This window comes from Malus domestica, chromosome 16 (genome assembly GCF_042453785.1).
Source record: "Malus domestica chromosome 16, GDT2T_hap1".
Classification (NCBI taxonomy): domain Eukaryota; kingdom Viridiplantae; phylum Streptophyta; class Magnoliopsida; order Rosales; family Rosaceae; genus Malus; species Malus domestica.
The window spans coordinates 39,043,431-39,115,519 of NC_091676.1; the positions used below are offsets into that span (position 1 = coordinate 39,043,431).

The window sequence follows — 72,089 nt, forward strand, 5'->3', positions numbered from 1 at the left end:
TGATTATGAACCGAAGGCCTCGATAAAGGAGCTATGTGATTGGCCGCTTTACATTATGAATGTTTGGGTTTAGTAGTTTAGATTTCAATGTAATTCGATTAGTTCAAATTTGTTGTAAATGGACATAAGTCCATCAAATGTGTTGTAAAAGGGCATAAGCCCTTCTCTTTATTTCAAGTATTCCTTTTTGTTTATATGTATGCAAATTGGAATAGTTGGGTCCAACGCCCAATAGGAAATAACGGTTTAATTGGATTAAACGCGTAACTAAAATCAACAACTATTAACCTTAAACCCAAGGTCCAACACAAGGCTCGTGTTGGATCAAATCAAACGGTTCATAATCATCCTAAGACCAAATATGACTATATAGTCCATATGAGGATGCAAAGCATTCGTTAGTAGTTCCATATAGTCTCGCTTGTTTCATCGAAATAGTGGGAGTATTATATACTACTAATTCATATTAACTTGGACCAATGGTTGTGATAGGCCCAAGTTCTTTTAATGAGATTAAAATAAAATTGATGTAGCCCAACACTACTCCCTCAACAAAACGAATATTAAGTTGATAAGCGAGAGATGTTTTGAACATCTCTTCGTAGGCCTTCCACCGTGGTGGGCTCCAATCGTTTGTGACTCATACACCGACTTCACCCTATAATGGGGAAGTTCAAAGTATGTGCTTACATCCAGGAGGAGTCCATAAACATATATGATGAAGTGAGTGTAGACAACGAGTATGACCAACATGATATAATTCTGAGGCTGTGCTTGAACCCCTACATCAACTAGCATGGTGGGAATGACTTAACTAAGTGCAATGGTGCCAAAATGATATAATTCTAAGGCAATCATTCTCTAGAGGCCAAAACAGATGGGTAATTACAAAAGTTGTAAATGGCTAAGAGTTATCCTCTCATCATTATTGTTGCTAGCCAAAATGATATAATTCTGAGGTGGGCTTGGTAATGGTGAGCCTCCCATACCCCGCTAAGAGTTCATCATAACTCTCGAATTCCATTGAGGGATGTGGAATTTGCCAAAAATAGTGGGTGGTACTATTTGATTTAAGACCCAATCAAGTAGTTTTAAAATCAACAATCTAATACGATTTCTGTTATGTTATGTAGTTAACGACATGCCTAAAATTACACCCACCGTTATACTTGACAAAAGGGGCCTTAGGGGCCAACGTTTCCTTGCTTGGTATCGCCACATTGAGAATGTCTCAAAGGTGAAAGACATATTGTATGTGCTTAAGCAATCCCCTCCTCATGCACCTCCTACGAAACTAGCTTCAAATGAGGAGTGTCAAAATTATGCTAGACACTAGGAGGATGACTTACAAGCCAAATGCTTAATCCTCACTTCACTTAGTGAGGAGCTTATGAAGCTACATAAGCACATGGACACTTCTTGTGCCATGGTTGAAAGTTTGCATAAGATGCATGACATTGAGACTAGTAATGTACGATTCTCAAATGTTTGTAGTCTATTGAATGCCAAAATGGCAAAGGGGGCATTGGTCCAAAAACATGGACAAAAGATGGAAAGGATCTTTCAAGATCTTGAAAGTTCAAGAACTTCCATCGATGGGAAAATGGCCCAAGACTTTTTCCTTGCATCTCTCTCGGATGATTTCACTAAGTTTATTGTAAACTATAAAGTGAATAAATTTGATCATACTTTTTCCAAGATGATTGACATGTGCTGTAAGTTTGAACAAAGTTTCTAAAAGGACAGTGGGAGTGAGAATGCAATTATAAGGAAAAGGTTGCATAAGAAGAAGGCAAGAAAATCCAAAGGAACATGTTTTCATTGTGGAAAGGATGAACGTTGGAAGAAGAAATACAGGGTGCGCATTGCGAGCCTTATGACACAAACTTTTGAAGGAACTATTTCTGTCATAGAGAGTGCTTTTACAATGAGCTCCAATTCCTGGATATTTGATTCAGGCGCTAGTCAACATATTTGCAATTCGTTGCAGGGACTAACAGGGAGCAGGACATTGCGCAATGGGGAGATGATTGTGCGAGTTGGGAATGGCACTAAGATCTCTGCAAAAGCAATAGGCACCTACATGCTTAAACTACCCTCTGGGAAGTCTTGGAACTTAAAAATTGTTTATATTTTCCTTCATGTATAAAGAATTTGATTTCTATCTCTAAGCTTTTACGAGATGGGCACTCAGTATTGTTTGACAAAATGAGTTGCACTTTATACCTGAACGGTCGTATTATCTCTCATGGTAATATGATAGAGGGACTTTTTCACCTAGAGACAAGTAGTGGGATGCACTGTATTGAAAGCGGGAATACCTCAAAACCCAAAAGGGCTAGAGAAGAAGTTAACCAAGTTAGACTTTGGCATCTTAAACTTGGACATGTAAACCAAGATAAGATTCGCAAGATGTCGAAAGACGGATATCTTAGTCCATTAGGTAATGACCTCATGGGCACTTGTGAACCTTGTCTACTTGGGAAGATGACCAAATCTCCATTCACTAGGAAAGGAGAGCGTGCCGCTGAAATTCTTGGGTTAATCCACACTGACGTATGTGGACCTATGTCTACTACGTCGAGAGGAGGCTTCTCCTACTATATCACATTCACCGACGATCACTCTCGGTTTGGCTATGTGTATCTTATGAAGTACAAGTCAGAATCCTTTGAAAGGTTCAAAGAATTCAAGAATGAAGTTGAGAAGCAAACTGGGAAACAGATAAAGATCCTAAGATCAGATCGAGGGGGAGAGTATCTAAGTAACGAGTTCCTAGATTATCTCAGAGTGTGGAATAGTATCACAGTGGACTCCACCAGGAACTCCTCAACATAACGAAGTTTCTGAGAGGAGAAACCGAACCTTGATGAACATGGTTCGTTCTATGATGAGTTCCGATGATCTACCAATATCATTCTGGGGATATGCACTACACACAGCAGCTTATTTGCTGAATGCAATGCCTTCTAAATCTGTTCCACAAACACCATATGAGATATGGTATGGGAAGAAGCCAAGTCTTAAACACGTTAAGATTTGGGGTTGTCCAGCATACGTTAAGAAACAAGATGCTGGAAAGCTTGAAGCAAGATCTGTTAAATGCTATTTTGTGGGGTATCCTAAACAAACCTATGGATACGAATTCTATCACCCTGACGACCAGAAAGTCTTTGTCGCCAGAACTGCTATATTCATGGAGGATGAATTCGTTCTTAATGGAACTAGCAAAAGAAAGATAGAATTGAAGGAAATTAATGAGATTAATAATGAACCACAAACAAGCACTCGACAAGTTGACAACCCTGTTCCTGAACCCCTAGCTCTACGTAAATCTGAACGGGTTAGCAAGCCACCTAAGAGGTATGGCTTAGATAATGACTTTGGGGAATTGCACCTTCTAGGTGACAATGACACAAAGGAAGACCCTAGAGACTACACTGAAGCAATGTCTGACATTGATTTAAAGAGATGGCAAGAGGCCATGAAATCCGAGATGGATTCCATGTATCAAAATCAGGTCTGGACTCTTGTAGACCCTCCAGAAGGTATAGTACCTATTGGAAACAAACGGGTCTTCAAGAGGAAGATAGGCGTTGATGGGAACGTGGAGACTTATAAGGCTAGACTAGTAGCCAAGGGTTACAGGCAACGAGAAGGGATTGACTATGAAGAAACCTTCTCTCCTGTAGCCATGATTAAGTCCATTCGGATTTTGCTTGCTATAGCTGCGTACCATGATTATGAGATATGGCAAATGGACGTGAAGACGGCCTTTCTGAACGGCTACCTAGAGGAAGAGCTCTATATGACTCAACCCGAAGGTTTCGTGTCCAAGTCTGAAAAGACTAAGGTATGCAAGCTTCAAAGGTCCATTTATGGACTTAAGCAAGCCTCCAGGAGCTGGAACATTCGTTTCGATACTGAAATCAAAACGTTTGGTTTTACTCAAAACGAAGACGACAATTGTGTTTATCAAAAAGTCATTGGGGATGCAGTTGTATTCCTAGTGTTATATGTAGATGACATATTACTATTCGGGAATGACAATGCAATACTTTCTTCTGTAAAAATGTGGTTGTCCAAAACCCTCCACATGAAAGATTTGGGAGATGCATCTTATGTACTTGGAATAAAGCTCTATCGTGATAGATCCAGAAAATTAATTGGATTATCCCAATCTATGTACATAGATAAGGTGCTAAGTAGGTTCCAGATGGAACAATCTAATAAAGGTCTTCTTCCTGTAAGACATGGAATTCACCTTTCTAAGTCCATGGGACCTAAAACTCCTGAAGAGATACGGCAGATGAGTGTTATTCCTTATGCTTCCGCCATAGGAAGTCTCATGTATGCCATGATATGCACAAGGCCTGATATCGCATATGTTGTGAGCATTACTAGTCGATATCAATCTGTCCCAGGATCAGAACACTGGGCAGCTGTCAAGACAGTCCTTAAGTACTTAAGAAGAACTAAGGACATGTTCCTCGTTTATGGAGGAGCGACAGAGTTGCGAGTGGAAGCCTATACAGACGCAGATTTCCAATCTGACGTCGATGATAGAAGTTCCAACTCCGTATATGTATTCACTTTGAATGGTGGGGCTGTTAGCTGGAAAAGCAAGAAGCAAGATGTAATTGTTGATTCCACAACGGAGGCAGAATATGTCGCTGCAGCTGAAGCCGGCAAAGAAGCGTTCTGGATGAAGAAGTTCATTACTGAACTTGGAGTGGTTCCAACCATTACATCACCAGTAACTTTGTACTGTGATAATAGTGGGGCGATAGCTCAAGCCAAGGAACCCAGGGCTCATCAAAAGAACAAGCATTTTGACAGGCGCTTTAATATCATTAGAAGATATGTTGCCGAGGGGAAAGTCAACATTCTCAAAGTTGCCTCAGCAGATAACATAGCAGATCCACTGACAAAGCCAATGTCTCAAATCCAACTTGACCGTCATATGGAAAAGATGGGTATTAGATACATAGGAAGGTGGCTTTGAGTGCAAGTGGGAGATTGTTGGAAGTATGCCCATAAAGCCACTCATTTGATGTAATAGCTTTTGGAATACTTATTGTATTAAACTATTATATGTTTAATGAAGGGCAAAGCTTATTGTTAATCACTATTTATTGTATCATGTGTTTAAGCAATAAGGGAATCCAAGGAATGTATTTGATCTAAGAGATAAGTGATTTAAGTAAGTTAGATTAACGAGACCTTTCTCTTATGTTCATTCCTAAAACGTTCCTAGCCATAGGATTGCCAATTGGGCATTGACAATCTGCTAAGGTTAGTATGTGTTATGTCAACTCAAGCGTGAGTATGACTAGTCTCAAGTCATTTAGTGTTGGACACTAAGACAAACACATAGGTGCTCGAAAGAGTAATCGAGTACACTGAACAACGATCAAAAGAGAGTTCGAACATACATGTCATGTAAGAACTCGATAGTTGCAATATGCAAAGTAGTCCTTTCACCTGAGGAATCATAGATGTCTAATGGTTAGGTCCTTGATCTTTGATCATGTCAAAGGCATTCCATTGAGAGTGTCCACGGCATTGTTGGGGTCAAGCTATCTAGTCATGTAGGCATATGAATGCACAACAAGGGATCTCTAACCTTCCATGGTGGAAGGAGAATACTCTAAGATATGATTCGGGAGTATTTGGCCAAAGCATACGAATATGACTTAGGAAGTATGTTCCAAATCATATTCAATTGAATCATATAAAGAAGTATCACATTGGATAGTAGATATGAAACAAACTATCACTCAAACAATGTGATTAAGAGTATTGTATTAGAGAATGACCGTATTGCATTGTAATTGTAACTGGATAGGTTCTCCAACCACTTCTACTTAGCTTGGGTAACCATGACATGCTGCTAGGTGTCACTCATGGTTTGTGGAAGCCCTGAAGATTAGCAAACACTAATCTTAATCAAAGGGAGAATTGAAATGTAGTTTCAATTCATAATCGATCGTTAAGAGTAACAATCGCCCACTGCCTCGCTAATTGGAACCTAATGGATCGTATACCGAGTAAGGATGAAAGTGAAGAAATATAAATGAAATGGATATGCAATTAAATGGTTTAATTGAAAATGGTCAAGATTAATTAATTAGTTAATTAATTTTACGAAAGGTTCGTATTGGGCTTTTAAGTTGGTTTTGGGTTTCGGGGCCCAAAAGTGTTTTGGTCCACAAAGCCCATTATGTTTAAGTTGTATGAAAACTAAAACAAAATGGGCAATTAGCCCAATAACAAAGACAAGGCCGGCCATAAGGGAGAGTGGATGCAAACTTGAATTAATTACAAGTTTGCCACTCAAATGTGATGTAGTATAAAGTTAACTTTATAGCTATTTTCTCATTAGGGTTTTCTTGAGGCAAAGAGGTGAAACACTTTCTCTCTTTTTCTCAACAAGGAGGCCGGCCACTTAGAGAGGATTTAGCTAGCAATCTTTTCTTCTCTAAGTCATCCATTTCATCTTCACACCTCATCCTTGGTGTGGAGACTTAGAGACACTAAACCTTTGGTGTTTTGGAGATCCTTTCCTCACATCTTCAAGGAGCAAAGGAGCACAAAAAGGGAAGGAAATCACAAGGAAGATCCAAGGAGCTAGGAGGTGACTTGAAAGCCCTCCACTTGGGTGAATCCCTTGTGTAAACAAGGATGAGCTTCAAGGGTAATGAATCTCTAAATCCTTCATTCCCTTTAATGTAGTTAAAGAGTCTCTTGGTTCACCATTCACTAGGCTTTGAAAGTCATGGGTGTTAAAATTGTTTTTGAATGCATGCCTACTTTAATGTGTTAATAGTTTGCATATGTGTTCAAATATTCTCACATGTTCTTAGCTAGGACAAAATTTTTCCTTCAACCAAAACCGAGGCACCCGGATTACAAGCCCACGAAGAACACGGGCACGTTTTGCTGCTACCACGAGCATAACGACCATGACGGTGAGAAGTGTATCACCCTTCGTGATCATATTGAAGCTTTGGCACGTGAAGGAAAAATTGATCAATTCCTCCTTCACCCTCAAATGGGTAACCGTAACCAACGCCAGGTAAATGTGATATATTCCATAAGTGGTGGCACACCCATATCTAAATCTTCCAACAGGGCCATGAAAAATAGTGAACGAGCTTTAAGGTCTGGCCACCAAGTGTTTCACGTGGAAGACATCAGGGGAGTTAAGTATCAAAAGCCTAACTGGGATCCAATTTGTTTCTACCCTGAGGAAGAAAGAGGTATCATCTACCCTCACAACGACCCACTGATTGTGGAAGCTCACATAGCCAACTTTGAAGTACGACGAATCCTGGAAGACGCGGAGGCTTCGGTTAATATCATGTTTGCTAAAGCTTTCAGGGCACTTAATGTAGCTGAACACTTGCTCGACCGCTCGATTTCCCCTCTGATAAGCTTCTCCGGTGATATCGTGCAACCTTTGGGAAGCATACACTTACCTTTCACCATTGGTACAGGCCCTTACACAGCTACCATTACCACTAACTTCCTGGTGGTTGATTGCCCAACGGCATACAATGTCATCTTCGGACGCACAGGCATCAATGATCTCAAGGCCATGGTATCCACACAAATGTTGTTGATGAAATTTCCAACCCCCTATGGCAATGGTTACATAAGAGGAGATCAACTTAGTGCACGATCATGTTACAACACTTCGGTCAAGCAATAGCACCTGCATGTGCCCAAGGAAACCCTTTTTATACATGATCAAGTCATAAAGACCAGCCCAGACGAAGCCAACTTGGATCTTTACGGTGGCAACAGTCAACCTAACGATCCTCGAGATGACTCTTTCACCCAGCAAGCATAACCCGCTGAAGAGTTGGAGAAGGTCTCTATCTCAAAAGATTATCCGGATCGCATAGTGAAGATTGGTACCACCTTGTCACCACCCATTCGGTTGGCATTGATCTCTTTTTTGCAAGAGAACACTAAGGTCTTCGCCTGGTCATACGAGGACATGTCAGGCATCTCTCTCGATATAATCTGTCATCGCTTAAGTATTGACCCCAAGACTAAGCCAGTGAGACAGAAGCGAAGATCTTATGACGCTGAACGGTACGAGGCAATGAAGGCAGAAGTTGAAAAACTCAAAGGCATAGGCTTCGTCCGCGAAGTCAATTATCCAACGTGGGTAGCAAATGTTGTCCTTGTTAAGAAGAATCCGACCAAGGAAAGTTTCCTGCTCCAAAAGGTCTTGTGGAGAATATGTGTCGATTACACTAACCTAAACAAAAGATGCCCAAAGGATAGCTTTCCTCTTCCTCTTATAGACAGACTTATAGACTCTACGACAGGGTGTGAACTCCTGAGCTTTATGGATGCTTACTCAGGATACAACTAAATCCTCATGAACCCTCCAGACCAAGAACACACAGCCTTCACTACTGACAAGGGACTATATTGCTATAAAGTCATGCCTTTCGACCTAAAGAATGCAGGAGTGACTTATCAGAGACTGGTCAATTCAATGTTCGCCGAACAGATTGGGAAGGGCATGGAAGTTTACGTTGATGATATGCTAGTCAAGAGCAAACATGCTGACGAACACATCACTAACCTATCTGAAACTTTCACCATTCTGAAGAGGTATCGAATGAGGTTGAACCCCAACAAATGTGCCTTCGGCGTAGGCTCTGGCAAATTCTTAGGCTTCATGATAAGCCAACGAGGCATAAGGCTAATCCCGAGAAGATCAAAGCAATCCTCGACATGAAGGAACTGGTAACTTCAAAAGACATCCAGAGCCTTACTGGCAAGGTGGCAGCCTTAACTAGGTTCATCTCTAAGGCCACCGACATATGTGAGCCTTTCTTCAAAGCACTTAAGGGAAGTAAGAACTACATTACATGGACTGATGAATGTGCTGAAGCATTCAAGAACCTCAAAGACTACATGAGCAAATCCCTTTTGCTCTCCAAACCTGAGGTTGGTGACATTCTCATTATCTATCTATCGGTATCGGCTTCAGAAGTAAGTTTCGTTCTCATTCGAAAGAATGGTAATGTCGAATGGTCTGTCTACTACGCTAGCAAGGCCTTACAAGATGCGGAGACACAATACTCCAACATTGAGAAATTGGCTCTAGCATTGGTCATGTCTACTCGAAAACATCGCCCTTACTTCCAAGCATACTCCATCATCGTGCTTACCAATCATCATCTTCGACAGATACTCCAAAGTCCTGACACTTTCGGGCGAATCATCAAATGGGTGATAGCATTGGGTGAGTTTGACATCTCCTACCAACCAAAGCCAGCTGAGAAGGGCCAAGCAGTGGCAGACTTCATCGCCGACTTCACATTTCCTGTTGACATTGTTTCTACACCTAAGAAGTGGTTTCATTATCCTCCGAAGCTTAGAAAATAGAACCAACAGCCCTAGCATGGAGTCTATATGTTGATGGCTCGTCCAACCAACAGGGTTGTGGAGCAGGACTAATCCTTACGACCCTTGACAAAGTGGCGATGGAGTATGCTTTTCGTTTCAAATTCAAGGCGTCGAATAATGAGGCCGAATATGAAGCCCTCCTAGCAGGCTTACGTTTGGCCAAACACCTTAGGGTTAAACGAATTGATATCTTCAATGACTCCCAATTGGTGGTTAACTAGGTCACCAACAACTTTGACGCTAAGGATAGCTCCATGGTAGCATATTTGGCACAAACACAATTGTTGCTCAGGCCCTTCCACTACCAGATCACCCAAATTCCTCGAGCGACAAACAGTCATGCAGATGCTTTGGCTCGCCTCACCTTAGCGGTGGAAGACAGGATTGGGAGAAAAATTCAGATCGAATTGTTGGCAGCACTAAGCACCATGGCTGCGGAAGTGTGCAACTTACAACAAGGAGATAGTTGGATTACCCCGATTTATAGATTCCTTGCTCATGGCACCCTTCCAAATGACAAAGTCCAAGCTAAGCAGATTCGATACAAGGCTACCCGTTACTTGATCATTAATGACCAACTCTACAAGCGGGGTTTTAACCTACCATACCTAAGATGCCTTACGCCCGCAGAGGCGGAAACTGTCCTTCGGGAAATACATGAAGGAGTATGCGGAGATCATGCTGGATCTCGATCCCTAGCACACAAGGCTTTTCGCCAAAGATATTACTGGCCAACACTCCACCAAGATGCCATCAGAATATCCCCTCATGTGATAAGTGTCAACGCTACGCAACTATTCCTCACTCCCCTCCCGAGCCGCTTACTCCTATGATCAACCCTTGGCCCTTCGCCCAATGGGGACTTGATTTGATCGGCCCAATGCTTGTAGGGAAGGGCAAGATTCGCTATGCAATCGTTGCAGTTGACTACTTCACAAAGTGGGCTGAAGTAGAACCCTTGGCAACCATTACTGAGGCAAAAATAGAAAACTTCGTATGGAAGAACATCCTTTGCAGATTCGGCATTCCCAATGCAATAGTCACTGACAACGGGCGACAGTTCGACAACAAGAAGTTCAGGATGTTCTGCTCTAAGTTCAACATCAACTTATGTTTTGCCTCACCAGCTCATTCCCAGTCTAATGGACAAGTTGAAGCCATCAACAAAATAATCAAGCGAACTTTGAAAACCAGCTTGGACAAGGCTAAAGGTTATTGGCCAGAATTTGTACCCCAAGTTCTTTGGTCATACCGCACTTCGTATCGGACATCAACATGAGAAACCCCATTCTCATTTGCCTTTGGTACAGAGGCAGTTGTCCCAGTTGAGCTTGAGCAAGCAACGTTTCGAGTCCAGAACTACGTGCAAAGCGAAAATGACAAACAACTTACCCTTAACTTAGATCTAGTCGAGGAACACAGAAACTAGGCTCACTTGAGGAATGTCGCCTACAAGCAGCGCATCTCCAACTATTATGACTCAAGGGTCAAACCTCGTTCTTTCAAAGTGGGGGATTGGGTATTGAAGAAAAGATTACTCTGCGACAGAGTCCCTAGTGAAGGAACACTTAGTCCAAACTGGGATGGACCATTTGAAGTTGTTGGCATCAGTCGCCCTGGCTCTTACGAGCTTAGAAGCTCCGATGGCAAGACCCTTGGCCATCCATGGAACGCTGATCACTTGAAGTACTATTACAAGTAAACTTACATTGTACAAGTGTTAAGCTTCAGTCGTTCGGCATCCTATGTAACGAAGACTATTTGGCATGAATTCAATAAAGAGGTGATTTAGACAACTTAATCCTAATCCTCTTACATTCCTAGCAATGAAACACTCGGGTTCAAAGCTTCAACATGAATGCTTCCAACATGAAACAAAGCCTAAGTATATGTCAACAAGACTATACAAATAAACGAATAGCTTCACAGTATATTCGTTCAATCATACATTCCAACACATTCATACATAAGCCAACTGTGCTTTGAAAGGGTTCAACATACTTTGTGTCATTCGACACTTGCTACAATGTGCCTAGACACCTTGCCTTTATTCTCACCAACCAGGTGATGAAATGTAAAGAAGGAACTCATCTTCATGCCACCAACCAGGTGATGAAATGTACAACCCGTACTCTCCTTCATGCCACCAACCATGTGATGAAATGTACAACCCGTACTCTAATATCATTTGGCAACTTACCATTCATGCCACCAACCAGGTGATGAAATGTACAACCCGTACTCTCATTCATGCCACCAACCAGGTGAAGAAAGAACTCATCTTCATGACACCAACCAGGTGATGAAATGTACAACCCATACTCTCCTTCATGCCACCAACTAGGTGATGAAATGTACAACCTGTACTCTAATATCATTTGGCAACTTGCCATTCATGCCACCAACTAGGTGAACAAGGAACTCATCCTCGTGCCACCAACCAGATGATGAAATGTGATGAAAGGTGATGAAGGAACTCACCTTCGTACCACCGACCAAGTGATAAAAGCAACTCACCATTCATTACACCTGCCAGAAGACAAGTGGTACAACTTGTACATATGAACTCCTAGCATTCACAAATAATCAAAAACCCTCAAGCTTGACAACTCAACTAGGGGAGAACTTATGCCCAACAAGAGTTATAATCACCAACAAAGTCTTATTGCAAGCCAACAACAACTTCAGTGCATGGCATACGAAGATCAAGCTATTCAGCCCTCTTGCATCTGCTTCAAACATTTCCCCTCTGTAACAATGCCAACACTACAACACATAGAAAGCTTCACACACTCTTAATCAAGACAGTGTGAAGCAAAAGCAATTTATGCTGCCAACAAGAGCTTCATCAAAGAAGTTCAACCACAATTCTCAAAAGCTTCACACACTCTTGATCAAGACAGTGTGAAGCAAAACCAATTTATGGTGCCAACAAGAGCTTCATCAATGGAGGGCAGCCATAAGTCTCAAAAGCTTCACACTCTTGATCAAGACAGTGTGAAGCAAAACCAATTTATGGTGCCAACAAGAGCTTCATCAAAGGAGTTCAACCACAATTCTCAAAAGGTTCACACACTCTTGATCAAGACAGTGTGAAGCAAAACCAATTTATGGTGCCAACAAGAGCTTCATCAATGGAGGGCAACCACAATTCTCAAAAGCTTCACACACTCTTGATCAAGACAGTGTAAAGCAAAACCAATTTATGGTGCCAACAAAAGCTTCATCAAAGGAGTTCAACCACAATTCTCAAAAGCTTCACAGACTCTTGATCAAGACAGTGTAAAGCAAAACCAATTTATGGTGCCAACAAAAGCTTCATCAATTGAGGGCAACTACAATCTCAAACCTTTGAAGCAAATTCAAGACTGTTCGAAGCAAATTCAATTTATATGGTTCGTCCAAACCTTTGACTACTACAAGGTATGGCTTGCATCACAATCTCTTGCTCAACAGTGTGGAAGCAAAATTTGTATATGTTGTCTCTCCCACATTTTCAAATTTCTAGTTTCCCAAAAAAAAAAAACAAAAGCTTCATCAATGGAGGACAACTACAAATTCTCAAAAGCTTCACACTATCTTGATCAAGATAGTGTGAAGCAAAATCAATTCATGGTACCCAAAAAAAGCTTCAACTCCAAAGATTCACCTACACAGCTTTAACACAAAAACTTCACCAACAAAAGCTTCACACTATCTTGATCAAGATAGTGTGAAGCAAAATCAATTCATGGTACCCAAAAAAAGCTTCAACTCTAAAGCTTCACATACAAAGCTTCAACACAAAAGCTTCACCAACAAAAGCTTCATCAATGGAGGACAACTACAAATTCTCAAAAGCTTTACACTATCTTGATCAAGATAGTGTGACGCAAAATCAATTCATGGTACCCAACAAAAGCTTCAACTCCAAAGATTCACCTACAAAGCTTCAACTCCAAAGCTTCACCTACAAAAGCTTTAACACAAAAGTTTCACCCATAAAAGCTTCAACACAAAAGCTTCACCAATAAAAGCTTCATCAACGGAGGACAACTACAAATTCTCAAAAGCTTCACACTATCTTGATCAAGATAATGTGAAGCAAAATCAATTCATGGTGCCCAACAAAGCTTGGCCTATAAAAGCTTGACCCACAAAAGCTTCACCCACAAAAGTTTGACCCATAAAAGCTTGACCCATAAAAGCTTCACCTACAAAAGCTTCACCTACAAAAGCTTGACCCACAAAAGCTTGACCTACAAAAGCTTGACCTACAAAAGCTTGACCCATAAAAGCTTGACCCACAAAAGCTTCAACTACAAAAGCTTGACCCACAAAAGCTTGACCCACAAAAGCTTCACCCACAAAAGCTTCACCTACAAAACTTCAACACAAAAGCTTCACACTATCTTGATCAAGATAGTGTGAAGCAAAATCAATTCATGGTGCCCAACAAAGCTTCAACCTCAAAGCTTCACCTACAAAGCTTCAACACCAAAGCTTCACCTACAAAGCTTTAAAATATATATATATATATATATATATTTATTTATTTATTTATTTATTTAATTTTTTTTTTTCGAAAATTCAAAAATTCAAAAATTCGAAAATTCAAAAATTTGAAAATTCAAAAATTTGAAAAAAAAAATTTCGAAAAAAATAAAAATTGCCTAGGCCTCCTCTTCTTTGGGCCTAACAACTTTCATAACAAATATATATGAAGAAGGAGTTTTGGGATACCACTTAGAAAGGAAATGCCTCATTCGTCAACTCCCTCGACCGAAGACTTGGGGGACTCCAACCATATGCTACTGCACCTTAATCAAGACAGTGTGAAAGAACATATACCGTCAAAGTGGGGGACAACATATAACGTTGACCGGTGCTCATTCGTTTTTTTTTTTTTTTTTTTGGAAACTAGAAATTTGAAAATGTGGGAGAGACAACATATACAAATTTTGCTTCCACACTGTTGATCAAGACAGTGTGAAGCAAAACCAATTTATGGTGCCAACAAGAGCTTCATCAAAGGAGTTCAACCATAATTCTCAAAAGCTTCACACAATTTTGATCAAGACAGTGTGAAGCAAAACCAATTTATGGTGCCAACAAGAGCTTCATCAATAGAGGGCAACCATAATTCTCAAAAGCTTCACACACTCTTGATCAAGACAGTGTGAAGCAAAACCAATTTGTGCCAACAACAAGAGCTTCATCAATGGAAGGCAACCACAATTCTCAAAAGCTTCACACACTCTTGATTAAGACAGTGTGAAGCAAAACCAATTTGTGCCAACAACAAGAACTTCATCAATGGAAGGCAACCACAATTCTCAAAAGCTTCACACACTCTTGATCAAGACAGTGTGAAGCAAAACCAATTTATGGTGCCAACAAGAGCTTCATCAAAGGAGTTCAACCACAATTCTCAAAAGCTTCACATACTCTTGATCAAGACAGTGTGAAGCAAAACCAATTTATGGTGCCAACAAGAGCTTCATCAATGGAGGACAACCACAATTCTCAGAAGCTTCACACTCTTGATCAAGACAGTGTGAAGCAAAACCAATTTATGGTGCCAACAAAAGCTTCATCAAATGAGTTCAACCACAATTCTCAAAAGCTTCACACACTCTTGATCAAGACAGTGTGAAGCAAAACCAATTTATGGTGTCAACAAAAGCTTCATCAATGGAGGGCAACTACAATTCTCAAACCTTCGAATCAAATTCAAGACTGTTCGAAGCAAATTCAATTTATATGGTTCATCCAAACCTTCGACTACTACAAGGTGTGGCTTGCATCATAATCTCTTGCTCAACAGTGTGGAAGCAAAATTTGTATATGTTGTCTCTCCCCATTTTAAAATTTCTAGTTTCCAAAAAAAAAAAAAAAAAAAAAGCTTCAACTTCAAAGCTTCACCTACAAAGCTTCATCAATGGCAGACAACTACAAATTCTCAAAAGCTTCACACTATCTTGATCAAGATAGTGTGAAGCAAAATCAATTCATGGTACCCAACAAAAGCTTTAACTCCAACGCTTCACCTACAAAGCTTCAACTCCAAAGCTTCACCCACAAAAGCTTGACCCACAAAAGCTTGACCCACAAAAGCTTGGCCCACAAAAGCTTCACCCACAAAAGCTTCACCTACAAAAGCTTGACCCACAAAAGCTTGACCTACAAAAGCTTGACCCACAAAAGTTGACCTACAAAACTTCCACACAAAAGCTTCACCTGCAAAAGCTTCACAATATCTTGATCAAGATAGTGTGAAGCAAAATCAATTCATGGTGCCCAACAAAGCTTGACCTACAAAAGCTTCACCCACAAAAGCTTCACCCCTAAAATCTTGACCCATAAAAGCTTCACCTACAAAAGCTTGACCCCATAAAAGCTTGACCTACAAAAGCTTGCCCCACAAAAGCTTCACCCACAAAAGCTTTACCTACAAAAGCTTCACACTATCTTGATCAAGATAGTGTGAAGCAAAATCAATTCATGGTACCCAACAAAGCTTCAACCTCAAAGTTTCACCTACAAAGCTTTAAAAAATATATATATACATATATTTAATTTTTTTTTTTCGGAAATTCGAAAATTCAAAAATTCGGAAATTCAAAAATTCGGAAATTCAGAAATTCAAAAATTCGAAAAAAAAAATTGCCTAGGCCTCCTCTTCTTTGGGCCTAAGAACTTTCATAACAAATATATATGAAGGAGGAGTTTTGGGCTACCACTTAGAAAGGAAATGCCTCATTCGTCAACTCCCTCGACCGGAGACTTGGGGGACTCCTACCATATGCTACTGCACCTTGATACTCAGAAGTCTCACAACCACTCAGTGACTTGGATTTGTCAGGTCTCCAATCGAGAAGTTTTCCTCACTCGGGAAATTAAGGGAGCACTACCTCAACATACCTGCTTCACTCTCAAAGCTTCAACATACAAGCTTCAACAAAATAAAAAATTCAAAGAACTTAGTGAAGAAGGCCTTGGTGTATTTAACACAATACGTTGAAATGAAGCAAAGTTTGTTTATTGATATCTCCAATAAGTTACAAATATGTACATATACATGAATCAAAATAAACAAACAAGAGGGAGCCTTCACAAAGGTTGCTCATGAGAAGTCTCAGCAGTTGGCAGAGCCCCAGAAAGAGTAGGCACCGGAAGGTGATCATTCGGAGCCTCAATACTGGGCAGAACCCCAGAAGGAGGAGGCACCGAAGGTTGATCATTTGGAGCTTCATTACGTGATACAGCCCTAGAAGACAAAGGCAATAAATGCCTTTGGAACAAACCCACAAACCTCTGATGATCAAGCAAAATCTGACCATCAGATTCTTGCAACTGGTCAAGCTTCCTCTTCATGTTTGTGGCATAGTCATGTGCGAGCATGTGCAACTGTTTATTCTCATGCTTGAGCCCTCCGATCTCCTGTTTGAGACTTATCACTTCAACCACCAATGATTCAACTTGGCGGGTTCGAGCAAATAGGCGTTGGGCCATATTAGACACAGAACCTGCACACTGAACACTGAGAGCCAGAGAATCCTTAACAGCCAACTCATCAGACAGTTTGGAAAGTAGTCTGTTATCTTTGGGAGTGAGAAGGTTCCTAGCCACCACCGCAGCTGTCATATCATTCTTCATCATAAAGTCCCCAACGGTAAGAGGACCATTAGGGGATAAGAAGGATGGGCACCATATGTTGTCTTGAGAAGGCATAGATGCCTCTTTACCAAAGTTCAAGTCAAAACGACGGTCGGATGGGCCAGACATTCTCATAAATGATGAAGGAGAAATGAGGTGCAATAAATCTCTGAAGTAAAGGGAAAATTCCTACAAGCAATAAACTCTCTGAATGTACTTCTTGCACACAATTGGTGCCCTTATAAAAGAAAGGGCAACAGGGTCGTTGGTTCAAGAATTGAAGAGGCACCACTATCCGGATTCCGAAGAGGCACCACTTTCCACACGCAACCTCAGCTCATCGGGTACCACAGATAACTTTGCCAAAGATCTCTGACAAAGTTTAAACACATAAATTTTGAAGATCCAGCTACCCTACTATTACCCACAAGGGTAAAGGAACATCACCACTGCTTGATAACTAGAAAGTCCCAATGTGTGTCAACCTCCGCACTCCGTGGCAAGGCAGACTGGCAAAAATGCCTAACCTTTACTCACATTCGAGAAAACACTCCCAACAAGATTGCTTGCTCAAAAATCGAAGAGGCACCACTCTCCGAATCTCGAAAGCTAGACTCCCAACAGGATTACTTTCTCAAAAATCGAAGAGACACTGCTATCCGAATCTCAAGAGTCAGATTCCCAACAGGATTGCTTTCTCAAAAATTGAAGAGGCTGTTCTCTGAATCTCGAAAGCCAGATCCTCGACAGGATTGCTTATTCGAAAATCCAAAAGGCACTGTTCTCCAAACTTCAAGAGCCAGATTTCCTTGGATAAAGCTTGTATGCAATCTTCACATGAAACATCAGCTTTCCAGATACCACAGACCACTTTTTCAAAACGCTCTGACAAAGTTAAAACATGTGAAGCTTGCGGCTCCCACTACATTGCTATGACCAAGAAGGGTAAAGGAATAGCGTTATTACTTGCTCAAAAATCAAAGAGGCACCGCCCTCCAAATCTCGAGAGTCAGACTCCCAACATGATTACTTTCTCAAAAATCGAAGAGGCACTACTCTCCGAATCTCAAGAGCCAGACTTCCAATAGGATTGCTTTCTCAAAAATCGAAGAGGCACCGCTCTCCGAATCTCGAGAGCCAGATCCCCGACAGGATTGCTTGTTCGAAAATCGAAGAGGCATCGGTCTCTGAACTTCGAGAGCCAGATTTCCTTGGATAAAGCTTGTCTGCAATCTTCGCACGCAACATCAGCTTTCCAGATACCACATACCATTTTTTCAAAGTTCTCTGACAAAATTAAAACACGTGAAGCTTGCAGCTCCCACTACATTGCTACGACCAAGAAGGGTAAAGGAATAGCATTACTACTTGTTGTTAGGGAGACTCCTATATATGTCGATATCCATCCTCCACGGACAGGCAGACCTGCAAAAATGCTCAACCCTTCCTCATATTTGAGAGGGCACTCCCAACGAAGCCTCTTGAAATACTCAGCTTTCTTCCCCCCAATAATACCTATGCAAACCATCCACACCAGAGCAAGAGTATCTCATATCATCAAGGTTAAAAGCAAGAGTATCTCATATCATGCTTTTTCCCTGTCTTTTCCTTTGCCCTTGTTCTTACCTGCAAGACAAGGAGAAAGAGAGCAATCAGTAGCACTTGGAATCAAACTTCCAGTCAGGAACTGACTGCCTGGAACCCCTTGCATGATTACTTACCTGGCATTGCTCTCGAGTACTCATCTTCAACATCTTATGCTTCCAGAAAATATACCACATCTGTCTGAGGAACAGATAGGGCAAGTGAGAAGGATACAAGGAAGCATGTGGAGACAAGCGCAACGGAACACGTGCCGATTCATCTATTACTTCGTCAACAGCAAAAGTATCCCATATCATCAAGGTCGAACGCACTCTTGATTTGATGGACTTGTTTTGACCCTCAAACTCTTGAGTCGGCCTTATACTATAGAGGAAACCAGAAAACCCTCCAACCCAGTTCAAGAATAAGCCTGTCGAAAGTTACTTCTTCAAAAGCAAAAGTATCTCATATCATCTATTCTCCATTTGCTTCTCCTTATCCTTGTTGCTGTTTACGACATAATGAGAAGGAGAACAATCAACCGGAAGCCAAAGTCGAACCTCCGATCCAGGTTGCTTGCTTTGAAGTCTGATTGCTTACCTTGTCTGTTACCTCTTTCGGCAAATCTCCTAACTCGGCGACTTGGGGGACTCCTACTATAGGGTTTTGTATCGCACTTGACCAAGCCCGAAACTACAAGTAAACTTCAAGTGAAATTGATACATTACCTTGTGCATCTTCATCGGTTAAAGATACCACCCCTGGATTGAGGAAAAATACTTCCAGAGAAGATGCCACAGCTACGTATGAGACAGATAAGGCAAGTGAAAATGATACCACACTTCAGTACTTAGAAGTTTCGTGATTACTCAATGGCTTGGATCTTGCAAGTCCCCAACCAAGGAGCTTCCCTCACTCGGGAACTTAGGGGAGCACTGTTTGTACCATACTTGACCAATCCCGAAACTACTGAGCACCGGTCAACGTTATACCGTCAAGGACCTAGAAGAGTTTCCCTCCAACCAGGAGGCCAATCACAGCGTGACACGTGTCGATATAAAAAACCAATCATAGCACGACACGTGTCAACATCAGAAGCCAATCATAACACGACATGTGTCAATGTCATAATGAAACTAGAAACTCTCTTCTATAAATAGAGATCATTCTCTCACAATATTTCCTAATGTCATTTGTACTAAATCATTCACTTGTACTCACTAAAGGAGAGCTTGAACCTATGTACTTGTGTAAACCCTTCACAATTAATGAGAACTCCTCTACTCCGTGGACGTAGCCAATCTGGGTGAACCACGTATATCTTATGTTTGCTTCCCTATCTTTATCCATTTACATACTGATCCATACTAGTGACCGGAGCAATCTAGCGAAGGTCACGAACTTAACACTTTCTGTTGTACCAAAGTTCTCACTGATTTTGTGCATCAACAAATTTCATATAAATATAACATGTTAGCCAGAACCCCTATGGTAGTCTATACGGCTGAATTCATAGCACAAAAATCAATCTAGCCGGAATCACTACAATGACCTATACAACACTATGTTGCACAAGAGTTGGAACCAAATGAAAAGGTCTGTACGACAATAATAGGTGTAATATAATCATGCTCAATACTACTCTCACATAACAGATGGACGATAAATCACTAGTCACCTACGAGTCGGAACCACCTAAGATGGTCTGTACGACAGGACTGTGCACCTAAATTGGATCCAATATGAGCATATGGTGCGGGAGGTGACATAATAAATAGGCATGTGCCATAACTCTGGCTAAATCACAATCACCCTAGGTGCAGTTTTATTAGCTCAACGTTATTCAATCACATATATATCATCAATGATTCACATAACTTACTTGAGCTTACCTGAGCGTCTACATCACCACAATTATATATCATGCATCATATACCAATTCATATACAACATATAAATTCACATGCATGGCATTCAAGGCATACTTTCATTTAAACACATATTTTTTGGAAAATATCAAGTATATAAATATATATTGAAAACCAAAAGCCCACTCACTGGTATGTCGAAGGGTCGTAGCCCCTGAGTCGCCCTTGAACACGCTCGTCCTTAGGATAAGTCTCACCTATATGCGAATTAACTATAAAAATGTTATTTAAAGCACATAGGCAAAACTAACTAATAACTTCTCATACATAGCTCAAATTGGGTATATGAATATACCACAATGACCTATACAATCTCAAGATTGTCCCCAAATTTTTAAAATAATTTTTCATCCACCCATGTGTCACCACGCGCCGGCGAGTGCACAGCAAGATGCGCGGCCACGCACAGGGAACCCTAACGGAAACAGTAACGGCAGTTAGGGAATATTCCGCTTAATCCTAACAGATTCTGTTAAACTTAACTGACGGCATTAGAATATTCCGTCAGAATTGACAGAATATTTCGTTGTCTTCAACCTCAGACTCCGGCGACCATCACCGTCGTCGGAAAACTGGGAATTTTTCAAATCGCTATATCTCACTCATTTTTCATTCATTTCCTACGAAATTTGCACCAAAATGAAGCTTACAACTTGAAGAACATTTCCTTACCAATTTGAAGCTCCAAAAGTCATGGAATCTCGCTGGGGAAATTCCACAAAATCCGGCCAAGCTTGAAACTCACGATCCCGACGTCCAATTTCACCCAACGAACCACTCCGAGCTTCCTTAGGACCTCCTAAAGCTTCATATGTCCTTAAAATTCCCTAAAAATCAACATTTTACGTGAGCATGAATAGTACCTCAGATCGGGGTTCGGATTTCACGAGTTTTCAAAGGAGTTCTTACCTGAAAATGGTACCATTCAACTCGTATGGTTCTCACGAACACAATGGTGTGCTTCACACCCTCGATCTTCACACTTTCGATGGGTTTTGGGTGTAGTCCGTACAAGAGAGAGAGAGAGAGAGAGAGAGAGAGAGAGAGAGAGAGCGTTCGAGAGAGAGAGTATGGGAGGGTGAGAGTGAAAAAGTTTTGGGTGTGTGTGTGGTCCTCACACTAACACATCACCTAACCCACATCTACAACCAAACAAAAAGTCTAAGTCCCAAATTATCCAAAATTAAGCTAGGGCAACCAAATAACCCTAATATTAAATCCCATGAAACGTTTAAGGGTATTCTTGACATTTCCCATCCATGAGAATAATTTTCCGGGACGGGCTGTGATAGTTTCTTATTTTTTAATATATTTTTGTGAGATATTAATATCTCTCCCTCCTAAAATAGAGGAGGCATGGGCCTTTTTTTTTTTCAAATAAAGCAAATTTTGAATTTACAGTTTTATTTGAATGAGGTATTTGGAGAGGACCCTCAATCTTATAAACGTGGTGTTTTTAATTATTTTAATGTTTTTAATTATTAAGAGAGAAAATCATCTGGAATTATAGGTGGCAAATGCAACATGCAAATGGAGTGGAGTGAAATTCATCCGGTTTTAACTGTTTGTATTTACCATTTGTCTCTTTTACTGCAAAACTTCTTCTCTTTACAACTTAACCCACGTGGCTTTAATCCATTTTTTTTATTATTTCAGTTTTTTTATGACAAAATTACCCTTGCAAATTTGTTTCTACTATTTTCGGCCAGTTTTGATTTTTTTTTTGTTTGGGGGGCTTTTTTATCGAAAATTTTTTGGTGAAGTCTTGAGACACCAAACTCTCCTTCTTACTTTCTAACTGCTCTCCATAACTGCTAACTTTTAGAGGATAATTATCATGATTTTTTTTAATTACCATGTTTTGTTTCCAATACAGTTTCTGATAAGTTAAATTCCTTTTTACGTTTTTGTCCTTGTTTTTGGGATTTTTTGGACTTTGATTGTAAAGAAAACAAAGGGACTTTCTTGGCATTTCTAAATGCTTCACAAAACTAGCCTTCTCCCTTTATATACATAGATAAAGAGATGTTAAATTTTAAGTATAAAATTCGAGTTTGATAACTTATGTGGTAATTTGACATTTTTTAAAATTTTGCTCTCTACTCGATAAGTCAAATTAAATTATTATTTTATTACATTAATTTTTTTTATATAATTTTTGTTTTATATTTTAAATTTTACATGTATAAATAACTTTTATAATTTCAGCAGAAAATGTATAAATAGTTCATAATGAACCATTTGGCATTCATGTTTTTTTCCTATTTATCAAAATTAACTTTTTCAATTGTGAAACCCTAAATCACGTTCGAATTCCTTGTTTCAATCTTGTATTGCATAAATTGAACTTTTGTGATTGCGTGGATCAAGATCGAAGAGAAATCCCACCCCACCTCTTCGGAGGCCCCCAAATCCCAGCCCATTCCACTTCTTCTTCCCTGTCAACCCAAATCCCAACCCCTTCCAGATTTTCCAAACCCCACCCCCACCCCTTCAGAGGCCCTCAAATCCCATCTTGACAGTGGAGACGAGCTTGACCGGTCGACACTATAAGAGCAGTTCTACCATTGCTAAGGCATTCCCGGGCTATTCACTATTTAATCCACTCAATGAATAATAACTGCTTTTTGCATTTCCATCCCTACATTGAATAACCCTAGCAATAGGCAATAAAATATTAGTATTTAAAAAAAATTATTTGTAATTACGGATAAAATTTTTGACACACCCCGACCTAAAATCAAGGCGTGCTGGCAGTCACGTGAGGGTGACGTTGCCATGTGTACAGTGCGGAAGCGATAAGGATATGAAATATACGAATAAATAAAAAACCGAAAGCTAATTAATGTGCACTAATAAGCAGAAAGTGCTAGGAATGAGATACAAGTGTAAATACACATAATCAGAGTATAGAAGTCTAAGTGCAGTCTAGTAAGACAAGTACTAGTTATACAGTACCAGAAGAAGTCCTACGAATATTATACTTTGTCAGAACCGCCAAGATCCACAAATGCCACCAACAACAAGTCTACCTAAAACCTGGAGGGGCGCAAAATAGAAAGTGTGAGTGGGAAAAAACAAAGCTTTTCAAAATCATTTCATTTATCAAATGCTCTAACCTCTCGCCGTAAAACATGTATAATTTTCCCAGAAATAAAATATATATATATATATATATATATATATATATATATATATAACAGAATAAGTAACTCAGGTGAAAATACATTCATGGAAAATAACATATTAACCGGAACCCCTGCAGAAGTCTGTACGGCTGAATTCATAGTTCATTAGTCAATCTAGCCGGAGTCACTGTAAGTGACCTATACGGCACTACACTACACACAAGTCGGAACCACTGTAATGGTCTGTACGACAGGACTGGGTGTAATATAACTATGCTCCTTACTACATTCTCATTATAACTGTGCGATAAATCGCTAGTCACCTACGAGTCGGAACCACATATAATGGTCTGTACGACAAGACTATGCACCTAAATTGGATCCAATGTGAGCATAGGGTGCGGGAGGTGACATCATAAACAGGCATGTACCATATCTCTAGCTAAATCACAATCACCCGAGGTGCAGGTTTATGAGCTTTCAACCACATCTCATATTATAAATATCTCATATAATAAAACATAACTCACCTGGTACTTACCTAAGCGTCCACATCACCAATTCATATTATGCATCATATACTAAATCATATGCTGAATATAAATTTATATGCATGGCATTTCAAAGCATACTTTCATTTAAACGCATTTTCTGGGAAAATATCAAGTATATAAGTATATACTGAAAACCAAATGCCCACTCACTGGTATGTCGAAGGGTCGTAGCCCCCGAGTCACCCTTGACTACGCTCGTCCTCGGGATAAGTCTCCCTTATATGCGAAACAATTGACGTCGTTACCCTCCGTTAGGAATATTTCGTCAACTTTGATGGAATATTCTTCTTTCTTCTCCGATGAACCTCGCCAGTTGCCGTCGTCGCCGGAAAACTGTTTTGGGACCTAAAATCCAAGGAAATTTGCCAGAGAACCTTCGATAATCCAGCCAAACTTCAAATGCATCGATCTCGACTTCCCGACGTCCAAATCATGTCATTTTTCTTCTCCGAGCTTCGTGGAGAGGTCCTTAAGCTTCCTATAAGCTTGAAATCCTCTGAAAATCATGCATTTACGGCTGCATGAACAATATTCAAATCAGAGGTTAAGGTTTCTTGGGCTTTTCGAAGCTTTCACGCCCAAAATTGGTATAGATGGGTTCATGACGATGAGATGAAGATGATGACGGTGTCTACAAACTCGATCTGTGCCTAGTTGGAGTTTAGAGAGAGTGACCATACAAATTGTACGAACGAAGGAAGAAAAACCGAGGGAAGAGAGAGAGTGTACACGGGAGAGATAGAGAGAGAGTGTGTGTTTGTGGTCTAGATTTGGTCCCAATCAAAACCAAAAAAAATCTAAGTTCCAATTGGGTCCCAAAACTTAAGAAAATACATAATTTGTCCACAACCAAAGCTTAAACCACACCATCCCACATACGTTCAAGGGTAAAACCGTCATTTCACACCGTCGAAACTAAACATTTCGGGACGGGCTATGACAATTTTAAATCGGTCTCGTTGTACCACTTTCTATTAAAACATTTATTTTTATTTTTTAATTTTTTCAATTCACATGGTGCAGCACACCATTCCAAAACCTTTGTTTTTTTTTTCACATGGTGCCGATGCACCATTCCAAAACCTTTTTTTTATTATTTTTTTTCTTCTTCTTTTCACATGGTACCAATGCACCATTCCAAAAGCTGTGTGTTTTTTTTTTCTTTCTTTTTCAAGCTCAGCAGCTCTCTCTCACTTTAGCTCCAGAGGCAGGGCCTCAGACTCTAACAACATCAATAGCCGATCCATGCAAAACTTCAGTTTTTCCTTAGTTAAGTAGGTAAAGGATCACCAACTCCTTAGTTAAAATCTCTCTCTCCCTCTCTCTCCCTCTCTCTCTCTCCCCCCCAAAAAAAAATCCCAAATCGTGCGATCTGGGCGCGCAAGTGGAAGGAAGGGGATCACAAGTGCGTGGAGGCGAAGGCAGTGTGGGGTGCGGTGGTAGCTGCGACGGAGGAGGGACTGGATCTCTGCCATTTGTCTGTGGATGTTCATCAGCCTCGGCGACGAACTCCAGCGAGTGCCGTTGAGTTTGAAGCTTATTGGGTTTTTTAATTTTTTTTTTAAATTTTACTTTTTTTATTAATATTTTATATTGTGGCTGACGTCGCCGTGATGTCAGCCCACGTCACGTTGCCTTCGGGCTCTCGGGCTGGCAACTCGTGCCGAGCCTTTCCTTTGGGCATGCTCGGGCTTTCTGGCCCTGTTCCCTCGCCTGTCCCTCGGGCTCCAGCACACGCTGGAGCTACTCTAAGTGATCAACCCAAGGTGCAAAGAGAGAAGACGACGACAACGAAAAAGGAGAAAGCAAGGGTAATGAGAAAAGTTTTGGGGGGACTATGCAAATGATTAGAGACAGAGATGCGGTTGGAATTGCAGATCGGGAATGAAGAAGTTTGAAGCTTTTGGAATTGCAGGTGGAAGGAATTAAAAATGATGAAGAATATGATATTTTTGTCTTTTTTAGTTCTTTGAAGGAAGGTGGATCCATGACCTGGAAAAAGTATTTAATAATGAATTAAAAATATTTAACGATGCTGTCAAATTTGACAGCAAGGGTGTGGACTTCTATTCCACGTCATACCATATTCAGATTTGGCCTTTCGGTTGGAAAATTTTGTTGCTTTTTTTTATGACTGTTAATGTTGATTTGAAGATTTTGACATTTATTTTGGAGATGCTCTAATCTGACCTTCAGTCACTACAAATTTACAGGTGTTGTCAATTTGGATTTAAGAGAGTTTTAATAGATTTTTTTTTAAAGTGAAAGATTTCAAAGGATTTTAATAGACTCTACAAATTCTCAAAGGACTTTTGCATATTTATATGGATTTGTATTATAGATTTGTATGGATTATTTCATGAATTTTTTATGATTTTTTATGCTTTTTAGGAGAGGCCTCCCACATTGAGGGAGTTTCAATAGCTTCAAACTCTTCCAATGGCACTCATCTTCTTTCTTCATCATCCTTGGTGTCGACACTTAGAGGTTCCCTCTCTTGGGAACTTGGAGAATCCATTCTTCAATCCTCTTCCAAGAAATTCATGGAGCAAAGAAGCTAGGAATGAAGGCCCTCTCTCAAGGGTGATTAGTCTTTGCTTATGCAAAGATGATTCAACAAAGGTATAAGAAATATCAATTCCTTTCTTTAAAATTTGAGTTGGCATAACCACACCGAAGCAACCTTCCTTCGTTTCCTTCTTGGGGTCTTTTGATATGTATCCAAAGTAACTAAAAATCAGACCTATTTCAAAAGTCAAAAGTCACCAAAAATGGGACCTATTTTCCCTTCCTTTTACTTATTGGATTCCGACCTACCCATGTTGCTGCTCTTATCTTCCTTTGTCTTTTCCTGTTCATTATCCTTATCTTTGGCATAAAGGCTTTGAGAGCTCTCAGTTATATCATCCAGTTTAGCATATGACTGAAGGGCTTGACTTATGTCTTTGAGCTTCAAGGACTCCTTTCCAAACATTAGAGTTGTTCGAAAGAGCTTGAAAGTTGAAGGTAGAGACCTCAACAAGATGGTAGCCATATCATCGTCTTTGTAAGTTTCTTCGACCTTCTAATGATTGGCTATGCAATTCTAGAACCTACATATGTGATCTTCAGTATACCTTCTTCTTTTAGTTGAAGCCTGAATAATTCATCTTTGAGAAAAAGTTTGTTGGACACAATTTTGCCCCTATAAACATGCTTCAACTTGTCCCATGTTTCCTTAACGATTGTCTTTTCTATGATATGGGACCTGACTGATCTTGTGAGATGGGTTTTGATGGTGTTCCTGGCCTTCTTGAGAACCTTGGTGCATGCCTCTGATGTCATGGTCGTAGGCTTCTCACCAATGAGTGCATCATCCAAATCTTAGTTTATCAGTATATTATTCATCATTGTTTGCCAATCAATGAAGTTATCATTGCCATCAAAAGGTTTTAGCGCAAGCCTTAGGTCCACGGTCGCCTTTCCTTTTGACATCGTAGAACACTTTAAACCAAGGACTTGATACTAAATGTTGTGTCACGAGCTCCATAAGTGTCAACTACTACAACTGCCATGCACCAATATTGTCCCTACTTAAACACCTAGGCTCAATCCCCAGGGTGGTATCTAGCCCAATGGACCTAAGGTGTGAGATTTTATGTTGAAAGACCTTGGTGCAATTAGAAGTTGACACGTATATTTAAATCTTAGATTATTGTTGTACTTCTCTAATGTTGGACTCTCTCCACACACATATTGGATTGTATCGAGCCAGCCTTTTACACCAACAATTACTTTATTTCTAGCTTCGACCAAAGCAATGTACTCTGCCTTTGTGGTGGACAGAGCTGTAATTGGTTGTGGTAGTGCCCTCCAACTAATTAGTCCTTTTGCACATGTAAAGGCATAACCAAAAGTTGACCTTCTTTTGTCCAAGTCCCCTGCATAATCGACATCCACATTTCCCAACATCTTGCTTTTTTTTTTTTTTTTTTTTTTTTTTGCTTTTCAAACATGATCCCTTATCACCAAGAACCTTTCAAGTAATGCAAAATCCACTTGACTGCATCCCAATGTTGCTTTCCTATATTTGCCATGTACTTGGAAATGATGTTGAGTGCTTGAACTAGGTTGGGTCGTGCGCATGCTATTGCATACAGCAGCCCAAGACATTAGCATAGAGCACCTTCTTTATCAATTGTTTCTCTTTTGTGAGCCATCAAAGGAGTTGAAACTACTTTTGATTCTTTCCTAGTTGTTTTAGGAAAAGAATCGGTGCACCTATACTTTCCCTAATACAATCCTAAATAAAATAGGACACTAAATTTGATGAGCCAAGTCCTAACACTATGTAGTCAAGGTAAAATCATGACTGTGATTTACTTATGGAATTGTGTTTTGGTATAGAGAGGCATGATATAAAGATGGACTGGTAATCCTGGTTGGTCACACTTCACTACTTTTTTTGTCTGTTTGTTTGTCTTATCTGCGTGCACGTAAAACTATATTGCTTTCGATTCTTTGTGTATTAAAGTAGTTCAGAATTTGACTGCTTCCAGGGGGTCTTTCCAAGCTTTGGTGAACGATATCTCTCCATCGTTTTGTTCCAGTCAATTAGAGAAGATGGTGAGAAAATGTAACCAGAGCCATGAAATTCCTTTTCTCAAGCAATTTTGTGACAGTAATGCACATTGATTGTGAAATCCCCTCCACGGATTTCACTATTTAAAATTACGTATTTCGTATTATTAATTCGACGTGTTTATATTTGCGGTGCATTTATTTAAGTAAAATGATGAAATCGCCCCTATTGAATTAAACAAAATTTTCACGGACATATTTGATTCTTTCATAATTTTCCTGATTTCTTTACATATTTGGATAGTAAGTGTCGATACGAACGCGTGACTGCAAACGGATTGCAATTTGGAGCTATAACGAATGAAATATAAACGAGCAAAGGTTAAGGGTAAAATGGTAAAATTGTCCCGTTTTGCTAGAAGGCTCCAGAAAATACCAGGTGGATGGCTGTGATCGCGCCAGGGGGGGGGGGGAAGAAGGAGATTTACTTTGCAGAAAGCTAAAGGTTTGAAGATGCGTAATGCTGTCGTTGCTACCACGGCGGGGAAGAGACTCTTACTGCGGTCTGGAGTCTGAAGCTTGGATTATACAAAGGTACCTTTTACGTAATTGTGTGTGTATATATAGCTTGATATGTAGATGGTGCGAGTGAACCGATGTGGTAGGATAGGCAAACATGAAATAATAATTCCTTTATTCGCAATGCAGAATGAACTAATTTAGGTTTTATTGTTTAATTTGATTATTTATCAGACGCTGATCAATTATTGGCTTCAATATTTTGGTTAAAGCTTAAACTGAAAGATTCAGGAATATGTATGCCTTAAGTGTGAGAAAAGGTTGCAACTGTATCTTCTTTTTCCTCTGTAGTTATCTAGGTGCTCATTTTGATACCCATGAAAGCACCTCCAAGCAGCCTGGAAGATGAGATGAAGATTTAAGACTTTTATTTTTATATTTTATGTTATAGTATTAATGGCTATCTTCAAGCCATCAGATAAGAAGGCACCGCCTGGCCTTCTTCTTGTACCCAACAGGAAAGAGATAGCGAGAAGGGGAAGAGGATAAACTTAATATTTACGATAATAATTTACATGAGAGACTCTCCGTTTCCTTTCCTTTGAGTAATAGGGCAGATGGAGAGAAAAGTGGAAAGAAAAGGAATACGAAAGAGATGATGAAAGATGACAGATGAGAGTTAAGGAGAGATAGCAAGTCTTGAGACTTAAATTAAGATGGCAAGGGGAGCTGCTCTACTGATGGCACCATTGGTACAACAAGTAGGTAGTTCTAGTGGCCTAATTAGTTTTTTTTTTTTTTTTTTCAAATTGAAGGAAAGCTCTTGGCTGGTTCTTTTACGGGTAAGAAAGAAGATTTCAAATTGTTACTTTTTTTATTTATTTGTGAACAATTGACGGATGCAGTATGTAGAGAAGGATAATGACATCCAAGTTATATAGTAGCATTTCGAGTTGTGGATTGGCTACCGTTTTTTCTAAAACTATTTATAAGATGCCCATTCTTTTTCATATGAAACAATTTGGTCTTTCAGTACAAATGTTGAAAAGGCATATATGGTAATTGTCCAATGATCTGTTTAGGGTCTTCTTTTGGCTTAACAAGTTTAGTGATATGTTCTTGACATCTTATAAAATATGTGTGTGTATGCATTCGAACTAAACCAAATTGGTTTAACATTATCAGATCTTTTGCGCATCTACTATATATTGTCTGAGTTATATGTATCAAGTTAATATGATCTATGATGGAGTTGGAAATTATATTATTATGTCTACACATGGTTTAAAATGTCACCCTTCTTATTTACCATGAAGACAACATGCATATGAATATTTAAATTTCACTTGCTCCCTGATTTTCTAAAGGTTATACTTATTCAAACATTCCCTTGTTCCGACCAAACCATTCTAGATTATCCAAAATGACGTTGAGATTTGTAGTGTGAGATTAGTTAGTTTGAGTGTATTGTTGAGGATCAAAGTACATGTCTTGCATATGGTGTTTTGGTTACACTTGTGAATAGGAGCTATCAAAGTGGTGGTTTCTTGTGGTAGCCCTTGGGCGAATGTGCGGTTGTGGACCATGGGCGAATGTTTCAAATTGACTTGTGTATTGATGATATTTGTGAAATGTGATTTGCAGTGCTTGTTGAATGGTTTGATGAAAAGTAATTTGACGTGCATATTTGAAATGTGGCTTGATTTGTATGATTGGTGTGATGTGATGAAATGTAAGGGCTAGTAGTGGACTGTTAACCCATTGACATGGGGATTTGTTGCTTCGAAATTTTTTTCACATCTCGGTTCATTGTTCCATTTCTCGCTTCATTGATCTGCTCTAAATTTAGTACTTGTGCTTTGTTTTATTTTGTTGAGCCTTCGTAAATTGAGCACTTGGTTCATGTTTTGTTTCTTCGAGCTGTTGATATGTTCCTTGGACCTCCGCTCGGTTCCGTTGAGTAATCCAAAATTGGATATCCGCTGGGGTTCCATTGAGTGGTCTGGTTCCCTGCTTCGTTTAGATTCCGTTGAGTGGTCTGGAATCCCTCGTGATCCGTGATTCCGTTGAGTGGTTCAGAATCGTATCTAACTTGGATTTCATTGAGTGGTCTTATATCTATTGTACTCCGCAATTTCGTTGAGTGATCCGGAATCATATCCACTCAGATTCTGTTGAGAGGTCTATAATCCTTTTTACTCCGCGATTCCGTTAAGTGGTCGGAATTGTATCCTGGTTCGGATTCTATTGAGAGGTCTGTAATCCTTTCTACTCCGTGATTCCGTTGAGTGGTTGGAATTGTATCCTGGTTCGGATTCTGTTGAGTGGTCTATAATCCCCTTTGGTGTCTTGGTTCTGTTGAGTAGTCCATAACCAAATGTTGATGGATTTCGTTGAGTGGTCCGAAATCGCATCATTTGACTTGTTGGTTTCTTGGATTTGATTTTAGCTTCAGAGATGTAAGCTTTGACCGAACTGTGTCACTCTAGCCCTGCATTTCAGTGTATGGTAAGTGTTATTGTTTGGTATGATTATTGGATGCTATTGGATGTAATTGTTATGATTATGATTAGACTTGTCGACCAACGTGGCTTGAGATTATTATTGTGCTTCGTCGATTGATCCTTGAGATGTGGCATTCGCTGAATTGTGTATTATGTTGAGACGTAGTGAGATATGTTTTGAATAATCGAGTGTAGTGAAATGGTGAACTACAAACGGCTTAATCCCTATTGAGGGTACGTAGGCAGTCTAACGAGGAGGTTAGATGCAACCATAAAGCATACGAAAAATTATTACGCATTTGGAACTCGAGTTATGCTTTGAACATATCCCGTAGGTGGGGTATGTTAGATATACGAATATTTGGTGACGTCATGTGTCGATCCTGAACATATGTCGGGATTGGAGCGTGACATTGTTTAACCTGAAACTTTCCTTTTTTATATCACACATTGGACCCTCAGATCTTGTAATTGTGTTAAATTTCACCTTTTGTCTATTTGAATGTCTACTTCTTCAATAAATTGATGTTTTTTTAGTCAATTTTGTACAAATGTTGTTTACATATCCATCCAATTATAGATTCCACGCTCATCATGCAATCAATCTAATGAAGATTCAAATAATTTGTTAGGCAAAAGACATGAATTGATACAGTTTTAAAATTTTAAGGTGTAATGTGAAAAAATCAAAATCTCATGACCAAACATGTAAACCATCGCAAATTTAAAGAGTGTAAAATGTAATTAGCCCTTAAACGACAAGGTTTTAGTTCGGGCTGTGTGGTCTTGCTTGTCGTCCAAATTACAGGGTTTACTTCCCAAACTTAATTAAGGCCTTATGTTTTAATTTTTGTACTATAAGTTTTCAAGGGAAGGGATCCCCATTTTTTCATAAAAATAGGAATTAGTTGTGGGGTTCATACGATATCGAATTTTAACGATTTGAACCCTCTAGTTTTCAAGTTGCACCTCATAGACCATTCTTGCAAAATATTAGTCAAATCGAAAATATTTAAGACATCTAATTTGGTTAAAAAAAAATAACGATTACTTTGTTTGTTATATAAGAAACAATACAATTTTATCTTGATAATTAAATAGACAAATGATTTTGGATTGAATTTAATTTAATTTTTGTAAGAATGATCTATGAATCGAGATTTACAAATTAGACTATTCGGATCGTTGAAGTGTGTTTCACACCTAGTCCATATTTTTTGGAAAAAATGAGAATGGCTTTGATATATATATATATATAGGTCCAATTATTTGACTGGGAACGTGGTTCTATCATATACTAGAAAATAAGTGATCGGATCATATTTATATATATTTTTACTTCGAATTCACTCGTCTTTTCTTAGTTAGTTCCTTATATTTTTGAGCTATTTACGTTATTTTTGTGTTTATAGGATTTGTTACGCAAAGAAAATAAAAATAGCACAAATGAGTTTTAAATAATAAACAGAAAGAATATTGGTTTTATTTTTGGATTGGGTTTTATTTTGGTTTATTTTGGTTTATTTTATATGCATTGAATTGATTGTTTCATAGAATATTGGTTTTGGATTTGTTACTTGAATTTGTTCTTAATTCCCAACTGCTACTAATTTAGAGTTTATGATACAAATTAGTTTTGTATTATTTTGTCAAGGAAGAATCCAAGGACAGCAAGAGGAATAAAATAAAGAAAGGGGATCCAAGACAAAAAGGAAAGACAGCGAGAATCCAAGGAGAGACTTGCGGAGCGCCAGGCATGAAAGCAGGCGGGACAGCTAAGGAAAGAAAAGGCTGTCTTGCAGCCTTGAGAAAGAAGAGAAGAATATAGAGAAAGCTGCCTTTGCAGCGTGAAAAAGGGGAGAAGATGCGGGGAGTGTGGAGGATGGAAGAAAAATAATAGAAGAGAATCAAAGAGCTGCTTTTGGCAGCTAGAGAAAGTGACACGGGAGAGAGTAGCAGGTGAAAAGGAGAGGACAGCAGTGGGCTGTCTTGGAGCCCAGAGGAGTGCGCAGGGTGCGCAGAAAATAAAAGAAGAAACGCTGCCTTTAGCAGCAAAAAGGAGAGAAGCAGGAGAGAGGTCAGAGGGCAGGACAGGCGGGGTGAAAGAAGACAAGGCAGAAACAAGAAGGCAGGCGTGGGGGGAATCACGGGAAGCTGCCCGAGGACTGCGCAGAGGAGAAGGAAGGCACGGACTAGAGAGGTGAGCACGGGGGAAGCTGCCCTTGCAGCTGAGACTGACGCAAGGAAGACTGACGCGGGCAGGGGGAGAGAGAAGTGGGCACGAACGCAGCAGATCCTCTTTCGGTTTAATCTTTCCAAACTCCTCTTTTATTTCTGTTTTAATAATGTGTAAATAAACCTATTTTGGCTAGAGGTTAATTCAAAGCCATGAATATATTTGTAATATGAATTGATTACCTTCAGTTGTGATTTCTGAGTTGTGATTTAATTTGCTTAACTGCTTGATTGATAACTTATTTTTGTATGTCGATTAAGGATGCATACTTAATTTACATGCATGAATTTGATGCTAGAATATAAGTGAATTTCACCTAATCGTTATGAACTTATATTCACAAGTAGTGAAGGTTGTTATCCACAATCGTGTTAAGTGAATTCTTGGCAAGAGTATCATGCTTTTCATAGTTACGAATGCCTCGTCAATGCTTATAGTTTTCACAAAGTTTAATGATCTTTGATTGTATATCTATTGTGCTTTTCACGTAGGGGACTTTTGAAGAATGTTTTGAATTGTTTGCGTTTTCCCGTCCAATTCAATAACTTAAGGAAAACTTGAAGATTAAAAAAGTGCTGTTCACGGTTAATTTGAAGTGTTGAGATTCACAATTTATTGAAAGAACAACTGAAAATCAATTTAGGTTGCATATGTGTCATGTGTGGAGAATAACCCTCTAGCTAATCCATCACCTATCCTTTCACCTTAATTTCATGTTTTTGTCAATTTTGTAATTTATTTAAGTTTAATTTACTTCTAGTCAAAACCAAACACCCTTCCATTATTAAATTATTTTATTTAGTTAGTTTTCATTGTTGTTAGTCTTTTAATTCAATTTCCGTCCATTTCAGTTCCTAGTGTCTAAATTGAGTGTTTCCATTATTTTGAGTCATTATAAGTGTGTTTCAAGTTATTAGAGTTTTTAGCCTAGTTTTGTGTCCTTGAGTCTTATTTAATATTTTTAAATTAATTTAGAATAGATTAGCAATCCCTCCTAATCCCCGGCCTAGAACGATACCCTACTTACATCTATACTACAATTGTCAAAAAGAGGGTTTAATTTGTGTGCTTATATAATTCGCATCAATAAGCCCGCGCTATGCTGTGGGAAATCATTGTATTAATCGTAATTGGATGAATAAGAAACATTTATCTAAATAAATTCAACATAATAATGAATGACAAAGGGATATATAAGGTGAGTAGAGAGTGTGCACCACCAATTTGTTTCAGTTTGGGCCCTTACCATAAACGCGCAAACCGAACCTTGTTTTTTTTATTTTCACTGATTTCTTTGTACTGGATCCTGGGGCAGTATCGAAATATTTCACTATCGTTCCTTCATACTTTTTATCGTTTCGAGCCTTAATCAGTTCCCTTAAATTTTTTTACCAAATCACCTTCTAGAATTTGTTGTTCGCTTCGATCAATCTCTTTCACCATTTTATTAACCTTGAATAACAAATTAAATACAACGTTAATATTTATGTATTTAGAAAGAAAAATGTGTTTAGCTTGTAGATCTTAAAATAACTGTGTCAAAAAATTTTAAAACTCAAATATAGAAGCTGTGAGTTTTTTGGAAATAACTTAGGTTTGTTCGGAGAGCATAGTTATTAACAGCACTTATTAATGTACTTTGGGAGGGATGAGATGGTTGACTCTTAGGAAAACCTAACGAAAACACCAACCACACCAACCAAGCAAAGTAACTAACGTCTGAAGAATGGTTTGGAAATTGAAAACGCAACAGAGAAAGAAAGCAATTGACAAAAAAAAAATATATATAAAATGACTAACAACATTCGACTAAGAATTAGGAACATGTAGTTAAAGAAAAATCACAGATGACACCAATGCACCTTTGAACAATAATAGAATGGTTGAGACCAAGTTAAAACCAACAAAAACAAAGAAACTAATGAACTTGTGAAGTATCAAAAGATTACAGAGATAACCAAGAATGAGAAACAAAGCAGGTAGCAGACGAATGACATAAGCTGATAAAACCAAACAATCGACTGAAACATGATAAATTTGCATTAACTCAAACGGAAAGCACAGGGAAACAATGTATATTAGATTAGGTGACATACCAAAGCCTTGATTCAAATGCAATAGGTGCGGATTCCTAGATAAAGGCAGCAAGAAGAGCAGATCACAACGTTGCAATAAGACCTTGATCTAAACTACAACAAATCAGTGAGATTGAGAGTTAGAATTCGAAGCGCAAACAAATGGATACATGAATAGTAACACAATTTGTGACAGTGCAATGGACTCTAACTGGGACAGTTCAATGGACTTAATGTACGACAAATTTATATTTAACGAAAGAAAAGCTGCTAACAACGGGAATGCATCTTCTGTCACCATATTAATTTAAAGGCCTAAAGTAAGGATGAGGTATCGCAGGTGGTTCTTAATTAGTACAGGGGTTAGAGTGTGAGAACGTTGGTTTTAGAAGGAATAAGCTAAATAGAGTAAATAATGGTTTACGGTGGAGTACGTTTAGTGAAAATCAGTGAGATTGTTCATTTTTGGAAGAGGATGGTTTTGAGTTAGAATAGAACATTTGGACTGCATTTAACAACCAGCATTTATGGTTCTATGAAAATAAGTATAAACTAAGTTGGAATGACAACAACAAACAGCAAAAAAAATGAAGGAATGCAGAACTAAGGATTGTCAAGTGGCTCAACATTTAACAACCACCATTCATGGTTCTATAAAAATGGGTATATACTAAGTTGGAATCACTACAGCAAATAGCAAAAGAAAAACAGAGAATGCAGCATTTTCTCATATTTTTGAATCAATTATAAACCCTGAAACCGTTACGCCTAGACCTTTTATTCACACCCCAGTCGTTGTTGTATCCCTACATCTATGAATCCAATTTCATTCAAGAAACAATGCAGAGGAGAAAATCGAAAAAGAAGTATGTCCCCATGATTAGTTTTCTCGTCTATTCTTCACAAACTAATCACATATCTAAAATCTAAGTACAAAAGCTTTGCAAAGGTAATAAAAAAATGGTGTATAACTAATTAGGCTTTGAACATATAATCAGTGTGCAGAATTATATACCTAAAGAAGGCAATGAAGCGTATTGTTCCTCCCAGAATCAGGGTTCCTAAAATTTCCAAAGAACGTAAATCCGTTAGGAAATCCGAGAAATTGGAGGATCAAATCTCATTAAATTTGAGTTAAATGAGTTAACGTACATGAATTAAATGAGAGAGTAAACAGATTTCAAATCTATGAAATGTAATGGTTGAAATCCAACCAAACCTAATCCTTAAACCTATTTTCTCGGATACCCCATACTAAAGAGAATGCATGTGAGGTTTAGTTTATAAAATTGCATGTTGTTTTCTCTCTTTGTACCGTTTAACAATTCACCAGTAAGATCATGTAAAAAATACTTATATTAGGAAATCTAATGGCGAACAATGTGAAACCGAAGATGGTTACATCCTTGGTCTTCCCAAATTTTCCTTAGAACTATAATGTTGTTTCAAGTTTTAAAAATTGATCACTGCAAGCAACAGAGCAGATAGTATTAAGATCGAAAATGCATTCCGGAAACTGTAAAAGTAAAAAAAACTGTGATGGTGGAACGGAATAAATTTGCAAAAGTGCAACAAACAAAGGGTAAATCTCATAAGGGTTTAACTGACGACCAGTCATTTATACTTGATAATGTTCTGAATTATCAGCCGGATAAAGCTGTTAAAATGTGTTTTGGAATCAGTCGTTTGACAGCATGTTTATCCACGCTGTTGGGATCAAAATCTTGGATGTTGGGGTCAAAATTTTGTGTCTGCCCAAGGATATTTGAGGCTAAAAACTTAACTCTACTCAATTTAGTTTCTAAGTTATTTTATTTTTCAGTCTTCAGATTTCAACTAAATATTTAACATTCCATAGTGTAGCTTCAACTTAAACTTTACCGTGAGAGCTTGTATACTGGATTTACTTCTTTAGCCCTTTGTATGCAATTTAAATTACATGACTCAAAATACAACCCAAATAGAACACAAATGGCCCATAGAAAAAAATGCGAAATATTTACCAATCACTATTCACAGTTTCTTCTGTCACACACTTTAGTTCAATCATACATACCAGACCCCACCAAACCACATGCTAATTAAACTAATTAACAAAGTAAAACCATCTTTAGTCTTTAATATCCAAAGCCCGAAAAATGTTGCCCTCCCTTTGCAAACCAAATATAGAGAGAATATAACACATTTTCTATCAAAATATTATACAAATATGTACTGACTAAACCAAATTTCGAGAGGATTTAGCCAACGCTAGCCAAATGAATACACTTGGAACCATAATGTTGTTTGAATTTTAAAAAAGGAAAACTAATGAAAAGTCCAAAAAAACATCTCTTTTAATGAAAAGTCATTTTCAAAGGTATAGTGAATAGTGTCAGCTAAAGGTAAAAAAGGGGTTTTTCGTTAAAAATGAACAGTACCGGAAGTGTTTTGTTAAAACTCCCGTTTTAAAAAATGTTAACTGATTCAAAAACCACATCATTTAAAGAACCAGTGGAGATCAGAATAAGTATGAAATACTACAAAGGTAAATGAACAACCATTAATATAATTTTTTTTCTCAGCATGGCAACAACAATCATAAAAAGAAAAGGAGAAATTCTATGGGATAAATTTAAAGTCTATTTGAAATATTCAATATATATTTGTTTGTCAAACTCTGATAAAACTTCACACTCATGCTTTCCAAAAAGAAAAGAAAACGAAAAACTTAAATCATTGACAATTGCAAGCAATATAGCAGCTATTATTAAGATCCAAAACGAATTGTGGAAAGTATGGGGACCAAACACTATTAGAAGTTGGAAAGATATGCCGATGCAGCAGTTTGAGAACACAGTTTGGGAAACTTTGGGTAGGAAATATGCTCGCAAGGAAAACCGACAGTGGGAGTATGACTCTCAAAGATGGTTTATGTTTAATTTACTAAATTACCATAATCGTTGTTGGTTTGTTTTCACTAATGGTCTACTTTGTATTCAAGTTTTTGTAAAGAAAATTGGTCTTTTGACATGCTCTTTTCTAAATTTTAAAAAGGATTGTAATTTTGTAAATAAATTCAATTCCCAAATTGAAATTGCAAAGAAAGTAGATCCGTTAGATGCTTATGTCTTTCTTGGTACAGATACTCATATTGTGCTTAATTAGCATCACACGTCATGATATTAAAGTTCTAATCATGTTAGACCTATGCCATGTAGCATATGCATTCAACTCAATACCTTAACATTACAGCCAAAATTAATTGATATTATCAAGAAGTTGAGACTTTACCAAAGCAGCAAAGTAGCGGTTGCAAAATTCAGTCAAAAGCTTTCACTTTGTTTTGATCTGCAAAATACCAAAAACACATTTAAGATCGAGGAAAGAAAACACATTTGATTAAAGAATGCACTTCAGCCATTATCAAATTGTCAACTGAGCGAAATGTATAAACTACACACATTTACACAGCCAAACTCTATACTTTTTATCAGCGACAAAAAAAACAGCAATTTACCTAACAATTAACATAAAATTACATACTCAAATTGATTTGACAGTTTTTAAAGATTCAAAAAATGAACAGACATTTTTTCGAATATCTAACTCATTGTGTCATCTGAATTCACTTGTATACATAAGCTACTAATGCAATCACTCTGCTACCACATGTGGTAAGCTATTAATAGCAGAGGAAAAAAAAATTACAGAACAAACTCGCAACCAAAATGAGTTAAGATCTGAAATAAGAGCATAACGATCAAACTATCCGATAAGAAACGATGAATCAAAGCGATTTTCTATCAAACAACTAAAGACCTAAATTGTAATGGCTATAGGGCAACCGGCACTTAAAAGAATAAACCATGCCAAAAGCACGGTATAAATGAACTAAATTACGAACTCGACAAATAAAAAGCGTAAACGTTAAACAATTTAAAGGAAAAGAAAACAGCCCTTACTTTGGCTCTTGTTTCCTTCCCCTTTTCTTTTCCCAGATACTTCCAAGTGGGAAATATAAACCTTTAATTACGTGAAATGTCAGCCAAAAAAGTGACAGGATTAGAGCAAAATAAAGCAACTAAAAGGTCTAACTTATGTGGTTGAGCACTATGGGTTAACAAATACCCATCTAACCACAAACTTTTTTCCCCCATCCAAATTTTAATGTTAACCAAGAGATATAAGACAAAATCGCAATAAGAGAAAATAGGTGAATTAGATCATCAAACGCTGTATCAATAACTGAGATTGAATAGAATGGGGTGTCATTGTTGTGCTCAACTTGGACACCGGTATATACATGCTTTGACAGTTGGTATGTACACATTTCCAAAGATATAAGCAAGTTTATTGGAATACACATACACATACGCATACGCATACGCATACGCACACACATACGTATACATATACATATACATACATATGTACATATATATATATACACGGTGGTTACTAAATAAGAAAACAATTCCATCGGTTTCGGTTTCAGATCTTATATGTATATATAAGCATTCGTTAATCTTCAGACATATGCAGAAGTTTTGATAATGTTAAACCAATGAGACCTTAAATAGATATTCCATAGATTGAACAATTACCATATTTGCTTACAACATTAATGTCCATAAGCCAAATTATTCATATGTGAACATTTTTTTTTTTTTGAAAAGAATTCATATGTGAACATAGGCATCTGTAAAGTTTGAAAAACATTGGCTTGTTCATGACTTACAATCAAATACTGCACGAAAGTAATAAGAAATGTAAATCTACACTAACAACATGCCTGAGTCCTCTTCTACACGAACCTCAATTAAATGACAGAAGTAATATTTAGCAAATAGTAATTGTACAGCTTCAGTCTTATGACAATGCAATCATGATGATCTCTAATTGAAGGTCTAATAGCCATGCATCTTTGCAAATATACAATTATAAACCATCAAAAAAGAACATGAAAGGTTGTTCAAACTTGAAACAGCAAAAAAAAATCAAGGAATGCAGAACTAAGGATTGTCAAATGGCTCAACATTTAACAACCACCATTCATGGTTCTATAAAAATGGGTATATACTAAGTTGGAATCACAAAAGCAAACAGCAAAAAAGAACAGAGAATGCAGCATTTTCTAGTATTTTCGAATCAATTCTAAACCCTGAAATCATTATGCCTAGACCTTTTATTCACACCTCAATCGTTGATGTATCCCTACATCCATGAATCCAATTTCATTCAAGAAACAATGCAAAGGAGAAAATCGAAAAAGAAGTATGTCCCCATGATTAGTTTTCTCGTTTATTCTTCACAAACTAATCACATATTTAAATCTAAGTACAAAAGCTTTACAAAAGTAATAAAAAATTGGTGTACAATTAATTAGGCTTTGAACATGTAATCAGTGTGCAGAATTGTATACCTAAAGATGGCAATGAAGTGTATTCTTCCTCCCATAATCAGGCTTCTTGAAATTTCCAAAGAAAGTAAATCCGTTAGGAAATCAGACAAATTGGAGGACCAAATCTCATTAAATTTGAGTTATATGAGCTAACGTACACCAATTAATGAGATAGTAAACAGATTTCAAATGTATGAAATGTAATGGTTGAAACAGAGCCACAGTGAAAAGGGGAGCAACCAAAATTGTTTAACCATCTTTCTAATAAAACAAACTCCAATTGTTTAACCATCTTCAATGAAAGGCCAACTTTAATTTTTCATTCCCCCAATTAAACCGCTAAACTCACAGAACCTGGGTTTTAAACCAACCTAAGAACATATTGAAACCATTATGCAAAAACAGCAAGCAATGCAAACCATTAAGCGTATATGCAATACCTACTTGCACATTATTATGAATGTCCATTGCGTGGTTTAGTTCAAATCCTCTAGCCTCATACACAACCCATAAGAGGCATTCGGAAACCAAACCCCCCCCCCTTTTGAAATTTAGCTCACTAACCCAATTGAATCAAAACAAATTCAATCAGGAAACAGAAAGTTAAGAACAACCTTAACTCACTAACCCATTGAATCAAAACAAATTAAGTTAGAGAAAAACTACAGTCCAAAATCATATATATACATATATATATATATATTATCTAAATGTAAACCACTACTTAGCTAATTAACTGAGTATACCAAAGAATCAAATTAAACACAAATTCTTAAAGTTTGGCATCCCAATAATCAAATAAGGAAAAACAACAATGTGTGTACTGTGTGTGTGAGTGCTTGTGCTGCATAAGTGTGTGAGTGTATATTGTATTGCTGAGGAAAAACAACAAAATCTTCCAAGTGATAAAAGAAGGCATAAGCGTGTGAGTATATATTGTATGTGTTGTGTGTGTATAAGTACATGACAGTGTTTGTGTGACATTGCATGTGCGTGTACTGTGTATGCATATAAAATGTGTGTGTACTCTGTGTGGATAAGTGTGTGATGTGTGTGAGTGTATATTGTATGCGTATGCAGTCGGTGTGTGCATATAAAAAAAGGTAAGTGTATTCAGTGTGTATAAAAAGTTATAGTAGGGCTGCATATACCAAAATCCAAACATCATCCTCTATCTCTCTCTCTCTCTCTCAAACAGTTCCACTTAGTTTCCAACTCACTGAAATGCAAAGGAAAACTGAATCTACATGCAGTAGCTAAAGGTTCATCCATATTCATTTTTTACACCTTAATTCACACAACCTGAGTTTCAAACCAACCTAAGCACAGATTCAAACCATTATGCAACAACAGCAACCAATGCAAACCATTAAGCACATTTCCATGATTTACTTGCAATAGGTTTTCTAGTCACTACTGCAGGTGAGTAGCCATGAAACTTTGAGTATTCGTCTAGTATCCATGCCATGGTCTGTTTAAACATCAAAAATACCGAAAAGATCGAGAAGAGAAAACTGTTAAAATACAGTTCAAAGTTTTTCGGACATTCAAGCTGATCTACTTGATAACCAAATTCTGTTGTAATCAAATCTCTTGAACAAAATTAATGGAAAATGTGGCGTGCTCAACCTGTGGACCTATCCCCATATCTGGTGTTGGAACATCGGTGTGGATTCCGATAAGATCGTGCATCTTTTGTGTGAAAACTCTGGTGAGTTGCTCAAGTTTGGAAAGACTCAACTCCCCTGGATTACATCCTATACCCCCTTTGGCACCCCCGTATGGGATGTTGGCTACCGCCGTCTTCCATGTCATCAGCTGCGCCAAAGCATTCACCTCATCTGGATCAACCTACATTTTCCATAAAAGGATCGATAACAATTAAAGACAATTTCTCGGCAGCGAGTCTTGATATATGACAACCATTCACATTTGTCGTAGAAGTGGAACTTAACAAAGTATGCATATACCCCTGGGTGATATCTGATTCCTCCCTTCATAGGGCCTCTAGCATTGTCATGTTGAACCCTGAAGCCAACAAATGAAGCCAAACTGCCATCGTCTTTTGGCATAGTACACTCAACCTGCACCAAAGTATATAGTTCAAAAGCAACGAAAGGAGAAAACTCAATAACCACATTAGTTTTAAGGTCTGAAATCTACCTATAATTAAGAGTAAGGGATATACAAAAGGGAGATTATATGCAAAATTACCTTGATTTCCCTAAATGGTATAAGTAAACTTTTCTCAAGCTTGAAGTCCAATCCCAAAAGCCGAGTAGCAAACTTAAAGTTTCTGTTCGTTGCCACTAATGCATTCATCTTTGCTCCTTCTTTAAGTGTCTACCTTAGAAGCTAAAACCAGCTACTTATCACCTTCAATATCAGATTCTGCAAAAGAACAAACCACATGCATGAGGATTTATACAGTTCTTTGCTTTACCTAAGGTTACTGGACCAGAAATAAAAAACGAAATCAGAGTGCTTTACTTTGTGAGGTTTGATTTGTAGAGGACTGGAGGCTGGAGCTGGGTTTGGTTTTGGCTTGAAGCAGTGGGAGAGGAGTCGAAGGGGCAATAATCTGAAATTACAGTTCTAGAACTCAAAATATATTACGGAAAAATACAAGTAATTTGTGAAGCAGAGCAAAAGTGGGATTTACCTCGATGCTATGTAGAGGGTTTGGAAGATGTCTTCCTTGTAGTGGTCCGTGCGACCAATTTGATAAGAAGTACTCTGAATCTCGTCAAACCCAGACGGACTTATATCAAACGTGTGCAGCAAAGCGAGAATAGTTTGAATTGATAAAAGATTTGTTTGTGTGAAAAAAATGAAATAACACATGAGAAGCATTAGCTTGAAAACGGAAAAAAGGGGCATATATGTATATACCTGTTCCTCAACTTCATCTGATGGGCAAAGCTCATCAGGCAAACCTTCTAAAGCCTGACCGAGTCTTTCATGAATGCCATGAAATCCAACCATGATTGCCTCGCTTTCATGAAGCGCAACAACAAATAAATTAATAATTCACTGTTTCGAATTTGAACATCTATTAATTTTCAAAGGGAAAAAGCCTAACCAGATCAATTTTGCTCCCTGGACAAAACACCCACAACCCACGTTTAAAAGGATAAAAAACCCTCCACAAATCAGATACCAGAAATAAGATTTCTTAAAATACGAAAAAATTTGGGATCGAAACACAACAATATTGAAGAAAAACAAACAATTCGAGAAAAATAGTGAGAATAAGGCACGAATCAGAGAAAGAAGTGAGATTTAATTACCTCTTGAACGCTAGAGAAATTGGGTGCAGGATGAGGGGGCGAGAAGATCGTGAAGCAGAGATCGAAAAGATGAGGAAGCAGGGATCGAAGGGATCACGAAGCAGAGATGGAAGAGATTGATGCGGACTGTAGGACGCATGATCGAAGTCGCCAACCCGTTGCAGAGCAGCTAAGAATGTTTTAGGTTTCTAGCGTTTTCGGAAGACCCAAAGAATACACACACCCATGCTTTCCGCTCTGTATCTCTTCCTGTCCATCTCTCTCTCTCTAAAATGGGGGAAAATCCTATAGATCCTGGCAGAGCACCTACCTAAATATCTCTCACACTCAGTCCAAACCCGTAGCTCCCATCTCTCTCCAATCAGTCAGGCCCTGTGTCTCCCTCCTTTGTAGTCGCTCTGTCCCCCTCTCTCCGCTCACCACAGGCACACCCAGCTGTCTCCGAGTAAAAAATATGAGCGAGCTTCTCTCTCCAATTTGTCAGCCGTGATGTCCCCCCTCTCTCTCGCCGAGTCAAAAGCTGAAATGCAGCGAACGACTGAAGATAGGTCCTCAAGGTTGAGTGGCAATTTTGTAAATTAAGAGAAAGCTGGTTAAAAGCATCTGAGTGGCAATCTTGTAAATAAACTGAAATGTGGTTCAAAACACTGTTCATTTGTACAGTGCAATTGAAAAGCCTTCTTTAGACTAAAGTAATATGCCCTATCATTAAGGGCTGGTTTGGTATTGCTGTGCTTTGAAAAAAGTTGCTTCTGCTGTGTTATGAGAATAAGTAGCTGTGAAATAAAGCTGTAAAGTGTTTGGTAAACTTTTTTGTAAAAATGTTTTTGAAAAAAAAAAGTAGTATTATAGTGTTTGATAAACTTTTATGTAAAACAGATGTGAAAAAAAGTCAGTTTTTTAAAGCTGGGTTTTGTAACTTCTTGTTTTTGGCTTTTTTTCACCAAAAACTGTGAAAAAAAGCTGAAGCGGAATGTTTACCAAACACAAAAAAACTTCCAACTTTTTTTTATATCAGTTTTTTTAGAACCACTTCAATACCAAACCAGACCTAAACATATAATAAGCAAGCAAGCAAGCAGCAAGGAAGTGATGAGTTAGGACCAAGAAAGAAAATATCGATAATATCAGAGATATTTCGCCGATATTATCATTTTTTTTTAAGTTCGATATTTTTTTAACTATCCAAATGATTTTCATCAAAATATCACAATATTATCAATAATATCGATAATATTGCGATATTTTCAAAATTATCGATAATATCGCAATATAATATTCAAAAATACTTAAAAATGTTGAGAAATCTCAACACATACTACACTTAATCATAGCTCAAAGGCCAACCAAGACATGCTTTTCTTAGCTTGGGAATGTGGGTTTTAAAGGCATTCTTGCTTGCTCACTGCCCTCACATGGGCGATGTGGGACTCGACCAAGGAAGAAAATAGGAATTTCGGCCGGAAATCCACACCCACTTTAAACGGCCATAACTTTGTCAAAACTCAATAAAATCAAGCAAGATAAAAACGAAAGTTGTAGCCCTCGAAGAGACGAAGAGAATGGTACCTCACACGACATCTGAATCGTCGTGGTTTGGCCGGAAAATGCCTCGAAAGTCACTGAGGTCGCCGGAAACTGGGTAAGATTCAAATGAGTATAACTTTTTCAATACTCAACGAAATTGAGTGAAATAAAAAGGAAAGTTGTACTACTCGACGAGACGCAGAGATTGATACCTTGGACGCCGGCCAACTCGCAGTGGTTTGGCCGGAAAACCAGTGTCAAATTTGGCATATTATTCTTTATCATTTTATTCACTTCCCTTTTTTTTTTTAATATCCTAAATAAAACCTCCCAATATTGTACTAATTAATTATATATAAATGATTATGGTGTGTTTAAACTTCTTTCATTAATTACTACATATTTTCTACACTCACAATGTTTGCCAGCTCGCTATATAATCAACTTAAATCAGTTAAATCCATCATGCAATGCATTTCCTTCCAATTTTTTGTGATAAACTAATAGATAATTGACTAAATAAACATCCTGCAAAGTTTCATTAAAAATTTCCAAGTTTTTCTTACAATTTCCGTGGTTTCCATGTAATTTTTATCGATATCGATATTATCCCTATATTTCCATCGATATTTCAGTGTTTTCGGACTACCGATATTTCCGATATTACCGATATTTTCTTCCTTGATTAGGACTTTCGCTTTCGAAAAGTTTTACTGGGGCTAACTTGTCACATATGAGTACTCGAATGTAGAGTGGGTTTTTTTGTGACTTTGGGCGGACGAGATATCTCTGACAGTCATGCCAAAGTTTCCTCCTCTTCTTCCATTTCCACTCGCCCACTCTACCTTCATTTCGAAACCAATTCACCTACCTAATAGTCATTTTGACCTCTCTCCTGAAATGTGGTGAAAATAGTAAGGAAAATCTTTCACAAACAAACAAATATATGTTAATTTTTCAATTTTAAACACACAAGCGTAAGTGATACTTAATATTATCCTTTAATGATACTTTTCTTAACTTGTAAATAAAATATTTTGAATTTAATTCTTATGGATGACAAGTTCGATTTTAATTTATTTTATGAATATATGATTTATACAGAAGAAAAAAAGAATGACGTGACTAAGGCTTGGTTTGGTATTACTGTGCTTTGAAAAAAAAACTGCTGTGAGAATAAGCGGCTGTGAAATAAATCAGCAGAGTGTTTGATAAACATTTTTTGTAAAAGTGCTTTTGGAAAAAAAAAAAAAACAGTCTGATAGTGGGTCTTTTCATTAAATGAGCACTGTAGCTCCGTATGCTTTGAAAAAAAACCAGTTTTCCAAAGCTGCAAATAGCAGCTTCAGCTTTTTCTTTTGATTTCAGCTTATTCTCACAGCAGCTTCCAAAATAAGCCATTTTTTTCAGTTTATCAAACACTTAAAACCCTCACAGCTTTTTTCATAGACGTTTTTTTTAAGCACCTCACTCCCAATCTATTCCAACCCACCTGAGGGCAGTGTTGAGAGAGTATTTAATCATTTTTTAACCGGTGGTTAAATAGTCGCTGGTAGCCGGGTTTAGTCGCCACTCGCCAGCCTGGTTTAGAAGGCTTGTAGTGGGGTCGGGAGGCGGGTGAAGGTCTGCTCTGCTCTGCGTCACACACAGAGAAGCTGGGAGAGCGGAGATGACTATTCTCATAAAGTCAACCTTGTTTCTCTCTCTTGAATTGATGCATACAAATATCCAAAATTAATTTTTCTCTTCCTTTTCTTTAATTTCTTCTTGTTGGTATTGCTGCTGTTGTGTTTCTCTTTAGTTTCTTGCCTTTGGGCTTTTGGCTCTCTCTCTCCCCCTTGTTCAAATTTTGTCTGCAATTCTTAGACCTAAATTAGAATAGGGATTAGGGGTCTCTCTCAAATCAAAGCATCTTTTGACCACCACAACTCCATAACTAGTCAAAAGCATTGGGTATGCACTTGTTTCTTTTTTGTGTGCTTTTTTCTGGTAATTTAGTTTAAAGCGTAAACCTTTTACTAAACTTAATAATTGGGCATGGTTTTCATTCACAACTCTGTAGTTTACTCAACTTATTGTTGAACTGTCTGAATTACCGGATTATTCTAATCTAACCTAATCTAATCGAAACCCTGATTTGTGCGGTGATCAATCTGGATCCACCTCCGCCGTGTGGAAGAAACTAACATAAAGATCATGAATTTGCAGTTTCTTAGAGCACATTGTATCTGGGTTAGGTGTTGTTGTGCTTTATCTTGTCGATCCAATACTCTGATTGTGTCTTTTTCACTTTACTCTGCTCCCTATTTCTACTGCTTGTAGTTCAAGTGGGAAATGCAAATATTGCATTGTGTAGCTTCTTTCCTTAAACGCTGCCATCAAGCCAACACCTAGAGTTCAGAGATTCCACATATTAGTTTTGTTGATCTGCAAGATATAGGAAAGTTGGAATGTTTGATTCTAACTTCCAGTTCATAGTCGAACGTCATAATTTTTGCTGCACATGTGCTGCTCTAGCGTATCTTACTGACCCAATGAAGTATAGTTTGTCTACAACATTCGTGCAATGCAACAGTTGCAGTATACTACACATGCGAAGTTAAATCCTTTTTGCATGAAATGGAGTTAGAAAACAGTTCAGTTCATTTCATTTCCTATACACTTTGCACCCGTTCATTTTAGTTTTCTGTTGATTTTAGAGCTTATTCAGTTTTACCACTAGCTTGTGATTGTTGGTGTGCTGTTCTAACCGTGTGCTATCTTACTTTGGTGCAGTAGGAGGATTTAGGTCAGATGGCTGACAGTTGGCATGGAAACTATGATACTGGCAGTCAGTCAGATGACAGCCATAAGTTTGAGAGAATGCACATAGAGCCTATTTATGATGCATTTTTTTGTCCTTTAACGAAGCAAGTTATGCGTGATCCTGTTACCTTAGAAAACGGTCAAACATTTGAGCGAGAAGCAATTGAAAAGTGGTTTATGGAATGCAAGGAGACTGGAAGGAAGTTGGTCTGCCCACTGACACTACAAGAATTGCAAAGCACTGAGCTAAAGCCTAGCATAGCGCTGAGGAACACCATTGAAGAGTGGAATGCTAGAAATGAAGCTGCTCAGCTTGATATGGCTCGTAAGTCGTTGAATCTGAGCAGCTCAGAAAGTGAAGTTCTTTTCGCCTTGAAGTTTGTCCAGCAAATCTGCCAAAAAAGCAGATCAAGTAAGCACGTTGCACGCAATGCAGGGCTGATACCTATGATAGTTGACATGTTGAAGAGCAGCAGTCGTAAAGTAAGGTGTAAAGCCTTGGAAACCCTTAAAACAGTGGTGGAGGAGGATTCCGATAATAAGGTAATCCTAGATTTTTTTGGTTCTCTTTTCGTTTTCCATTAAATTGCAAACATGGATGTTTTGTAGGGCCTCGTATTAATATCCGTTTGGTTATAGGAAATATTGGCTGATGGGGACACGGTACGAACTATAGTGAAGTTCTTGTCTCACGAGCAATCCAAAGAGAGGGAGGAAGCTGTATCTTTGCTGTATGAACTATCCAAATCTGAAGCCTTATGTGAGAAGATTGGTTCAATTAATGGAGCGATTCTTATTTTGGTTGGAATGACAAGCAGCAAATCAGATAACATTTTGACTGTTGAGAACGCTGACAAAACACTGGAGAATCTAGAGAAGTATGAGAACAATGTGAGACAGATGGCTGAAAATGGTAGACTGCAGCCTCTTCTGACACAAATTCGTGAAGGTACTTGTACTAACTGTACTTCCTCTTATCTTTACACTTTTCTCAGTATGTTGCTAGAAGTAGGGCAAACAAACAGCCAATACTCTTTGGATAATTTATTTCGCATTTAGAGATGGGCTACAAGGCCTGCAAATATGGTAAAGAAGCATTTATTTTTATATATATGTTTTTTTCAAAGACAACACAAAAAAACCGTGCTGAACTGAACTATCGGAATTTCTGCACCTTGCCTAGCGTCTCCAGTCCATCACAGCCTGCACGATTCTGATGAGTATTTGACCCAAGATGAGTTTTCCTACTTATGAGACAACTATCCATTTGTTATTTTTTGTAATAATTAATGTTGCTGTCCAGACTATGACTTCTTGGTCTAAACCTGAGTACACATTAATTTCCTCTATTTCCACCTCTGATATTGTAGTTCAGGGGGGGGTTTTACTGTATAGTGGACTACCGGTATTAGTTTGAGCTATACTTCTCTTTTATTGTTTTAAACTAAGATATTTAAGTTTTATCTCTCTTAAAAAAACTATGTTGAGCATAACTCAAATTTCCTTGTTGATATGATCGCAGGCCCTCCAGAAACCCAACTTTCAATGTCTAATTTCCTTGGTGAGTTAGTTTTGGACAACGATGTAAAGGTCCTAGTGGCTAAAAGTGTTGGTTCAGCTTTGATCAATATCATGAGAAGTGGTAATATGCAGTCAAGAGAAGCAGCTTTGAAAGCTCTCAACCAAATTTCATCTTGTGAGGCGAGTGCCAAGGTACTGATAGAAGCAGGAATACTTCCGTCTCTGGTCAAAGATCTCTTTACCGTTGGGACTAACCAGCTTCCTATGCGACTGAAAGAGGTTGCTGCAACAATTCTTGCTAATGTTGTTAGCTCGGACTATGATTTTGATTCGATCTTGGTTGGACCTGATCAGCAAACGCTAGTCTCCGAAGACATTGTCCATAACCTACTACATCTCATTAGCAACACTGGACCAGCAATCGAGAGCAAGCTTCTCCAGGTTCTTGTTGGACTCACTAGCTCTCCTTCAACTGTTCTGAGTGTTGTTGCCGCCATTAAAAGCTCCGGTGCCATTATTAGTTTGGTGCAGTTTACTGAGGCTCCACAAAAGGAATTGCGTGTGGCTTCCATTAAACTTCTCCAGAACCTCTCCCCACATGTGGGTCAGGAGCTAGCTGATGCCCTACGTGGCACAGTGGGCCAACTTGGAAGCCTAATTAAAGTCATATCAGAAAATATTTCAATCACTGAAGAGCAAGCAGCAGCCATTGGCCTCTTAGCTGAACTTCCGGAGAGGGATCTAGGCCTTGCCAGGCAAATGCTAGATGACGGTGCCTTTAAGCTGATACATTCTAGAGTAGTTAAAATCCGCCAAGGGGGGAGTAAGGGTGGCCGCTTTGTGACGCCATTTTTAGAAGGACTTGTACGAGTTCTAGCAAGGGTTACGCTTGTGTTGGCCGATGAGCAAGATGCAGTCGCTCTGTGCCGTGAACTTAATCTTGCTACACTTTTCATTGAACTTGTACAGGCCAATGGACTGGAGAATGTGCAGATGAGTTCAGCAGCTGCATTGGAGAACTTATCACAAGAATCCAAAAATTTGACAAGATTGCCCGAGTTGCCTACACCTGGTTTCTGTGCTTCAGTTTTTCCATGTTTTAGCAAACAACCTGCCATAAATGGATTGTGTCGGCTTCATCGTGGGACGTGTTCACTTAGAGAAAGTTTTTGTCTCCTGGAGGGACATGCTGTGGAAAAGTTGGTAGCTCTTCTCGACCACACAAACGAGAAGGTGGTTGAAGCAGCACTTGCAGCACTCTCTACTTTGTTGGATGACGGGGTTGATATTGGACAAGGGGTTATGGTGTTGTGTGAAGCAGAGGGTGTGAAGCCTATTCTTGACGTGTTGTTAGAGAAACGGACAGAGAATCTGAGGAGGAGGGCAGTCTGGGTAGTTGAAAGACTATTGCGGAGTGATGAGATAGCCTATGAAGTTTCTGGAGATCCGAACGTGAGCACCGCACTTGTTGATGCCTTCCAGCATGGTGACTATCGAACGCGGCAGATTGCTGAACATGCCCTGAAGCACGTTGACAGGTTACCAAACTTCTCTGGTGTCTTTCCGAACGCAGGATAGGCATCTTCCGGTGGTTTTTATTGTTATAGTTTGCGAAGGTGCAATTGGAGGAGGGTACATATTTGTTGTATACAGATTTTTTCTTTCATTTGTTTTTAAGGGTGGTGGTGTGTCCATCGACTTGGGTCTGTTAATGAACTGCTTCTTGTGTAGAATTCCCAAGGAAAATTCTGTTTACGCTCAAGTTTCGTCTTTGGACACCCCACTTCTTTGGACGCTTATATATAAATTTAGAAGGTGCTTTTTGGATACCCATTGAAACTTAAATTATATTCCGAATTTGACCCCAAATTAAAGCGTATTAAATAAAATTAAAATCAACAAAAAGGCGTGGTGCAACATCCAGAGGGGGGGAGGGGGGCTGACGACACCTAACAAGCATCTGGTCATCCAACCATTGTTTTATACAATTACAATTGCATCTTCAAAGACGAATTTGAGCTACATAACATACTCTCTCACTCCTTTAGTGTGGATAATATAATTGCATATTCAAACGGTGCCAGAATCCCCCTCACTTTAGACCGAAGTAATAGGATAGCCACCATTAAAAATCAATAACATTCAATTCAATATAGTTGCAACATATGAACATGATGCGGGGGGAATAATTATCAGACGCGTGAGACTTAAATTACAGAATCAATTTCTTGAATGTTGGTGAACAAATTACATCCGCGACTACATGAGCGTGCGAGCGAGCATACGTACCATATTTCCCTACTGGTCGGGGTTTTTATCAAGAATATCCATTCAAACCGTTCAACACTGAAATTGCCAGTCGCAGGTACGCCCAAAATGCTCTTGAGAAGAAAGCGAGAACAACAGCGTTGATGATCATGTGTGTAATATTTTGTTTCTGTTTGTGAGTTACAATGTGGAGAGGACTTTTCAGTCTTTACCTTACAGATGTAGCACAGCCATTGACTTGGACAAGCACGAAGAAGCATCCAGCTCGCGAGTTACAAAGTTCCTTGAGACATGACTCCACTTCATCCCCATATCAGAAACGTCACATGCAGTAAAAAAATCCAATACTTGCCCAAATATTTTGAACATCTCAATACCAAATATCACGTTTCCGTCTGCCACAAACGCAGCATTCCAGTCCATTGGAGCATCAGGATGTACTGAGACCTCGGTCCAGTTATGGTACATGAGATCCAGCTCCCATACTTTTCTAACGGCCTTGTTTCTCCGGCCTATCTGACCATCCCCTTCACACCAGAAGACAGAAAGCATGAAGAGCCGGCCATTACAAGATACCAGTTGTGGGTAATATTCATGAACGCGGGGTGGGAAAGGAGTGGTTTGGATTCCAATCCAGAAACCCCTTTCTATGTCATATCCTGCGAGCTTGTCAGTTTCAGAATAAACATAAAACATCCCATTACAAATAACCCCAGAACAAGCAAACCCAAAGTCCACAGGCAACCCTTGAATTTCAGTCCATTTCTTTGAAACAGAATCATATATTTCTCCAGAATCCAAAGGTTCATCCCAGGATCCAAGACCACCTACAGCAATGAGCACAACCCTTCTACAACCCTTCATGGATGAGTGATCACTTTTTTGTTTCAAAAATTTATATGACTTTCTATTGGGCAACACCGAAGACTCATTGTCGTCACCAGAACATCCGTGTTGACGCCTAAGAGAAAGCCTGTGAGGATCTTCATAAACCTCTGACACTCCACCTACCCGTGATCTGGGAATACGTCTATCTTGGCGACTTTGATAACTTTGACTGGTGGAAAAATCTGAAGTTACCTCCGAAACTCCTAAAATAGGCATTGATCTTGCATACTTCATTGGAGCAACATTGCGCCAAGATTTTGTTAGGGGACTAAACAGTATCACCCCTTTGTGTGTCTTAAATGAGCTCTTATCCATCCTCCCAAAGTTGTTCAAGCTAGAACAACCTCCAACAACGTAAATATCATCCTGGACACTAGCAACAGAAAACATGAACCTTCCCTTTAGAATGCCAGCATCTACACCATGCCATTGGTTTAGAGACACATCCAATGCATGTATCTCCCCAGAGCAATAACCATCTTTAACAGCACCAAAAAGAAACAACCATGGGTTTTGATGTGAGCCTTCCCGTCTCATCTGCAGGAAACGAGTAGTAGTAGTCAAGTGTTTCCATTTCTTGCACACGAGGCGTGCAGTCATGAGACTGGTTAGTGGGAGCCTCACCAAGCACATTTCCAGTATGTCATCTGGAAGAAAAATGTGCATCCTGCTATTTCTTATTGATTCTTCAAGCTCAAAATCCTTTCTGTTATGTTTCTTCAAAAATCTCTCCCTCACCCCATATAAGAAGCAATCAACTCCAGATTTCTCGGTACCACATATTGGTCTGTATCCTTTGCCATCATCGCTGGCACTGGAAGGCCTCCTCGTGTTACTGGTATCCCCAAAATCATCACCTGTGTCAGCACCTACTCTGCAACCTCCACCCCTACCATACAGAGTAAGACATCTCAAAGATATTCCCCTCACATCATCATCGTCATCTCCTACAGATCTCTGATTCTTCTTCCTCAACTTCTGGCTAACACTTCTCATGAGACGCTTTGACACACTCAAAGCTTCAACATCTTGATGAAGAGATTCTTCACCAGATGGTCTCCCAGAGTACATTCTGTTCTGTAATCATTAGCAAGCAAAATAACGCACTCTCTTGCAAGAGTCATCAACCCTAAAAGATGAAATAAAATCACAAGCATAAGATACCAATCAAGAGTTGAGTAAACTTAAGCACGTATTTCCACATACGTTTGGCACTCCCAAAAATTCATATAGAACATGAGCGGTGAAATCATGTGCAGCAGCATACTTAGGATTTGGTTAGGTTATTTAAAACTATATGCCCTTGAAAAATAAGAGATAAATTGAAGCATTCCGTTTTCTAATCACAAGAAAAGAATTTTGATTACTCAAACAAAACTCGGTTGACTTTACAACCTCGCAAATCTTTGCGGCTCCTAAATTCATTAACATCTCATTAACCGAAAAAAGACAGATACTTAAACTTGCACAAACATGAGAAAACAAGCACAGAACAAACATTGAAATTAAGAATTTACTTTTTATTTTGGTTTCCGGGGTTTTCCTTTTCCCTTCAGTTTTCTGGGCAACCCAACACAGAGCAAAGAGTTACACAATCGAAATAAACAACGGGTAGAATACCATATTCAGTCAAAATCACCACAGAAGGACTCCGATATCATTTAAATTCAGTTGAATGAACAAACATACCCATACATACGTACGTACATACATACCTACATACATATAGCTCATTTGACTGCCGATAATTAAGTAAGTAAATAAAATAGAAGCTGAAATTTTGCAACTTACCGGCAATCAGCACCCTAATGAGATCGACATTTCCAGATACAGAACGTGTTTGGCTGGCGAGAAACGAGAGGAGAGGAGTAATTTCGAACTTGGAATCGATTGATATGGAATGAATTGAAAAGAAAATAAAAAAGAAATGGAGAAAATAAAAAAGGGAAAGGAAAAGAGTTGGAAAAGCAAAGGGGGCAATTGAGGGCAGCACTGTTGAAGTTGAAGTTGAAGTTGAAGTTGAAGTGAGCGATCTGAGAGCTATGAAATGGGATTGAATGATGGAAAAGAAGGTAAAGCGAGGAAGAAAGAAAAGAGAGATGAGATTCTCCGATTATAAAAATTCAGCTGTGTTCCACTCATATTTAGAATAAGAATGTAATTGTATAAATCCAGGAAATCTGATAATGTATCTTATATTCCTATTAGGATTAGATTACCTATTAAATGTTGTAATCCTAAAGGGAAATGTTTTACCTTTCCTACTACTATAAATAAAGGCACAATGGGATGGAATAACAGACACCTCACAATTACACATCTCTCTTTTTCTCTCTATCCATGCCGCACCCCTCTCTCTCTCTCTATGACCTCCATAATTGTTCAGTAAATTATGCCTACAACACGTTATCAGTACGTTCTTGACGCTGCGCTGACAAGAGAATTTGATCTTCAATCTGGGGAATATTACGTCTTTAATCATTCTTTTCATGATTAATTTAATTATTTTATTGAATTGATCTACATGCTATTGATTCAATTTAATCTTTCTATGTTGAACGTGATACAACGAATTGGAGATGCAATTTCGGCTTTCGGAGAAGGATCTTCTACAAATTCAAAGGCTTATTCATTTTCTGCTACTCAGGTACGCTTAAAATAAAGGAAGATATTTGAAACGACCCATGAAACATGAAAACATTCCCCATGATGCATGAACGCCCTACATTTATATTTACCTTCCGATATATATATTGTATATGTTTCATATATTTGTCAATATATATATTTGTTTCATGCATTACGCAATAATTGCTATGTAGAATTTGTGAGTCAAAGAATCGAAAGAAATTAGAAGCATATTAGGGTGTTCCTAAACCCTAAAGGATTTGAAAAAAAAAAAAATGGGGGAATCAGGACATGGTGCGGCACACCATTGCACCATCATTGTGCAAATAATCACCAGGCCTAGGCCTGGATTTTACCTCGGTAGGGCCTGTAGCCCTGAGCCTATGCACACTGTGTTGGAAATATGCCCTGAAAGTCAATCTTTGGAAGAAACCTTTCAGGACAAATGAATGGATGTATAGATGACTCTTATACATCAAATGGCAAAGATACTAATTATGACTATCTCAATAAACGATATATGTCATAAATAGTGAATCCATGGACAATGGATCGGTTGAAGAAGTAATCTAATGATGTTAGACTACAAAGACCTTCTTCACATAACCATCATGTCCAAAAGGTTCCTGGTCATAGGATTGTCGGAGGGAAAGTGACAATGCATAGACCGGTACATACTATGTCCGCTTCAATTGGAAGGATGGAAAGTCTCATCCCATTCGTGTAGTGACACTAAGATAAGTATGTAGGTGCTCATTAAGGGAATGAGTTCACTGAATACAATCGAACGAGAGTACTTGCATGGAGGTCTACTCACATGTTAAGCAAGTAACTCTTATGGTTGGAATAATGTAAGTAGTCATTTGACCTGAGGCATCGTCGTTGTCTTGTGGTTAAGTACTTGATCTTTGATTATGTCAAAGTCACCCTATTCGCGGGTGTCCACGGCATAGTTGGGGTTAAGCCACTTAGTCATGAAGGCAAGTGAATGCGCAACAAGGAATCTCTAATCTTCGTTAAGAGAGGAAGAATACTCTAAGATATGATTCGGGAATCTTCGGCCGAAGTATCGAGCGTAATAAAGGAAAGCGTTCCTATACGACTCAATTGAATCATATAAGAAGGAATAATCACATTAGGGGTTTGACATAATATATCCATACCCTAATGATGTGATTGAGAGTATTGTTTTAGAGAAGGATTGAATTACATTGTAATTCCAACTGAATAGGTTCTCCGAACAAATTCTACATTAGCTTGGGTAGCCATGATATATGGTTAGATGTCACTCATGGCTTGTGAGTTCTTCTAGATGATTAAATGTAGTAGTCAAAGAAGAAGGTGAATTAAAAGGAAGTTTTAATTCACTAAGTGATTGGATTAAATATAATCAATTGGATTTGTGCCAATCACCTCACTGCCTTGCTAATTAGAACCTAAAATGATTGTACACCGATACACTCTTGTAGTGATACCACTAATGGATGATGGGAATAATTAATTGGATTAATTAAGTGTTGTGATTAATTAGAAAGTCTAATGAAATCATAAAAGCGATATAAGATCGTTTTGGGCTTAAAGAAACGTTCGGGTTTAATTGGACCCATTGGACCTAGACCCATTGGGCTTTTATTCAAGCATAGGATGACTTGAAATAATAAAAGCCCAAAACTCAAACCAAACACTAAAGGCCGGCCACTTAAAGGGAAAGGGAGAGAGTGGAAGTCAAGTTGTTGACTAGGTTTCTTTTTGTCTATATAAGGAACTTTATAGAGATAATTTTCAATGGGGTTTTTGTGTGTTAAAACAACAAAAGAGAAAAAGAAAATATCTCTCTAAAACACCCAAAGGACGGCCACCATTAGGGAGTGTGAGCTAATCATCTTATCTCCCTTTTGGTCATTCCTCCATCCATCTCACTACACTAGTGGGTGTGGATCTTTAGAGGTCTTCTACTTTGGAGACTAAAGGAGAACCAAAGGAGCACTCATACTAACAAAGTGGAGGAGGCAAGGAGGGAGGCTAGGCTCAAGGAGTTCAAGGAACAAAGGGCTTGGAGGTGGTCCATCATTGGTCTAAAATCTAGATCAAGAGGTATAGATCTATTCCTACACTTTGTTCTTAACTTAAATGTTTTGATGCATTATATATAAACCTATGAACCTTGAAGGGGATTTGCATGACTATAGCTTTGATATTATTTGATAACATGCTTCCGTTGCTTTCGTATATAAATTTTGAATTGTATATGCATGCTAGTCATTAGAAATCACACATGAATCTCATAGATTTCCCTTCAAGTGGTATCAGAGCCAAAGGTTTATGTATGATGTGTCCTTTTGGATTTTATGCATATGGGTTTTAATTTTATGTATGACATATTATAGCTTCATTCAAAGTATGTTTATCTTTTATTTTTCAATAGTTGAAAAATGTGAATCAATAGTTGAAAAGATATGTATGCAAAAGTGTTTTAGATGCATGAATGAAGAATGAGTTTAGAACAAAATTTGAGGTTTTGAACCATAGGGAGGGCACGGCAATAATGGGTTTTTTTTTTTGCTATGTGTTTGTGTTTTTATTTTGAATCACACACACACACTTTAAAGCTAGCAAGTAGAGTTCTTGTCACTTTTGTTTTTGGGTTTGAAAAATCACCAAGAATATACAAATCTTGAAAATGTGTTCATGGTTTTGTTCTTGGTGTTCATGGTTTGTTTTTGGTAAAAATGGTTTTATTTGGTTTTCATGCATTGTTTTGTGGTTTTGGATGATATTCATACCATCCATAACCATATCATAAATTTATAAAACCCTAGACTTGACTAGGAGATTTCCATCACCCATTTTCACCTAAGTCTTTAAAGCCAAAACCAAGTGACAAGCAAAATTTATTTTTTTCTACTTTGCATTGAATTAAAGCTTTATGGGTGAGACTTCCCATCTCACCTTGTAATGGCCGGCCTCCCCTAGTGGATTTCCCACTTGTGGGGTCTTTTTGTCATTTGGAAAAAGTTGTTTTTACTTTTGAAGTATTTACGGTTTTACCCCTAACTTTTTCATATTTGCATTTAGGCCCTTACTAACTAGAAAGTTAAAATATTTGATTTTAATTTTGTTAGTTGTTTAAACTCATAATACTATTATGCCCATATGCACTAAATCTAAATGTTTATGTTGCATTCCATTTAATTATTTAATGTGATTAAGTAGTTAGAAAATTGGTGACTATGGACTTATGCATTAAACGATAATTGAGCTATAAGATAAGGCGCTAAAATCAAATTGTTTGAACCTTGGGAATGTGTTTTAATTATTGTTTCAATTGGACCTTGTCACGTTGGACATTAATCTATCTCTCCCTCTTAGTATGTGTAATTTGTAGGAATTTGTGCAAATCGGTTTGTAATTCTTATTACTTCTTAATCTCTTTTAGTTAGTTGATTCCCTCTAGTGCTAGACTAGAGTTTCTTTAACTATTGGTAAGGAGACATAACTAAAAGAGGGTTTTGACATGAGATTAAAGATTAAATGGGTCCAACGCCCTAATTAGCAATGAATGATTGTCTTTCATTTCTAATGAAAATGTTTTAATTGGATTGAAAAGCACGTAATTAAATTGACACAACCTCCCCGAGTTCTTATTCAACAATGTTGGCTCGTTGTTGCAATAACCTAATAAGTTCATGGTCATCCAAGAGCCTAAGATAACTATAAAGTCCAATTTCAAAGGAATGCAAAAACCTTAGTAGTAGTAGTTACTTCCAATATTTGAAAAATTCGTTTTTGATATTGATTTGTTTTTCTTAAAACAAATAGTGGGAGTATCATACGTTACTAAACTATAATGAATACAATTAGTAGTTATATATATCTCCAATATTTTGAAAAATGTTTTGATATTGATTTGTTTTATGAAAACAAATAGTGGGGATATCATATGCTACTAATTTCATTAACTTTGGACTAATAGTTATAATAGGACAATTTATTTGAATGTGATTAAATAAATAAAATTGATGAGACCTTAAAATCCCTCAACCAACATACAATATTAAGTTGAAAGCGTAAGAGTGCTTTGAACACTTTTTCGTGGCCTTCCACCGTGGTAGGCTCCAATCGTTTATGACTTGTACACCGCCTTCACCCTATCATGGGGGAGTGCAAAGTGCATGCTTATACTTAGGAGGAGTTTATTTAAAACATTTGATGAGGTTAAGGTAGGCAACGAGTGTGGCCAACATCGTATCATCGTGAGGTCATACTTGAACCCCTATCTAAACCGGCATGGTGGGAAAGAACTTAACTAAGAGAAATGATGCCAACATCGTATCATCCTGAGGCATTGTTTTCTAGAGGCCAAAAAGATGGGTAATCACAAGAGGTTGTTGTGAATGGGTAAGTGTACCCTCTCACTATTATTTTTGCTAGCCGACATCGTATCATCGTGAGGTGGGCTTGGTAATAGTGAGCCTCCCATAACCCGCTAGGAGCTTTCTTTGAAATCTCCCGGATTCCATCTTGAGGGATATGGAATTTGCCAAAAATGGTGGGTGGTGTCATTCGGTTTAAAGACCCGAATCGTTTGACTTAATCAACAATCAAACTAATTATTTTATTGTTTATGTATTTAGATATGGTTGGAAGCACACTCGCGAAAATACTCAACAAACATTGCCTAGAGGGGCACAATTTCCCATCATGGTATCGTAATGTCAAGATTCTCCTAACATTGGAGAAGATTGTTTACGTACTAGACAAGGCTCCACCTCACATACCTCTCGGCCCTGAGGCCACTGAGGATGAACGTGCTAAGTATGACAAGCACGTTGAGGATGACACACAAGCCAAGTGCTATCTGTTGGCTTCCATGAATGAGGAGCTACAGAGACAGCACGAGGGCATGGACAGTGCATCTTCCATAATACTCCATCTTACGGAGTTATATGGTGAAGGGACGCGCAACCGTCGCTTTAGCACTGTCTGTGAACTTGTGAAGACCAAGATGGTCAAGGGGGCTCCAGTACATCAACATGTACTGAAGATGATAGGATTCATTGAACAATTGGAGAACCTAGGTACTCCACTTGACGGGGAATTGGCCCAGGACTTCATATTGGCTTCTCTTTCTGATTCATTCTCGCAGTTCGTAATGAACTACAATATGAATAAGATGGATAGTACTCTCTCTGAGTTACTAAACATGTTACTAACTGCCGAGAAGACTATGAAGAAAGAGAACGTTGTAGGGACTGCTGCAGTAGCCTACAACAAGCCATCCTCTTCCAAGGCCAAGCCGCAAGGCAAAGGCAAAGGGAAGGAGAAGAAGTCTCCCACTCCTAAGCCGCAAGGAGGAGTGAGGAAAAAGAAGGCAAAGGAGCCCAATGGGACTTGCCACCACTGTGGAAATGAGGGGCATTGGAAGAGGAATTGCAGGTTATACCTTGCAACTCTTAAGGACAAGCCACAAGGTATGGTTTATGTTCTTATCTTCAATTCTAATTGTTAGATCTTCTAAATATTTATATTTGATATAAAGGGCTAATCACTTGTATAATTGTATATAGGTGGAGGAGCCAAGTAGAAGAGGAACAAGCAAGGAAAAATGTGGAGAAGGGTTCGGCCACTAAGTTTTTGCTTACTACTTAGGAAGTTTGTTAGGCATTTAAAGATTGTCTTTAAACTTTCTTATTTTGTTAAGAACTTAATGTGGCTTCATATGATGGAAGACCACTATTAGTGCCTAAATGTATAAAGGTATATATTAGTCTCTAAATGTATAGAGCTAATACTTTTTGTATTAAACATTATGAATGTTTGAGTTATCATATTAATGTAATGTGATGTATACCTTCTAATATATTATTTCCTTAAAAGTAGTGTTATGAATTGAATATTGTCTTGTTGTATCCTAGTTGAGATACAAGATTTATATCACTTATTGTAATGTGATAAACCAAACTTTAGACTTATCAATTATGGATAGATCTCACATGTAGGACATAGAAGGATACAATGAATCTTTAGATTTGGTTCCAATTGTCTACCTATGAGTTCTATATGAACTGACAAAGGTCTAGAGATTCATTTCTTGAAGAAAAGGAAGATCACATTATAATGATATAAATAATAAGAAAAAAAACGTTTCTTATATGGTTATCACATGAACCACAATAATCAAGATCACTCTTGATTCAATTAGAAGTTTTGAACAACTAATTGGGCATTCTTTAAAATGTTTTAAAATGTCAATTGTGTTGGTGATTAAACCAAGAAAGAAGTGTCTAAATCTATAAAATGTTTAAAGACTTTAGTCACTTAATAACGAGACATTAACTTAGTGAAGATTGAAACAAACGAGCTTGAAAGGTTTTAAAGCTACTACACAATGTCTTCTACCCGTATACTCCACGTTTATACAATTTTGAATGTATGAAATCATTAAAGTCATGAGAAATAGTGGGAGGTGTGAAAATGGATATAAACTTGAATGTGATTGGTTTATAGTTGTCTAAAGAATAATAGTACTTGACTATTATTAAGAGTTTGTAATTTTAATTGTTAAAACCTCAAACTCTTCAAACGTTAAAATTCTATGTTGTGTAACGTTCTAAAGAATAGTCTTTGAATGTTGGTTTCGTCAACCTAGCATAAAATGGTTATATGTTGGGAGTTGTCCATTATTCTCTTTTATGAGAACAAGCTAAATAACAAAGCATATGGACAAGTTGATGAAACAAAAGGGAATAGTTTCAAAAATGAGTCACAACATATGATTTAACAACAAGACAATCCAAATTCAACATCTCATGTAACTATAATGCTCTATGTAGTTTTGATAAAGAATTATATCAACCACCTAGAAGGAATGGTTGAGTTTCTATATCCTTAGTAGGAGCCATGCTTCCACTAAAGACTTGGATAATTCTTATATGACTACATTAAAGGTCTTAGTATGACTAAAACTTGAAGTATGGTGTACGACACCATATAATTTAAATGAATAGACTTGATAAAGCAAGTCACACATTTCAAATGGAATTACTTGAGAAGCAATTCTTTTGTGTATGATTCGTTTAAATAAACTTGTGTTAGCTATTGTTGTGGATAGTCTCAAAATTGTTGAGACATCATCAATAAGCTAATGGATCTCAATGATTGTCAATAGATCCAAGACAAGTTAGTGGGAGCAATATGCATTCAAATCAAGAAAATATAAGTGTTAGATTTTTTAATGAATGCTAAGTTACAACAAGGCCAGTGGGAGTGATGTCATAATTTGAGCAACAAGATATGAATAAAGTCTATTTGATAGACTTAATAAATCATAGATGTTACTCGGAAAAATGGCAAAACATGACATGGTCAATTTTGAAGTATAGACTTGAAATTAGACTTATTGATATAGCAAGGCTATTTCAAGGATATTAAATAGGGAAATTAAATCTCAAATGTTGAAGATTTAAGAAAACATTTTCCTATATGATAGAAAATCACTTTCGTATCCCTTATAATGAATGTGTCACAAAAATCACAAAAGGGACACATGTATGGACTTGTGAAGTAGATATCCAAAAGTGAAGAACCACAGGGGTTGTCACTTTAAGATATTACTATATCACATGATCAGAACCAAAGCAACTGATAGAGTATTATTGCCTTTAAGAAAGAAACATCAGAGTGGGACTTTGGAAGCGTGCATTCACTTAGGTTATAAACCAAAGTGAAAATAAACCATTTTAACAAATGGAACTTCATATTGGATGAAGTACTAATCATATGAATGAATTGTTAGTATTGTACTACAATGGTCTCAAGGTTGGAGCAAAGTTTGTATAAAGTATACAAACGAAATATATGACGATATATTGTTTTAGAAACTGCTTCAAAAGGTGTTTTGAATGAAGGGGTTCTTATAGAACCAATAAGTGAATCCAAACCATAAGGTCGTTAGTAGGATACTACGACGTAATGGGGCGATAGCTCAAGCCATGGAATCAAGGTCTCATCAAAGTATTCGAACACAATAAAGAGACATCATCAAATGTTTTGGAAACATTTGATAAGTAAATCCCTTTTAAATAAAAAAGGATTAATACATAACCAAGTTAACCTACGAGCATAAGCTCTCTCAACTAGCAAGTATAAGATACACTAGTGATTGACTTTAGTGCAAGTGGGAGATTGTTGGAAATATGCCCTGAAAGTCAATCTTTGGAAGAAACCTTTCAGGACAAATGAATGGATGTATAGATGACTCTTATACATCAAATGACAAAGATACTAATTAGGACTATCTCAATGAACGATATATGTCCTAAATAGTGAATCTATGGACAATGGATCGGTTGAAGAAGTAATCTAATTATGTTAGACTACAAAGACCTTCTTCACATAACCATCATGTCCAAAAGGTTCCAGGTCATAGGATTGTTGGAGGGAAACTGACAATGCATAGACCGGTACATACTATGTCCGCTTCAATTGGAAGGATGGAAAGTCTCATCCCATTCGTGTAGTGACACTAAGACAAGTATGTGGGTGCTCATTAAGGGAATGAGTTCACTGAACACAATCGAACGAGAGTACTTGCATGGAGGTCTACTCACATGTCAAGCAAGTAACTCTTATGGTTGGAATAATGTAAGTAGTCCTTTGACCTGAGGCATCGTCGTTGTCTTGTGGTTAAGTACTTGATCTTTGATTATGTCAAAGTCACCCCATTCGTGGGTGTCCACGGCATAGTTGGGGTTAAGCCACTTAGTCATGAAGGCAAGTGAATGCGCAACAAGGAATCTCTAATCTTCGTTAAGAGAGGAAGAATACTCTAAGATATGATTCGGGAATCTTCGGCCGAAGTATGGAGCGTAATAAAGGAAAGCGTTCCTATACGACTCAATTGAATCATATAATAAGGAATAATCACATTAGGCGTTTGACATAATATATCCATACCCTAATGATGTGATTGAGAGTATTGTTTTAGAGAAGGATCGAATTACATTGTAATTCCAACTGAATAGGTTCTCCGAACAAATTCTACATTAGCTTGGGTAGCCATGATATATGGTTAGATGTCACTCATGGCTTGTGAGTTCTTCTAGATGATTAAATGTAGTAGTCAAAGAAGAAGGTGAATTAAAAGGAAGTTTTAATTCACTAAGTGATTGGATTAAATATAATCAATTGGATTGGTGCCAATCACCTCACTGCCTTGCTAATTAGAACCTAAAATGATTGTACACCGATACACTCTTGTAGTGATACCATTAATGGATGATGGGAATAATTAATTGGATTAATTAAGTGTTGTGATTAATTAGAAAGCTAATGAAATCATAAAAGCGATATAAGATCGTTTTGGGCTTAAAGAAACGTTCGCGTTTAATTGGGCCCATTGGGCCTAGACCCATTGGGCTTTTATTCAAGCATAGGATGACTTGAAATAATAAAAGCCCAAAGCCCAAACCAAACACTAAAGGCCGGCCACTTAAAGGGAAAGGGAGAGAGTGGAAGTCAAGTTGTTGACTAGGTTTCTTTTTGTCTATATAAGAAACTTTATAGAGATAATTTTCAATGGGGTTTTTGTGTGTTAAAACAACAAAAGAGAAAAAGAAAATATCTCTCTAAAACACCCAAAGGCCGGCCACCATTAGGGAGTGTGAGCTAATCATCTTATCTCCCTTTTGGTCATTCCTCCATCCATCTCACTACACTAGTGGGTGTGGATCTTTAGAGGTCTTCTACTTTGGAGACTAAAGGAGAACCAAAGGAGCACTCATACTAACAAAGTGGAGGAGGCAAGGAGGGAGGCTAGGCTCAAGGAGTTCAAGGAACAAAGGGCTTGGAGGTGGTCCATCCTTGGTCTAAAATCTAGATCAAGAGGTATAGATCTATTCCTACACTTTGTTCTGAACTTAAATGTTTTGATGCATCATATATAAACCTATGAACCTTGAAGGGGATTTGCATGACTATAGCTTTGATATTATTTGATAACATGCTTCCGTTGCTTTCGTATATAAATTTTGAATTGTATATGCATGCTAGTCATTAGAAATCCCACATGAATCTCATAGATTTCCCTTCACACTGGCCTTGGTCCGCAGCCATCCAACCTGCCCAATTGTCTGGGCTGTCTTCCCATACACACGCTGCAACCTTTTTAGTTGCTGGGTTTTGTTGCTCTGGCCTGCATACATATAGCTAGCATATGCTGGGCTTGTCCTTGCGCCACCCATACCAAAGCATGTGACTTGCAGTCACTATAGGGCTGCTTTCACGTAGCCAGACTTCGCTGGGATCCCCGTGACAACCCACAGGCCAGCATGAGTTGGACTTGCCCGTGAACTCCCCACAGCCCAAAACCGACACCCAGCTATGGCTGGGGTTTCGTTCCCTCCCCGGTGGCTTGCAGCCATACCCTGAGGCCCTTTTGGGCCTTGTCGTTTTTACTCAAGGCACCCCATGCCTTCCTTTTTTTTTTTCACTGCACACATGCCCAAATTATTTTGGGGCATTTTTCAACCCACAAGCTATTATTCTAGCATTCTAAAATAATTTAACTCGTATGTTAATATTATTTAGCTTCTACAATCGACCCTGTATGGCCCGATTTATTGAATTAATTAAAGTGACCTGCAGTCCATTAATCGGATAATAAATCCAAAATTATTGACCTGAAGATCACTTTTGGACATTAACGATTCAATAATTTATTTCTCTTCTTTGAATCGTCATATACTTTTGTAGTAACGAAGCTTTCACACTTGAGTTCCCGAAGACAACTCAAATCCACCACACTAAGTTAGTATATTGCATTCTGAGTTTCTTGCAGGAACCTCTCTTTTATGAACTAAATGTTCATAAACTAAATCGAACCTGTAGTTTCGAATTTAGTGCCTTTGAAACCAGAAGTTTTCATAAAACAATACACCCATGAAAACCCGACGTTTTTCATGAAAACCATGTCTTAGAACTCGAATGTTCTAACTTTGATGCTTATGGATGATTCATTCCCATAGCACCAATCACAATCTTGTTCCCTCAAATTCAACGAATTGTCGAACCGGCACAAGTTTGATTTTCCTGATTTGGACGTTTCTAATAGAAACCACTTTATGTGGGATACAAGATGTGAATCTCCACATGACTATTAAGAAGCTGAGAAATCATTGAAGCCAACAATGGCATGGAAGAGCTGAATAAGCCTCTGCCATGATCTTCATTCGAAGACTTATGCTCAAAGCATTACAAATGGAAGTACCTCTCGAACGAGGATTCCATGGCTCTTTGGCTCGCTTCTACGGACCATCTAATCATGAAAGATATTGCCCAAAGCAAACCATGATTACATCCATGAATGAGTACAATTATGAAGTTTATAAATCTGATCGAATTTTGACTGGAGAATACTTTTCTCGTCCTTCCTTGTTTCTAACTCGCCCCTGAAGCAGCAGTGTAGATAGCGGAAGTTTATCAAATTCTCGGATCTGATTACTACCACAAACGTGAGAGAAAGGTATGGACCTAGTTTGGTCAAAGCCTACCAAATGGTGATGCACTGCTTCGGCAAGGATACACTGAATGGCATACTCTCTCACAATCCAATTTTGAGTTTGTTTTGACAAACATATGGTAGAATCAAGGCCTGCCAAGGTGTGGCATCATGCCCGACGCGTGATCCTTGGCACCCAAGACCTAAAACTTCAAGAATACGGGATAATATTCCCAAACCTTAACCCTGCAGAATCTACTTCCGTCTTGATGGAATATACCATTGGTTATGCACCTGTTCGTGCCCCTACCAATGTTGTTGAGGAGTACCATTCTAGTAGTCAATATGTGAGATTGATTTTGCTCCACCGAATATCGTTGGAATAGCAAAATTGTGACATGAATGGCCTTGTTGGTCGAATCCACCAAAGTAACTTTGGTTTACTTTGTGAACATTTTTCCATGTTCTTGGATTTAAGTTTGTGTATGTTTTACTTATGGATAATCTTATTGATATTGTCCTCGAATATGAGTTAATTGAATCATGTTTCTTGAATACATGTGACCAATTCAATTGACCACGTGATTAGGTGGGAATGTGGGAAAGTTAGTTGTCTGGATGAATGCGTACTACGCACACTAACTTTACACCTAAATCACATCTCTAACAACGACTTCAGGTCTATCCAACCTGATTAAAAGCATTGGCACGCTCCTTGTTGTATGAATGGTACAACATCACCATTTAAAGGACCTTAAATTCTTCTTGACGTTGAGTTTTTAAGGATATTCGAGATGACAATGATCATAAATGAAACCACTGAAGAAAATAGAGTGAAATATCTTTGCACCACCTCCAAAAATGAGCCTGAAGCTTTGATTTGGGGCCAATGGGTTGTCTCCCAACTGGGAATAGACCACATGTGGCCGGCCTATAGCCTGGTGATTAAGCAGTTTACTTGCTTTGGCACGACCTTTTGGGACACTTAGGTCGAACAATGATGCTACAACGCATCTTCTTATTTGAAGTAAGGATTTTGTGCCTACAAGCACACTTTGCCAATCTTGCTCATTAGGGAAATTGATTTTCTATATCATTTCTTGCAAAGATACGAAACAACTCCATTTTCGTAGTGGATTCAAGGGAATATATGTGGACTAATCCAACCAAAACGCGGACCATATAAATACTTATGGTTTTGGTTGATGAATCGACAAACTGGTCACATGTTTGTCCACACACATTGCTGCTAAACCTCATGGCCGATTATGGGTTAACCACCCTACTTATCCCTGAAGGTCCCGGAGACTGGATAATGCCGGAGTGTTTACATCGACGGTTTTTAATAAAGTATTGCATGTATTTTGGGTTTCTAATTGAACATCGAATTCCCATGTTCACCCCAAATAGCCTTACCTAGCGATCATAAAGCGCAATTTAAATGATCGCCTGAATTTTGGTAAACGTACCAAGTTTTCGGTCTTTGCCTAGGGCTATGCAATCTTGCACGCAGCTATGTTGGTCCGCCTTGAGGCCTATTGCCACCCAACCTATATGACGTTACAGTTGGTTACTGGGTACGAACCTGACGACTTTCGTATTTACGCATTTGGGTGCGCATTCCATGTGCCAAGTTGTGTCACCACAACATACCACCTTGGGTCCTCAAAGAAGGATGGGAATCTTTTGTCGATCATGATTCTCCTTCACACTAGCTCTATTCGAGCCCTTGCACGCGATCTCTTTACCGCTCATTTGCTGGTTGTCACTTTAATGAGACCGTTTTCTCGCCGTTAGGGAGAGATAAGAACGTTAATGTTCCTGTAGAACGGCGAGAATTTGCGTGGACGTTGCCCACTATGTCTCATCTCGATCCCCATACCGCACAAGTGTGATAAGCAAGTGCGACGAATTCTAGATTTCAGAATGTTGCTCCAGACGCATTCCTCTGATCTAGCTAAAGTGACGAGATCATATACCAGCTGCAAACATGCCTGCAAGGATAGACGTACTTAACGGACGTCGAGTCAACATCCTTGAAGGGTGTGCCGCCCATGTTGGATGGTTTGGACGCCCCTGTTGGACGGTCCGGTACACCAGCGGATAGCCAATCAATATATCTTGGCCTGGAGCACGACATATCATTCGGTTCGTAGGATTCACTTCCCTGGAAGAGGAAGACACGGCACAACAATGAATCTAAACTCGATTGCTGTCTCAAATCATTTCCATCTCATGAGATTAATCCGGATTACTCCCAAGACTTGAAGTTCTTGGTCCAGTATACTAGTTTGGATGAGAAAATGGAATTGAAATGAGATTATCATCGATGATGTTTTCACTTATATGGTAGCTACCGACATAAATGAAAAGCGACGATATCGAACCGTGTTCCGTTGATTAAGTGACAACGTAGAACTGATTGGACAACTAAAGTTACAATCCAGGTCAAATTCCTTACCAAAGTGTGTATTGGACCTGTCATTCCTACACTGCCCAAGGTAACTCCGTTGTGTTACAAATGGGAAAGGAAGCATTATGAGATGAATGAAATAGTGCGATATGATGCACACCTTACGGCGCAAGGTTTCTCTCAAACGTCATGTGATTGATAGCAGCATTATGAAATGTGGTTAGTGTTTCTCCATGGGGATATTGATACGGAGAATTACATGTAAGTTCCCGAAGAATTACATGGATTGGTTCAAATAGTTCCAAAACCACGGAACACCCTCTTAACTTGTTTGAGGCGTTCACTTACAATCCGACAGATATGCTATACCCGTCTTAAGTGATTATTTGATCAGTCAAGGATGAATTATGCCCTTACGGGTTAAACTATGAAGTCTTATTCCAAATTGCTAGAGTTACAGTTTATGTCGTTAAACACGAATCTCACTAAGACTCTGGAAGAGCTTGAGAAAACTGACTCGCACCTGAAGATGGAATTTGAGATGAAGGATCTTGGGAATGTTGGAAATATGCCCTGAAAGTCAATCTTTGGAAGAAACCTTTCAGGACAAATGAAACGATGTATGGATGAATCTTATACATCGAATGGCAAAGACACGAATTAGGACTATCTCAATTAACGATATATGTCCTAAATAGTGTATCCATGGACAATGGATCGATTGAAGAAGTAATCTAATGATGTTAGACTACAGAGACCTTCTTCACATAACCATTGTGTCCAAAAGGTTCCTAGTCATTGGATTGTCGGAGGGAAACTGACAATGCTTAGACCGGTACATACTATGTCCGCTTCAAATGGAAGGATGGAAAGTCTCATCCCATTCGTGTTGTGACACTAAGACAAGTATGTAGGTGCTCATTAAGAGAATGAGTTCACTGAACGCAATCGAACGAGAGTACTTGCATGGAGGTCTACTCACATGTCAAGCAAGTAACTCTAATGGTTGGAATAATGTAAGTAGTCCTTTGACCTGAGGCATCGTCGTTGTCTTGTGGCTAAGTACTTAATCTTTGATTATGTCAAAGTCACCCCATTTGCGGATGTCCACGGCATAATTGGGGTTAAGCCACTTAGTCATGAAGGCAAGTGAATGCGCAACAAGGAATCTCTAATCCTCAATTAGAGAGGAAGAATACTCTAAGATATGATTCGGGAATCTTCGGCCGAAGTATCAAGCGTAATAAAGGAAAGCGTTCCTATACGACTCAATTGAATCATATAAGAAGGAATAATCACATTAGGGGTTTGACATAATATATCCATACCCTAGTAATGTGATTGAGAGTATTGTTTTAGAGAAGGATCGAATTACATTGTAATTCCAACTGAATAGGTTCTCCGAACAACTTCTACATTAGCTTGGGTATCTATGACATATGGTTAGATGTCACTCATAGCTTGTGAGTTCTTATAGATGATTAAATGTAGTCGTCAAAGAGGAAATGTGAATTAAAATGAAGTTTTAATTCACTATGTGATTGGATTAAATATAATCAATTGAATTAATGTCAATCACCTCACTGCCTTGCTAATTAGAACCTAAAATGATTGTACACCGATACACTCTTGTAGTGAGTAATTCATGGATGATGGAAATAATTAATTGGATTAATTAAGTGTTGTGATTAATTTTGAAAGTCTAAAG

General features: G+C 38.3%; 3 protein-coding genes and 1 long non-coding RNA gene across 25 annotated transcripts; 2 read left to right on the plus strand and 2 right to left on the minus strand.

Moving 5' to 3' along the window:
- Window positions 1-23,506: 23,506 nt before the first annotated feature.
- LOC114819179 (glutamate dehydrogenase 1-like) lies at window positions 23,507-45,344 on the minus strand. Of its 19 annotated transcripts, none has more exons than XR_011577048.1 (14): window positions 44,835-45,344; window positions 44,627-44,687; window positions 44,437-44,539; window positions 44,207-44,280; window positions 44,035-44,125; window positions 43,759-43,935; window positions 43,515-43,628; window positions 43,174-43,395; window positions 42,936-43,015; window positions 41,566-41,610; window positions 40,106-40,166; window positions 39,435-39,491; window positions 37,177-37,222; window positions 35,935-36,275 (listed from the first exon to the last, which is right to left on the minus strand). XR_011577048.1 is itself a non-coding variant. In XM_070815296.1 (10 exons), the coding sequence occupies exons 3-9, from the start codon at window positions 43,864-43,866 to the stop codon at window positions 39,477-39,479; spliced, it is 645 nt and encodes a 214-aa protein (XP_070671397.1). In that variant the 5' UTR covers window positions 43,867-43,935; window positions 44,035-44,125; window positions 44,207-44,396; the 3' UTR covers window positions 36,104-36,275; window positions 39,435-39,476. The 19 variants fall into 19 exon arrangements, 2 of the variants coding, with proteins under 2 accessions (XP_070671397.1, XP_070671399.1); XR_011577050.1 differs by having other exon boundaries at window positions 44,627-44,643; window positions 44,835-45,049; XR_011577049.1 differs by lacking the exon at window positions 44,627-44,687.
- Window positions 29,295-30,366, plus strand: LOC114823017 (uncharacterized). Its single transcript, XR_003771176.2, has 2 exons — window positions 29,295-29,421; window positions 29,698-30,366. It is a non-coding gene; the product is annotated as an uncharacterized lncRNA (long non-coding RNA).
- Window positions 45,345-47,906: 2,562 nt separating the features above from the next.
- LOC114823019 (U-box domain-containing protein 44-like) lies at window positions 47,907-52,516 on the plus strand. Of its 3 annotated transcripts, none has more exons than XM_070815277.1 (4): window positions 47,907-48,314; window positions 49,137-49,709; window positions 49,806-50,115; window positions 50,689-52,516. In XM_070815277.1, exons 2-4 carry the CDS (start codon window positions 49,155-49,157, stop codon window positions 52,263-52,265), a joined length of 2,442 nt encoding a protein of 813 aa, XP_070671378.1. In that variant the 5' UTR covers window positions 47,907-48,314; window positions 49,137-49,154; the 3' UTR covers window positions 52,266-52,516. The 3 variants fall into 3 exon arrangements, with proteins under 3 accessions (XP_070671378.1, XP_028954136.2, XP_070671379.1); XM_029098303.2 differs by having other exon boundaries at window positions 47,912-48,047; XM_070815278.1 differs by lacking the exon at window positions 47,907-48,314 and adding an exon at window positions 48,820-48,996.
- Window positions 52,517-52,812: 296 nt separating this feature from the next.
- LOC114823020 (F-box/kelch-repeat protein At5g42360-like) lies at window positions 52,813-56,006 on the minus strand. Of its 2 annotated transcripts, none has more exons than XM_029098304.2 (2): window positions 55,635-56,006; window positions 52,813-54,972 (listed from the first exon to the last, which is right to left on the minus strand). In XM_029098304.2, the coding sequence occupies exon 2, from the start codon at window positions 54,912-54,914 to the stop codon at window positions 53,169-53,171; it is 1,746 nt and encodes a 581-aa protein (XP_028954137.1). In that variant the 5' UTR covers window positions 54,915-54,972; window positions 55,635-56,006; the 3' UTR covers window positions 52,813-53,168. The 2 variants fall into 2 exon arrangements, with proteins under 2 accessions (XP_028954137.1, XP_070671380.1); XM_070815279.1 differs by lacking the exon at window positions 55,635-56,006 and adding an exon at window positions 55,361-55,496.
- Window positions 56,007-72,089: the final 16,083 nt, after the last annotated feature.

Excerpts from the sequence above, each read along its gene's own strand:
- LOC114819179 (XM_070815296.1), bottom strand. The coding sequence starts at position 43,866 with ATGAATGCATTAGTGGCAACGAACAGAAACTTTAAGTTTGCTACTCGG. Across the intron at positions 43,629-43,758 it reads TACCATTTAGGGAAATCAAG|GTTGAGTGTACTATGCCAAA; the intron begins GTAATTTTGCAT and ends ACTTTGGTGCAG. Across the intron at positions 40,167-41,565 it reads CACTTCATTGCCATCTTTAG|GTTTATATTTCCCACTTGGA; the intron begins GTATACAATTCT and ends ACGTAATTAAAG.
- LOC114823019 (XM_070815277.1), top strand. The coding sequence starts at position 49,155 with ATGGCTGACAGTTGGCATGGAAACTATGATACTGGCAGTCAGTCAGAT. Across the intron at positions 49,710-49,805 it reads AGGAGGATTCCGATAATAAG|GAAATATTGGCTGATGGGGA; the intron begins GTAATCCTAGAT and ends GTTTGGTTATAG. Across the intron at positions 50,116-50,688 it reads TCTGACACAAATTCGTGAAG|GCCCTCCAGAAACCCAACTT; the intron begins GTACTTGTACTA and ends ATATGATCGCAG.
- LOC114823020 (XM_029098304.2), bottom strand. The coding sequence starts at position 54,914 with ATGTACTCTGGGAGACCATCTGGTGAAGAATCTCTTCATCAAGATGTT.